General features: G+C 37.3%; 5 protein-coding genes across 7 annotated transcripts; 2 read left to right on the top strand and 3 right to left on the bottom strand.

Annotated features, from left to right (window-relative positions):
* The first annotated feature begins 13,025 nt into the window (after positions 1-13,025).
* Positions 13,026-22,014, top strand: LOC147759354 (uncharacterized). The gene is made up of 4 exons (XM_086997396.1): positions 13,026-13,240; positions 16,167-16,289; positions 16,426-16,558; positions 21,870-22,014. Exons 1-4 carry the CDS (start codon positions 13,150-13,152, stop codon positions 22,012-22,014), a joined length of 492 nt encoding a protein of 163 aa, XP_086853522.1. The 5' UTR covers positions 13,026-13,149.
* A 2,635-nt stretch (positions 22,015-24,649) lies between these two features.
* Positions 24,650-26,164, top strand: LOC147759353 (uncharacterized). Its single transcript, XM_086996725.1, has 4 exons — positions 24,650-24,794; positions 25,238-25,365; positions 25,550-25,705; positions 26,020-26,164. The coding sequence occupies exons 1-4, from the start codon at positions 24,708-24,710 to the stop codon at positions 26,066-26,068; spliced, it is 420 nt and encodes a 139-aa protein (XP_086852851.1). The 5' UTR covers positions 24,650-24,707; the 3' UTR covers positions 26,069-26,164.
* Positions 26,165-28,304: 2,140 nt separating this feature from the next.
* Positions 28,305-32,195, bottom strand: LOC147759352 (uncharacterized). Of its 2 annotated transcripts, XM_086996589.1 has the most exons (6): positions 32,042-32,195; positions 31,809-31,949; positions 31,086-31,199; positions 30,603-30,737; positions 30,341-30,479; positions 28,305-28,455 (listed from the first exon to the last, which is right to left on the bottom strand). In XM_086996589.1, exons 3-6 carry the CDS (start codon positions 31,138-31,140, stop codon positions 28,428-28,430), a joined length of 357 nt encoding a protein of 118 aa, XP_086852715.1. In that variant the 5' UTR covers positions 31,141-31,199; positions 31,809-31,949; positions 32,042-32,195; the 3' UTR covers positions 28,305-28,427. The 2 variants fall into 2 exon arrangements, with proteins under 2 accessions (XP_086852715.1, XP_086852714.1); XM_086996588.1 differs by lacking the exon at positions 32,042-32,195 and having other exon boundaries at positions 31,809-32,031.
* A 5,027-nt stretch (positions 32,196-37,222) lies between these two features.
* Positions 37,223-41,735, bottom strand: LOC147759351 (uncharacterized). 2 transcript variants are annotated; one of them, XM_086996500.1, is made up of 5 exons: positions 41,482-41,735; positions 41,036-41,152; positions 40,441-40,554; positions 39,741-39,881; positions 37,223-37,387 (listed from the first exon to the last, which is right to left on the bottom strand). In XM_086996500.1, the coding sequence occupies exons 1-5, from the start codon at positions 41,666-41,668 to the stop codon at positions 37,374-37,376; spliced, it is 573 nt and encodes a 190-aa protein (XP_086852626.1). In that variant the 5' UTR covers positions 41,669-41,735; the 3' UTR covers positions 37,223-37,373. The 2 variants fall into 2 exon arrangements, with proteins under 2 accessions (XP_086852626.1, XP_086852625.1); XM_086996499.1 differs by lacking the exon at positions 37,223-37,387 and having other exon boundaries at positions 39,521-39,881.
* An 8,163-nt stretch (positions 41,736-49,898) lies between these two features.
* LOC106152981 (uncharacterized) lies at positions 49,899-55,092 on the bottom strand. The gene is made up of 6 exons (XM_086996483.1): positions 54,960-55,092; positions 53,175-53,291; positions 51,738-51,875; positions 51,209-51,325; positions 50,607-50,720; positions 49,899-50,196 (listed from the first exon to the last, which is right to left on the bottom strand). Exons 1-6 carry the CDS (start codon positions 55,042-55,044, stop codon positions 50,045-50,047), a joined length of 723 nt encoding a protein of 240 aa, XP_086852609.1. The 5' UTR covers positions 55,045-55,092; the 3' UTR covers positions 49,899-50,044.
* Positions 55,093-72,089: the final 16,997 nt, after the last annotated feature.

Raw genomic sequence — 72,089 nt, 5'->3', positions numbered from 1 at the left:
TATTATAGCCTACAGAAAGATTGTGCACTTCTGACCTTGACTTGTCAGTGTAAGCAAAGTGTACTGAACGCACCGCAAGCAAGCGCGTGAATGCCGCATTTGATACTTTGTATCAGACGCTTCATTTTACTTGACAACGCAGTGTTTACGATGTCACGTTCATGTTATATTCATTAATATAAAACAACGACCATAAACTATTTTCATATACATGAGTATTTCCCTTATTACTCTACAATAATTTTTTGTAAAGTAAATGGCTTAGGCCTACACCTCATCAGTATGAAAAATCTGAAAAAAGCTGAGTATACTCACTTCAGCTGTTAAACATAATGAAAGTTTTAAATGTACTTAGATGTCTCTCTACACACACACACACACACACACAAAAAAAAAAAAAAAAAATCATAAAAAATAACGATTTCGTGAAAAACACCCATTTTCCCATTGATTTGAATGGGGACTAGTGCGTCACGCAGGGTGTAATGCACTTCAACATGGTGTAGTTCTCTTATTTGGTCGGTTACCCCAAATTTTTTTGGTAAAATTTAAATGTACTTGGAGGCCTCTTTACGCAAATTTTTTTTTTTTAAATTCGAACGTCAGAAAGTCATAAAAAATAATGCTTTAGTGAAAAAACACCCATTTTCCCATTGATTTGAATGGGGACTAGTGCGATATGCAGGGTGTATCATATTTGGGGCTAGTTCTCTTATTTGGTCGGTGCCCCCCTTTTTTTTTTGCAAATTTTTAATGTACTTGGGTGTCTCTTCAAACAACAAAAAAATTAAAAAAAAAATTCGAACGTTGGAACATGAAACGACTGATCTACCTTAAAATGTTTCAATTTCCACTTTTTGTGTATTTTTGCTCATCCTTTTTTTCTTAGTCTTCAGAATAAAAAGCATTTAAACTAGATGTTGTCAATAGTGTCTATATACACAGGACATCTCAAACGATAATGGCATACTGTTAAATTTGCAGTAATAAATAAATGAATAAATAAATAAATAAATAAATAAATCTAAATTATTTAGGAAGACACAATATTATTGGACAAATTGTGTTAAACGAAGCATATCTGTTGGTATCAATTGTTGCAACAGTAAAAATGCTTTCTAACATTTAGTTGCACGTAACTATTTTCTGTTATCCACAAAGGGCGATATTTATTGACACAAGGAGATTGCTTACGCAATGCGCATCTCTCTCCGAAAAAGCCAGGGGAACAAATGCAGCGGAAGCCAGACGGACCGTCAATATTTTCTAGACAAGTCCCAGCATTATTACAACTGCCAGACTCGCATCCGACTGAAAAAATAGATGTTGGAAGGCAATTTAATATATGTCAGGCATGTTTTATCCTTTCACACATATAGTTTAGTTACATTTTTTTGAAATCCAAACAATTTCAATAGATAGATCATGCATATCTTATCGTTTTCACACTGTCATGGCCTGTACGCCTGTACCATATCTAAATGATTTATTAAGTGTCCTTACAGAGTGATCCATTCTGCTGCAGGAAATCATGAGTTTGATTCCCATGCCCTGGTCATACCAAATATCATTATGATAGTAGCTGCTGCATGCTCGCTTAGCATTCAGCGTATTAAAATTAAAGTAAGGAAAAGACCTGGGCATATGGCAGTGATGGTTTTTGTGCATCCATAACTACAAGAGGCGGATATACCGCAGCTTGGACTGCATTCTCCACAGGAAGGTTCGGAATGACTTAGAAGTGAAAATATCCATAAAAACAGGCATATAATTGTCGCAAACAAGCAAAATGCTGAAACGAAAATTGATACCTGATCTCAGAATTGCAAACATGCTATTGTACATGAACTTGGATGTCGAGTTGGTCTCTATACACTTACACGTTTGACTCAGCTGAGTTTGGCTGAGAAAGACGCACGTCATCAAGGCCAGAACAAGGCTCGGGCAGAACAACAATCCCATTATTGATTGGTTGATGTTAGATGCAGTACTGTTTTATAGCACTTCTATACTGGAATAAAATAAGATATTCAGAAGAGCAACGTGGTAAAATCACGTATGACAACCTTTAAACTAAATATGGCTTGCTTTCTTGAAAACATCGCGAATTTCAACGCACGCAAGCAATGCGATACGGTGATGTATTATCTTTCTGATAGGCATCACGGTTTGCGATCCCACGCTCATGGTAATATCATCGCTTGTTTCGAGGCTATTATTTGTGGTGAGTCAACCCCGTCGCAGTTTCATGTGCGTGCTCCTGATACATCGTTTTTACAGTGACTCCAAAGCCATGTAGCTGGTTTGGGTGCTGGTTATGAGAACATCTACTCAACATGGTCGCTAATAAAAGATGGAGGTATTCGGTAACAGTGACAGAAAAGCTGAAAGTGAAACTATGCCATGGAATCGCAAAGCTTTTCTGATACCTTTTTTTCTGGAAATTTTGCACGCGAAGAATACTTTGCATATATAATATAATTTAATCAAAGACAAAAAAGTCAAATCTGGCCACTTAAAAGAATAACTAAATATTCTTGACAAAACGAAAAAGGATTCATTTTTTCTTGCTATGAATAACCAAATAAAGCACCATTCTGGAACTAAACTCTCTAAGAAGTGGTCTGAATCGGATGATATACATGGTTTTAAGCGTCAGAAATTAGACTTCATAATCTACCAGTTGCAAGGATTTTAACTCTCCCGATTAAACAAAGTCAAAAGGATTTTAACTCTCCCGATTAAACAAAGTCAAAAGTCAGGCTTTGTCCGTTACCATAGCATCAAGCATTGTTGGGTGTAAATAAAGTTGGTCTTAGTGCTTTTGGAGCACGGTCTGCTACATTCCAAAAGTAAGGAAATTTATTCCTTGGCCTTGGTCACTTACATTTGTATCATACAGACAACTGTCCTTTTAAGACCATTAGAATGCATCGCCAATGTCAAAGTGTACCATGTGATAATAGTGACACATACAGGTATGGGGACCCATCAAGTACAGATCGTGTTAATCTTAATACCTAAATATTGTTAAAACCAACTTTGTAAGTCATTAGCAGGTTCTGTAAGTACCCGCTGTTTTCGTTTAGCAGAAATGCATATAATCCATTTGTCTTAAAGAACATACCTGCAAGATCGGCGAGCGTCCATTAGCACGCCCGCAGCCTTAAAGTAACTTTCAAATCAATTTGCTTGTTAGTCTGTAGAGATAAATGTATGATGAAATCACTTGAAATAAAATTTGCGAAACGGTTTCAACAAATGGATAATAACTTCTCTCACACCATTATTCCTCTCTTAAAATTCAAAAGACGGTTGTTCAAAGTTTGAACCAAGGCAGTCATCTACTGTTTTATATAATCAGTCTTTGGTAGTATTACGGTAAGGTTCATTGGATTCCCTGAAAATTTTAACATAAATTTGAGAGGAAGCACCACCCTTTACCCAAACCACCAAATATATATTTCACTGTTTAGTTATGGACAATTGATATGTGCAGGGGATCACCATCAAGTTGCAGAATTGCACCGATCGCAATATGTCTCAGTTAACATTAAACTTACCTTGTTTCTTCTCGTTGAAGTCAGGCCAGGAAATGCAAAGTCTCCTCACCTACTGGTTATAATATACTGCCAGCTACGGAACATCAGTGTATCTCGTGAAAAACGTACGTGACACAAAAGAAGCCATCCAATCACGAAAGTGCTTATATATAGTGCTAATATACGATGCCCCTTTTACTGTCACACGCCGTTTATAGGTCTTTTATCGACTTCTTTCGTTCAAGATGAACCCGTATGACACATTGGATGATTTGAAATTGCTTCCAGTATATGCCTAATTAAAAGCAATGCTTGTAAAGTCGTATTCTTTATTCTGCATGCGAATTTGGACTTTCTCATCAGACATGATTTAGTCCGTATAAATAAAAATTAAACTAGTCGTATTCGTGCCATCGGTCTACCTTTCCTCTCTCTCTCTCTCTCTCTCTCGTGTGTGTGTGTGTGTGTGTGTGCTGTGCATGCCTAAACACTTAGTTGAAAGCGAGAAAGTGTTGGAATAACAGCCAAAAATTCCATTTAAACAAGGCTTCTCACACCAGTTAGATATTCTATTTGCATCACCCAGTTAATTTCAGTGCTACTTTGATACAGGTCGTCGAAGTTAAACATAGTGAAAACCCGTATGACGTTTTGGGTAATATGACACTTCTTCCAGTGTATGACTAATGAAAAGTGTTTGTTTACGACTTTGATTTACCATACTGTTTGGTGACCATGTATTTCTACGAACCAAATCAAAACAATATGTATACTTTAACATTTGCTCAATGACAAAATTACAGTTTTGACAGATGCAGCAGAAGAACACAAGTCATCAGAATGGAGACGTGGTTTTATATCTTGACAATTGATAAAAAAAATTCCAAAATAATTTTGGTTTCTGTGCTTTCTGGAAAAGTGTATTAAGCCTGTAACATTTAAGTTTTATGTTAATTCATTTTGGTAACGTGGAACAACGCACCGTTTTCAGTTTGACTTTTCTAGTGCAGATGTAAATGTTAAAAACTACGATAAAGTAGATAGCACCCTGTTATTTTTCCAGGTGTTTATGTCGTCGATTCTGAAAGAAACGAAATATATTTTATGAACACCTTGATACCGTTTTTCATTAGTGCAAATTTTGGTGAATCCAGTAATATAACCACAAATTTATTCAGTCATAAATGAAAAGTATCACACACAAGCCGAGAAAACTTTCATACCGGAAGCTTTCGGCCAAACTGGACGTAGGCCTTCATCAGACTGACGTGAGTACGTTGATGTTGATACTCGCTGTCCAACAGGTGGTATAGCGGCCACGACACAGGTAGATCGACCTCCCCGACCCTATCCACGGGTGACTGGTGACGGCTGATGTTGATAGCCTCTTGTATCTTACGTAGGATATCAGACGAGTCGGATTCAAGGATCTTGGTTGAATTCCAGTCAGTACTGTGGTCGTTGTCTATTACATGCTTAGAAATGGTAGAACTTGTATTGTCTATATACAGTCATTGGTTACCTGTGTTCACCAACCCTGGTCTTAAACTGTCTGCCTGTCTCACCAATGTAAAAGAATTGCAGTTACGGCAGTTGAACCCACTGATAGTCCCACAACGGTCAGCTAACGGTAAGACATTTTTCTCGGCTTGTGTTTGATAATGCTTATTTATGATCAAGCTGCTATCAAGCTGATACGCACTTTTGCAAATTTGTTAAGTGTTTATAATGTATTTTAATAAAATTATTTTAATAAAAATGAGAAAATGAAATATATATATGAATGAAATCTAATGAAAAATTTGAGTAAAGGGGTGTTAATAGCACATTGAGACATTACTTAACACACACACACACACACACACACACACACACATATATGTATATGTGTGTGTGTGTGTGTGTTAAGTAAATGTCTCAATGTACTATCAACACCCCTTTACTCAAATTTTTCATTAGATTTCATTGGTGTAGACATTTCCTGACGTCAAATTGCTTAATAAACACAACTGGAAATTTAAAAACCTCATACTCATAAAGATTATATATTACAGCTGGCTAGAGTGCCGTTATATCTTGCTTAAACTCTTTAACTCGCCCATGTCTGTCTTCTTCTCGCTCTGAATACAGTTTGGGGTTGGACCGTCTTATCCAATAATAGACACTGAATAGATTAGGGGGAATTATTCAAGTGAGTCAGCCTTATTTGACCCGAGGACTTGTTAGCCCACTGTTCCGAGAGCGACCTAGGACCTACTGGTGCAGTTGAATCCATCCCAGCTGTAACCCTCGTTGCAAATACAATGTTGGTAATATAATGAATTGCAGTTGTCATTGTTCTCAGGCAATGGACAACTACGTGACTTGTCAGCGCAGTGGGCGTTTTCTCCACATTGTGCTGAATACAAATAAAAAAAATGTACGTTGGCACTCGCCCGCGACTGAATACCTGAAGATTTTAAACCACCTAAATGGGTGTTATTTTATGACGTGTTTTCATAAGTTCCATCTGAATATGTTAGATGTATTATTGTAAACAGAGATCTACAGCCATAGGACGTGTTTTCATACCAAAATCGTTTGAATATGCTATTATACACTGTAGTTTATAAAGAGAGTTCCAGAGCCATATAATTTGATATCAGTCTGTAGAATGTACTATCACTGTACTTGCTACATATAATCTGGCTTCAATTTTTGCGCTGCTAAATTTGCTTTGTACCTGTAAATCTTTACAACTTAGATCTATGTGTTAATGCTGCGTGTTATTACCGAGAGACACAATGTATATCGCCAGCATTATCTTGGCAAAGCCCATCATTAATGCAACTGTCAGTCTCTCATTCGTCTGAAAATAGATGTCAAGCGAATTTAAACATAAGACATGTTTTATCATTTCACACATATAGTTAAAATTTTAAAATCGGCTAAAACTCTGGGGTCTATAAATTTAGCCCCGAAACTGCCTGTGGAAAGGACTCCTGTACTTTCATCGTGTCAAATTTCACATTTCGGAATTGTTCAATAATCCAATAAACTATAAAACTTACTGGAGCAGCTCAATCCGTCCCCAAGGTAACCCTCGTCGCAAACACAATATTGGTAAGATGCTGAATCGCAGCTGTCATTGTTCTCTGGCAATGGCTTGTTTAGCGGTATGTAAACGCACTGGGCGTTTTCCCCACACGTTGCTGTCAATAAACAAAAAGATATAAGCTGGCACTCGCCCGTGACAGAATACTTGACCTTTATAAACCGCCTTAACGGGTGCTACCATAGGACATGTTTTCATAAGTTCACCTAATCACATGAATTAGTTACTTGTATTATAGTTAATAAACAGAAATCTACAGCCATATAGGGCGTGTTTTATAAATTCCACCTAATCACCTGAATATGTTAGTTGTATTATAGTCAACAAACAGAGATCTAGTGTCATATGGCTTGATCTCAGGCTATAGAAGTTACTATTGCATATGTTCTGGTGTCAATATTTGCGATGGTTAATTCTCTTTGTATTTTTTTGCTGCTACAACTTACACATTGAATGCAATATAAGAAGGGTACTGCCTACCTTTATCGCAAAATTGTCCGTGATACCCCTCCGGACAAATGCACCACGAAAGCAAATTTGTAGTATTAACTGCACGCTTTGCACCATTCCAGCAGTAATTATGGCGGCACGGACCTGCAATGAGAAATTTCAAGGGTTACAAAATGCTGCGCGTGCAGTTGAGATATTTCAATTCTTCTGATTTTAGCAGTTACTAAGCCAGGGTAACTGATATCTTTGGAATTCACTTCGCACAGAATTCCACCTGGCATTTTTGCGTACTTCTGCTCAGCCTTTTTTTCTTATATCTCATATTAAAAAGCATTTCAAATAGAGGTCGTCAATATACATGGGACCACACCGAGCCATCAAGCTTTGATGACATATATACTGTTCGTTTAGAAAAAACTAAAAATGAGGTGTACAAATGAAAATGAAACGCCAAAGTAATCTTCCAGTGTATTTGCTTTTGTTGCATTAGAAAACAATGCGGGTAAGTATTACTGCAGCTAAAATGATGCATAGATGGCTTCTCACTGATATAGCTCGATATAAATAGCTACCAAACACACTGATCATAACAAATACTTGTGTATGCCTAGATGCACAGCAGCTTAGACATTTCAGCGCCCCGGACAACTGTTATCGCCGTGTCTTGGTCAGCTACCTCATGGTCGAAATGTGCAGATCCATGCCCCAAATATATATGTATATAAAACTGTTACTACTACTAGAAAAAATCATTCCCTACATAAATATAATTAATTATCTTATTTAATCTTTTTAGAATCATTTTATAATGTATATTCTAACGATTTTATTACGTGATTTTATTATGTGAATTATTTGTGCGATTGTATGTATGTACTATATACACACACTGGACAAAAGAAGTGTCACCCCCTTACTCAGAGTAATAAAAGTAGGCAGATCTTGGGTACTTATAATGCCTGGTCTACTTATAATGTGACTAATGAGTATAAAACCGCTATACCATGGAATTGTATTGATGGTCTTGTACATGTACAGCAAATTTTATTCCTGTCTTACTCCAATATGGCAAGATACAGGCAATTATCTAACGGTTATAGGTGCAAGTTATTAACCTGAAGAGGCGGAATATAAGCAATGTCAGAATATCGATACAATTGAATTGTTCAGTCAGAACCGTGCAGGGGGTCTGGTCTCGGCATAGAAACACTGGATCAAGTGACAAATTGCCTCTGATGGGTCGTCCAAGAAAAAATACTGGCCGTAAGGACCGACGACTGATTTTGATGTCCAGGTTGTCAAAGTTCGACACTGCTTGTCAGTTGACAACACAGTGGAACAATTTCACACATAAGAATGTGCCTGTGAAAATTGCTAGGCGTCGGTTACATGCTCAGAGAGTGTACAGCAGGGTAGCAAGACTGAAACCTCTTATATCGTTACAAAACAGGCAACGTAGAGTAAACTAGGGTCAACAGGATCTGGAACTGGACAGTCCATGACAATTGGTCCTATATAGTTTTTCTGATGAGTGTCGCTTTGGTCTGACCTCCGATGACAGAGGTACTATGCTGGCAAACTGCTGGTAAAGCATTTGCACCACATGCACTGAATTTTCGAACCCGGAGCAGCATATTCATCATGGTGTGGGGCTGCATCAGCATCCATGGCTTGGGCGAATTGATAGTGGTTAATGGAAACATGAATCGCTAGAAATATATCGATGTTTTAGAGTCAGGCTTGCTACCATATATTGCTAACATGTTTGGTGACAAGAATTATCCATCTGTTCACCAGGATGACAATGCTCCTTGTCACAGGCCCAGAGCAGTTGATGATTGGTTTGACCAACAGGACATTCGCAGGGTGATGTGGCCTGCCCAGAGTCCGGATGCAAACATAATAGAAAATGTGTGGATTTATATGTCAAAACTTTTTACAAATGCCCGTCTAACCAGCAGAGAAACTCTGTTATATTCAGTGTTTCATGCTTGGGCCAGCATAAGCCCTGAACGCATCAGACAATTATATGAATCCTTGCTTCGTAGACTGGCACCTATTATTAGGTCATGTGGCTATGCCACTAAGTACTAATTTTGGACTTGAAACTGCATATTTTGGTAGAATGTATATTTTGTTCTCATTTTGTGATTTTTTTGTGAAATTTGATGTTAATAAAATGATACTAGGAGCATATCATTCCACAGTCATTTATCTCCCCCATAGTATTGGCTCAGTAGGGGTGACACTTCTTTTGTCCAGTGTGTGTATGTCTTTCACCCTGGTAATAATGAAGAGATGGTAATAAATGTTAATAAATATGGTAATATATCATTAAATTTAAAAATAAAATGGAAATAAATAAATAAATAAATAAATAAATAAATAAATAAATAATTGCCTAATGACATTTATCTGAAGCCATCATGACTACCCAGCACACAGCTTTGGGTATACAACATCGGGAGCAAATAAAATAATCTAGAAGTATCTTTGACAGTGTCACGTGATCAATAAGCAGGTCGTCAATCACCGTTTTATATATGCATATATTTTATTACTGCTCACTAATTCACAAGTTGCCGTGTGGCTCTTAGCCATCCAAGCAGACAGATAGCGTAAAGACAATCTATAGAAGAATACACAGTTAATCAAATTATCCAGGTAGAGCAAGATTCATCTTGGTAAGTTTGGATTTTTATTTTGCTACATACAATAGCAGGTAGATACCTAACTCTGCTCAGTTTTCTGTATTGTTGTAGAAAATAGAAAGAGAATGATTTCGGGGTTCTTTCATCCGTGAGCGGACCCATAGATATAAACACTTGTATTACTGGGCTTACTTTGTTTTTCTGGGTCTGACTTTAGAAATATTAACTTTTCCATCCTAATGGAAACACACAGCTCTTAAATCCATTATGGTTAAATGGTATATTATGCGGGTGCTTTAAATTCGAAAAACAGCAGGTAACTCAAATATCATGACTGACTCTTAGTTACCTTGAACTGCAGGACTAAGCGTTCTACCAGACTCCCTGTAACATCATGTAATTGTTTTACTCGAAAATTCTGCCGTGTCCCACGCACCAAATATAGTACTTTACAAAATTTAATTTAAAAGGCAACACGTTTCTTCTTCATTACTATACTGTTAAATAAAATCCGTCCATATTGCATTGGTTTTCTTTACCTGAGCGCCATTATGTGAATAAGCAACTAAATTATAAGCTGTCAATTTTTTTTACTTGACTATTTTTGCCTGGTTGTCTTGGTATGTTCACTTACTAGCAGAACATTAGCAGGACACACAATAAAACCTTTCTATTGGAGCATTGTTTCAGCTCATTTGGTAAATGATGTCAATGGCATTTAAGATATGATTGCAAGCTGCAGTAAGCCCCCCACCCCTGTAAGCGACGTCTGTCATTTGCTTTATGTGTACATGTGAACATTTAAAAACCTTTTTCCTGCTGCTGCTGCTGCTAAAACGCATGTGTTAACTCCAAGGGAAATGAACAATTCCCGACTGGGATACATTTCAACAATCTTCTGTTTCTGGAAAACATTATGAGGTCAATGAAATGCCACAACCTATGTATATACGCTGCTGTCACAGTGTGTGCATTCATACTGTAACAAACCGGGGTCCACTAATTAGCCGCTGATATTGTCCTGAAGTTTCCTGATTCTAATCCTGGTTCTCGTCCTGCCGCAATCCAGGGCGTGCGGCAAATCCCACGGTCGCTCGAAGACGAATAGATACCATAATTTCATTAAAAATAATAATAATAATAATAAATAAATACATTTGTACGGGAGAAAGTTAACAATGTCTTTTAGCCGTGTCCACGTGCATCTGAAGGTCGTGACCTCGCGCCCTGCACAAGATCGTGAGGCGGCGTCTTTCAAGTACTGAGGAAATCGTGGTGAAAAATTAGAGCGAGAAACAGTCAAAAAGTGAGTGAGACAGACCGCGGGTAGCCGTGTTTGGGGAAAATTGTGAAGAATTTTTGTTAAGTTTAGACTTTTATTTTAGTTGATTTTCGGTGGACTTTCATGTCTGCTCGGCCTACAGGTACTGTTAGTTTCTAACATGTTTCTTAGCGCAATCCCGTAACTGCATTCAAAGTTACGCGTTCAGGAGGACAAGTGGTGGCTGACAGATTGTGGGATCCCTTGGTTGCAGATGCTTAGTGTTCCTGGCATAGGAAGCCGCTGCGGCATGGACGATTGGGTGAAAGGCCGGCCGGGTCCAAGACGTCATGTAGAAGGCGCCGTCGACAGCTCGGAGCTGAAGGGAAATGGCAGCCCGAGTGCGCAGAGTTCCCCCGTAAATGTCGGGGCAGTGTTTCGTTCCTATTTTGTTTCAGTTCGGTCCGCCGGGCGTGTGGCCTTCGTATGCAGCTACCGGAAAGCGAAGAGAGACAGTAATGGTGAAGGACGTCCAACCCTCGATTACGGTGCTCCCTTTGGAAACCTCCGCTCCCGCCAAGGTGAGACTAGGAACTTCCCATGGGACAGACGGGTCTCTGGGAGTAGATAATGCGGGGAACGAGCAACGGAAGATTAACCTTGCTCTTTCAGAGCTAACGGTCACAGGTGCCAGGTCCGCGGAGTTTACAGCCGTCATGATGTCCACAAATTGGATTGAAGGCCTCAGCGTTCCCCTACGATCCTGCTGCCCGTGAGCGGTAAATGTGCTAGGACTGAGTTGGTGTGTTCATGAACCGTACCCGTGAGCTATTGCTGGTGGAGAGTGTCGCCGTGTCCACTTCAGGGTTCACAGGCCTAGGGTACAGCCTGTGTATCTCATTCAGGTTCCGTTCCCGTGACTGAGGCCGTGGTTGCGTTCCGAGCTCCTCCGCCATTTCGTATAACAGGCGGAAGAATAAGAAACTGAACAGGCGCTCACCATGAAGAGGCCACGCTACCGTTGAGTAAAAGAAGTTGTCGCGCCGCCCCCAGGCGCAAGAAGTCGTCGCTCCACACTGTAGAAGACGCGTTACGTTCCAAAGATTTCGTCGCGCCGTCCCCAGGTGCAAGATGTCATCGCTATGCGCCAAAGAAGACGCGTTGCGTTCCGTAAAAGTCGTCGCGCCGTCCCCAGGCGTAAGATGTCGTCGCTATCTACCATAGGCGTCCAAAGGACCGGGATTTACTTTCCCTGATTAAACATCTTATTCCCACGTCGCGTCCAGGGTCGTGCGCCGACGCGGCAACCCCGCGCGTTACAATATACACGCGTGAATAAAACACGTGTTGGTTGAAAAAGGAGCTGGTATTAAACAAACTCAGACACTTTCTTTTAGATATTTTAGATGTTTTGAAGACGGATGTTTATAGGGTATATGCCCAGGAAAAAATAGCATTGCATATAGAGAGCTTCACCTATCATAGTTTTTTTTAACAATACCCGTCCAAATTTGAAAACAAGTCCCCATTAGTCGATTTTTTAAAGAGTGAATCTAACTGTAAATCCAGATTTATGAATAACTACCACTCTATTCTTTTTTATGTGTTGCAGAATCGATTTAATCTACGATGTGGTCACTGCAATTCTACATCATCGCATTGGTTCTGTTCGACAGTCCCGTGACCGGTATGTATACCCATGATTCATAGCAAACGAAGGAAATAATACTTAGATATAATAAAGGTTATCTATGTCTCCTCCGTGATAAATTACCGAAAGTATGTACTTCACCAACCACAAAAATTAATTTAAAATATGTTGAGGAATTATTGTTTGAGAACTGGCAAATCAATCCCGCTCTTCACACTACCCCCAAAACAATGAATGACATAGGGAAATTATTTGCTCTGCAGGCCTAGGTCTACTTAAAAATATGACATTCAGTATTCAACAACCCAAAAGAAATATGCTGTACCTCTGTCGATACCATTTATCTAAGATTAGCGACACGACATACATGTATACATATTGGGTCCTCGATCTGGTGAGGAATTAATTTTACTATCCACATTTGTACATTAAATTAGATTTTATAGCACGCTGTCAATCAGTCTAACGTTTGCACTTTACTTAAACTTTCGCTTGGGTTAATGATGGGACAAACTATCTATACCATTTCAGGGTATCGCTTCAAATTTGCTACGATCAGCTGTAGGCCCGATCCGGCTAATGCTTCAGTTGGTAAGTTGGACGTTTTTGTTTTCAGAGGTAAATTAGTTGTTAATAACACACACTTTGGCCTGAACATACGATAGGCAGGCCTCTGTGTGTGGAGTCAGAAAACAATGCTAGACCTACGTTTGCGCAGTGATGGTATTCCACATACGATGCAAAGATAGCTTAAGAGACCATTTTTGTACGCAGGGTCATCCCTCAGTTACCCATTTCCGAGGTTATCCTACACATTCCTAATGGGGTTCTCATGTAGGTGTGGTAGGAATGCACGTCTTAGTAACGCAAGTCCGCCCGCGCACTGGAGGTCCTGGGATTGCAAGTCCTAGGGCATGCATTGCTAGGAATGGAAGTCCTGGGACAAACGTTACTAGGATTTAATGTCCGTAGGACAAAGGCTCCCAAGTAATGCTACTGGGTGGAAAGGGGGGGGGGTAAGATTATATCAAAGGTAGGTCTCGAACCCAATTGGTAACCGTGCTATTCATAAATACATGTACTTACCTTATGGTCTTGCACGCTAACCACTAAACAGACGAGCTAAGTTGCAAATGTTTCGTGACTCAGAAATGAAGAATATGATGAAGACATACCGTTAGCTAGATCAGCATGTCGGAGAGATGACTCTGATGCAGAGCCTGAAATAGACGCCGCTGTCGATGATGATGATGATGACGATGATGAGGTACATGTAGACACACCTGTAGAGGCTGAGGAACAAGAAGCGTGAAGTGAGGATATCACTAACAGAAAGGATGCTAATATCAGGTTTAGAGGAAAACCTGGTCTGTCCCCAGATGCTATTGACCAAGAAAAGGTGCAGCCAGTTACGCCTGGTACACGTTTTAGTTTATTTTTACCAACACCCTTCTGCTGCTTATATGCACTCAGAACCACCTGGGCCCGATTTCATCAAGGTTGGATAGCGCTATCCTATGAAACCGGGCCCAGGAGAGTTAAATTGTCATGCTGTTAGACCCGTCGACTGTAAACATACTTTTTTTTTTTTTTAAACAGATTTATTTCTACAATCAAGATATACAAAAAAAATACATTTAGAGCAGGCGGCACGTCGCCACAGCATTATGGGCTCGCTTGCGTTAATGTAATTCTAGTAACAAAATGACTTAAATATGATTATATATAGGTAATGATTATAGTTATGATAACACTAAATAGTACTTATTGTTGTAAAGGAGAGCAACAGGGAAGGGCACTACAGGGAAAGGCACGGGCGATATATGCGGGAAGTGATATATTAGTTGATCAAGAGAAGGAGGGTCGGGAGGGTGAACTTATAAAAGCCATTAAGCATTATCAATTAAAAACGTCGAGACAATATCGAATATTTTATCATTCTGTCCAGTTGTTAAAGTTTTGTGGCCGTGTAGAAACAAAGAAATCTTATCAAGCTGCGTTCTAAAATTTGTATTGTTAGCGCCCAGGACATTCTGAATAGACAAATGAAAATCACGATACTTCAACTGCCTCCGTGGGCACTGGAAGAAAAAATGGCGTATAGTCTCAGGTTTCCCACAAGAGCAGTTCGGAGAATTTACCGAGTCCCAGTTGTGGTTATATAATTGGGATTTGAACAATAGATCTACACGCGCACGGTTTAGATATTTTTCATTCTTTCTTTCTAACTTTAGGGTGGTAGTAGATAACGAACCAGAAAATAGTTCGGATTTCAGAGAATGCTTGAATACTGTAACCCATAAAATATTTAAGATATATTGCTGGAATTTTCAGAGGATAAGAACAAATAATGTGAAATGGTTTTTCGTTATTTCTAGCATAAACAATCATTATGAAATTAAATGAGCAAATGCATTTTATTTCAGAATATGAAATTTAATTAATATATATTTATATACCTGTATATATCACCCCGCATCATTCATAAGGAAACAATTAAGACCTTTCTTTGACAGTATTGGAAAGGTGCGTTAAAGTACCGGCTTTCCATGAATATATAGATTAGTTAATTAAGTTATTCGAGCAATTTAGGTGTCAGCTTGTAATTAAAACACCCTATCTCTCTGCGCAGTGCAACGACCAGGTGGGCTAAATTGCCAGATAGACCTATCGACAGTCAACAGGCTGTAACTCAAAGTAAATAGAATATTTCCCTGAAATTTTCGGACGATAAAGGGAAATAATATGACATTACTGAGGTAGATATACAAAAATGTACTTAAATGAAAAGAAAAAAAATATCCCCAATAAAATATAAAAAACTGATTAATTTTATTTAGAGACCGTTGAAAAGTTTCCACGGTTAAGCTTTATATATATATATATATATATATATATATATATATATATATATATATATATATATATATATATATATTATTCATTTTTATGTTAGCTGACCTTGCGAGGGAGTTTATTGGAATGTCTTCAATGTATTTCTGAATAACAAGTAACGAAAATTCACTATTTCACTAAAGACACAAAACAACTATCACTTTTACTTTAAAACACCGTTTTTCATATATTGATAAAGTTCTTTACAGTATTGATATCTGTTTAATCTTTTCAGGAATTAATGAACAATAGGTGGATTATGGAGTACTGTTATTGATGTTGATAGGCAAGAACTAATTATTACCCATGGGAACATACGCGGTATACCTTGCAGCTGCCGTAAAATCATTTAAATACATTGTGTCATAGAACAACCTTTATATAAACAAATCATCACGTTTTTAATAATTAATATTTTAAATCACGATCCATGTCGACGACCAAACAACTACGTTGAGTCAACGTCACATCATGACGGCGTTTGGTTGGATCAACGTTGATATGACGTTGAATTTAGGTAGATCAACGGCCCAACCTGTTTTCAACATTGATCCAATGTCACTATGCCTACTGGAATACTAATATCTTTATAAGTTTTCTGGTTTGCTTCCCTTTATTCAAGTGACCTGTGCTTGGAAATATGCCTGGAGATTGCATAATGACGCTGATGACTGTGAGAATACCTGCCTGATGGCTAATGTAGAACAACCTTCTGAAATGTATGGGACTTGGAGGTGTTTCTCTGGTAGGTATAGTTCTCTGATGCTCACAGATAATCCGCATTATTTCAGCATTGTTGAGTCTAGTTTGTTCAGGGGACAGCTCCAAGTTGTGACATCACAATAGCACATTTAGCTATCCCCCCTTATCTTTAACTTTAGGCTGCGGAACCCAAGTGGACATTGCTCCTTATAGATACTATGGCATAGGCGTAGTAGACCCAATTGACAACTGGCAATTCGGGAAAAATGAGTTTCATTACACTCTGCCACACTCTGGTGTGTTTTCGTTTGGGTAAGTCTATGTCTGTTTGTCCTCCACCATTACCCAACCATTTCGTGGTCAATAAGCCTTCATACATGTACATCATTCATTGGTATAGGTTACTAGTATCTGGCACAAACAGACAGAAGCGCACAGTTGGTGAGCTGAAATATTAGTGTGTAATCAGTGCGCAGACTTTTTTTAGTGAATATTTAATTTTGTATTTTACAACAGGTAATGTTGGTGAGTAAAAAATAAAAAAAAATGTGCCAACCTTTTTCCATTTTTGTAAATATTTCATTTTGTATGCTAAGACATGTGCTAGAAGCCCAATTATATTCAATTACATTTTCTTTTCGTCCACAACATGATATTCAAATTGATGGTGATTATGCTGTTAGACATCATGCATTATTGCTTCAATATGGACAAACGAAATGTAATATAACACTGTGCCTTATACTAAGACATATTGTATATAGGTGTATCTACACGTGGATTGATTGACAGGGGATTTGTGGGCTCTCTCATCAAAATTTCTTTTCCCAGTTGTTTTAAAACCACCTGGTCCTGGTAGGTAACAAGTGAAATAAATGGCTTTACAAAAAATTTTTACCTTGGGGGCCCTTTAACCCACAGTTTTCATAAGAACTGATCAAAGTGTTTCATTTATTATAACGGTTTATATATGACAATTCTAGCGAATTGATCAAATATAACGTATTGCGTACATACGAGAATTACGGTTATTGTAAAAAATAACTTCTTGATCAGAAAGCAGCCAAGGTTAGCGGTTGACGCAAAGTAAGTAATCAATAGGTTTATGAAAAAGCGAGAGTCCGTCTGTTGTTCATTATCAATAGTTCCACTTGCAGAGCGTATGTCACAGGCAAATCCTCAAATATATGTTGTTACGGACAAGCGCAGCCAAAAAAAAAAAAAAAAAAAAAACAACGAATTCCACTATGAATACAATATATTACAAACAAATAACATAACTTTAAAACAAACTTTAACATTTGTTAAATACCCTGTGCAGACCCGCACTTCGTTTACATTATACACGTATGCAAGCACATACGGTAATTGATCATATAAATTAAACAACATAAATTAGCTTCATTAAAAATATTAACACAACAACGTCACAATGTATCATGCACATTAACAAATTAGCCCATGACCCACACCTCTGATTTTCGGCAATGTTCGCGTCACTCGACATTTCTGCGTAGCGTCTCTGGGAAAACTGGGATTGACCTCGATGTAGTCTCGAATTTCACGACTACATCTTCGTTAACCCTCTCCCACCTTTCAGAGGCCTCGCAGGCCCGGACCCATGTTTCTTTTGCTCTCTTTTCGTTCACATGAGGTTTTGAGCCTGTTCCTTTCATGTAATCCTTAAGCAACTTATACCCCATCAATGGATATATAATTAGTTTTGAAATAATTTACACCCTATGTAGAAATTAACTTTTCCAAAAGTTAGTCCTATTTCCTGGAAACCGGGCCTTTGACGCCCGTCCCTTGATAATTTTACTTCCACATGGGAGCATGTGTATATAAGGTTGTACATTTGTGTGGAGCTTTGTTCAAACAATGTCAAGTATATAGAATAGAATAGAAATCTGCCTGTGAAAGATTCAAGACCTGGAGAAATTATTATATGTGAGTAATCGGTCACCTTGGTCACCTGATATGCAGATATCAATTTAAATCTATCATTATTACATACCTGATAGACTGCGCTAGCTCTACAAAACTTTCCATTTTGAGAAAAAAAGAGATTTTTCCGCATGTTCCATACACAGTGTATACTCACCCAGGTGGAGGTAAAGCGCGCAATCGACCGGTGTAACATGAAAATCTGACTCCCCCAGTCAGATTTTTATAATGAACATCTGACTCTCCCAATGAACATTTGACTCCCCCTCCACAAAACTTCAAAAATCTTATTTTATTTGAGTATATGACTGTAATCTTGTAGTATGTAAAATTGCGGATACATTGGCACTTTTTTTTAGTTTGCAGGTGAAAATGTTCAAGAAAAAAATAAGAAAATTAAAAATGTGCAGTCAACCGCCCATTGTCTCTCTTAGGAAAAAGCTATTTATTTTATATTGGATTATCATTTCTACATTTTTCCTTTAAATTTACTTTAATTAGATTAAATTGGAATTTTTTGAAATTTTGATGGTAAACTATTGGGTGAAAAAACTAAAAAGAAAACATGAAAAATATAAAAATTAAATATGTGCATTTTATCATCCAGTGACTCCCCTGTGAAAAAGCCATCTATTTAATATTTGATGATCATTTCAACATATTTCCTTTACTTTTACTTTATAAGAACAATTGGAAATATTTGAAAGTTTGATGGTAAATTATTGGGTAAAAAACTAAAAAGAAAACATGAAAAAAAAAAAATTAAAATATGCATTTTATCACCCAATAACTCCCCTATGAAAAAGCTATCTGTTCAATATTTGATGATAATTTCAACACCTTTCCGTAACTTTTACTTTATGAAGATTATATTGGAAATATTTGAAAGACTAGGGGAGTCAAAATCCTATGGGTACATAAATGCAAATTCATTATCCATTTAAAATCATCAATCCCCATTTTTCATTCAGCTTTGGGAAAAATTGGGAAAAACAACAGCAAATATAAAATCATGCCTTTCACTAATGGGAGTCCATAGGAGTCCAAATTCCATGCATATGAAAATGAAGATTTTCATAAATGTTTTTCATATATTTTCACCCAGTATTTTTTCCATTCAAACTTTCAAATATTTCCAATATATTCTTCATAAAGTATCCTAAAAGAAAAGATGTCAGAATGATCATCAAATAACAAATAAATAGTTTTTTCAAAGGGGAATCATTGGGTGATAGAATATAAATCTTAATTTTTATCATTTTTCATGTGTTTTTTGTTCACCAAATTTTTTTACCATCAAACTTTCAAGTACTTCCAATATAAACTTCATAAAGTATCCAAAAAAGAAAGATGTTGAAATGGTCATCGAATGTCAAATAAAAAGCTTTTTCATAGGTGAGTCCTTGGGTGGTTAAATAAAAATCTTTAATTCTTTTTATTTTTTCATGAAAATTTTCACCTGCACACTAACAAAATGTGCCAATGTGTCCTCCATTTAGCATACTACAAGGTACAAGATCATAGTCATTTACTCAAATTAAATGAGAATTATCAATGTTTTTTTTTTTTTTTTTTTGGGGGGGGGGGGTAGTCAAAATTTCATAGGGGGAGTCACATTTTCATTATGAAAATCTGACTGGGGAGTCACATTTTAGGGGAGTCAGATTTTCATGGTACACCGGGCCTCCAAGGCCCAGTTTCAGGGTTTACGTGGGGTTCCATTTCCTTGTGGATGAGGGTTAAATCAGTCGAGGTTTCTAAAATGCTGAAAGACGAAAACAGAGCTTTACATGTAACCTTTTGGCATCAAGAAAATGGGCTTAGCGACTTTGCTTGCGTTATATACCTAGATACAATGTATATCTAAAATATCTCACACTCTTAAAAAGCAGTATAAATTGTTCTCGTTCAACAATTATTATTTGCCAATTTATTTCACTAGATCATATCTCATGGGTATGGTTTCAGGCCTACCCAACTACCAGACTCAGCACCTAAGGATCCTGAATTAACCGGTATATCCGACCACACCACCCGTTTTCAAGGTGTGTGTCAGATCGCATTTCGGAGTATCAGCCAGAACACCGACAGGATGAGCCCTGGCATGCTCAGCTGTCACCTTGTTTGGATAGTAAACGATTGTCGTAAAATCGCTATATGATTTTAAAACCGGGTGCATAAATTTGAAAGCCACCTAGATGAACCTTAGACTGTCACATTAATCTAATACAATGCAAAAAGCCCTATCAAAAGTGGTTAAAACATTCAAACCGAATGTCGTAAAGTCCCCATATATCCCCATAGAGACAATAAAATAGAATACTCTAAAGTAAGAGTACAGTTTAAGGTTGTTCAGCCGAGCGTGGATGAGCCCGCAGTCGTGCTACAAAATTTGTTCTGGGGTATTATACTCCGAAATGCGATCTGACACACACCTTGAAAACGGGTAGTGTGGTCCGATATACCGGTTTATTCAGGATCCTTAGGTGCCGAGTCTGGTAGTTGGGTAGGCCTGGGTTTGAAAATGGGAAGTATTCTACATTTTATCCAAACGTGCATACAAAATATTTTAACGATGGTTGTGTTATTTATAGTTTGCTTTTATGTTGTTCATTCTTCCTTTCCTACATTATTTTCTACAAAAGACGCTCGAGGCTCCAAATTTTGTTCAAAAGCATAACACTTTACACCCAAAACCAATATAGAGGTGTATTTCACTGTTGACCAAAAATAAAATTGAATTAATTCATCCTTGAGTAAGCAGACCTTGCGAGGAAATCTATTAGAATATATTTCTAAAAAACAAGTTGGGGAAATTCGCTAGTTAACTAAAGACAGAAAAACAACTATCATTTTTACTTTAACACACATTTTCTTCATATTTTGATAAAGTTCGTTACATTATTATTATTATTATTATTGATGTCTATTTAATCTTTTCCGTAAGTAATGAACAATCGAACATCAAGATGATGGTGCGATATTAACTTTAATAGTTTCTTTATGCTTTCATTACATCCTGTCGGTAACGATAGTCCGAAAATTCTACAATTCGCTGTAAAAACAGTGTTCAGCATTTAAATACATACAACAAACGTCAGGCACCTATACGCATTTAGAAATAATAATAATAATAGGTTAACACTTGTCGCTGGCGGGTTGGGGTAATATAAGTTGTGCAATAGAATGCTATCACACATGTTTGGACAAAATAGACATATGCCTTACTAAAAGAAATCACTATGATAGTTCGTCCCTTTTTGGTACCAACAAAGTGTACAGGATTTTATTGTCTAATTTTATCACAAGATCTAATGTGTCTCTGGATGACTCATATTACTGTTTTAAGAAGAATTTAAAAACTTTTTTATTTAAAGAATACTTTAATTCATAGCATCTTTTTAGTTTTTTAAAATTTTTAAGTATCCTGTTTTTTAGTCTATACTGGCTTTAATTTATCTGTGGAGTTTATATTATTATGTAAACAGCGCTGAGACGCATGTGTAGCGCGGTTTTAAAGAAGTGTTTTATTATTATTATTATTATTATTATTACAGCTCATGGCCTAAATGATGCAGAATATTACTCCGCCGTTTTAAGGCAAATTATTTATTGAATCCAACAGATGCATGCATGCATTTACGTGTCTCGTTATTACACATTTTAAACACCTCAGCTATTCCGACTGTTGCTGGGTACAGCTGGCAATAGGGTCTAGAAAAGGTTGGAGAATTGCAACCGAATATAATGCTGGTATCCGAAACGACACGGGAAAACCAAATGCAAGCCCTGCAACCGCAAGCAAATCCCTTGCTGAGTAAGTACAGCGTTCACGTTCTGCAGATAATCTGAAATTGATTATTTAATATTGCTTTCCTTAACTACATGTATAATCACAGGCTTTTATACCATTGACTCAATTTCAGCATTTCGCCCACGTTAACACTGAGTAAAACTGTATACTGGGAAAATCCACGATTTGTGGATATTACATATGGCTACATGATTTTACTAGATTTCTGCAAAATTAAGTTACGTTTGAAACTTTTAAAAGGTGTTAGCGTTGAAGAATATGTGTTTGAGTTCTACAGTAAGATTTGCATCTCTGAACGTCTAAAAGAAAATCCGAGCTTTTGTCCTGTACATTTCATAAATAAGCCGAATGAAAACACACAGAATGCAGTTCTGAAAAGAATAATCTGCTTGTCATATTGAAAAAACGGGCTCTAAAATTATTTGAAATTATTAAAAATTAAACAGAAAGATACGTTGTATTTTCTCCTAGATTTGTGTACAGTGACCGTGAGATCTCATTTGCATAACACGTAAGTTTTATTCCCGGTATCTACCTTTGGAGGGGTTCACACTACAGTCTAATTAGAGAGCATTCAGAACAGATAATCCGCGAACCTACTGATCAGCAGACTAAATGTGTCCGACCCGATATTAAAGAGGAGCCGACTAATCTGCCGATGGTCCCCCGCCTCCGCACGTGCAATCAAACTGATTAAATCATGCCTCGGTGTGTTTATTGCAAGACTACTGCAGGGACGGTGCATGTGGAGGCTGGGAGACCATCAGCGGATTAGTCGGCTCTGCTTTAATGTTGGTCAGCCATATTTGATCCCAGCATCTGTTAGTCCGCAGACCAGCTTGTTCTGCACGGTCTTTCATTTTACATCCGACGGATCAAATATGTCAAAGCAAACTGTTTCCGGATGCAGTGGCGGATATAGGGGGTGGTCAGGAAGATCCCCCTTGAAATTAGAATTTTGAGTAGCTGAATCATAGTTCTAAACGATATACCAAATCCGCGGACCCCCCTTCAAATAAGCCTAGATTCGCCCCTGCAGGTATATTTTAACTCTCCAAAGGGCACTCCCTTTGGGTTCCCCCTGGGTCTCAGTTTATGTTAATTTCTTATCGGCAAAGTTTTATCATGCTTTTTGTCATTTTATCTTGAGGAGTAAGTAAGTGTTTTACGAAACTAGCTTCGACGTCAGTTGTACACAACTGGCCATAAACTAGTCCCTTGCTTTCATAGTAACGCAAAACATTTTGGGAGGAAGTAAAAGACTTCAAGTAATGTTGGTGAAGGCTTTCAGTGTAGATACGCTAACCATTTATTGGAAGGTAATTGGTTAATTTGAATCCAAGAGTAAGTCACTTTATAGTGCATATAGTGCAAATAAATTCTCACGGATCACCGCTTGATTTTTGACACCTAAGTATAATATAAATCCAAAGGAAGCGTCAATACAATCCGCTGAAGAACTCGTTAAAAGCATGTTGATCAACTTTAATTGAAATGATCGTTATCGTTATTTTTATTTTCAATAGCATGGATGTTACATGTGGCTATCAATTTGACATCCCGAATGTTGATGTAGATGGGGATATTGTAAGATGTCGCTGGGCAAAAGGTTATCCTGAGTGCGGCCAAATCTGTGGGAGACTGCCGGGGTCAACTTTGTATCCAGTACGTAAACTTTCTCTCTGTCTTTCTCTTTTTCTACTAATCGACATAAACATACTATGTATGTGTGTGTGTGTGTGTGTGTGTGTGTGTGTGCGTGCGTCTGTGCGTGCGCGCAGTCGCGTGTGTGTGTGTGTGTAAAATACCGTTTTAATAGACAAACATCTGGTTTAAGCTTTCAATTTCTTTACAAAGTAAAGGAATTGCCTTACCTTTTTTGACTCAGTCTTTTCTCCGGGTTAGTCAATCCAGTGCCAAATACCTTAAACTTATGAACTTGTTTTACATTCTCGCCACCGCTTTCAATGGGTTTTTAATACAGCCTTGACATTCAATATGGAATATTATTTCAGATCATTTTATTTCATTTCCCCCCTTTTTTGCGACTTCGAAATGAAAATAGGTTCACCAGCCTGTCTATACCGATGTTTCTCTGTTTTGCACTATATGTTTGCGCCAAACTATTGATGCTGTAGCACATGCTGTAGCTCAGTTTACGAGGCGTAATATCCGCCTCTTGTATACATAATTTCAAAATCCTCTATGAAGGCAAAGCCAAAATATTGATTTTTTTTACAAAACCGTATTCTGCTATACTTATATTTGGACAATCTCAAACAGTATTACCCAATGAAATCGCCATACCTGACGTAATTTAACACTACTACAGTAGAAGTGACCAACTTAGGCTTACTCGATTTTTGGATTTCTGAGTAACTTATAGCTTACAATAGAGTGTGTCAACAATGAAAACAGTATTTCTTTTTAATTTTTGGGCAACTCCGACTTACAATAGAGTGTGTCAACAATGAAGACAGCGTTTCTTTTGTATTTTTGGGCAACTTCGACTTACAGTAGAGTGTGTCAACAGTGAAACTTACTCGTATTTTGGATTTCTGACTACCTTATAACTTACAATAGTGTCAACAGTGAAATAGCTGTCAATAGTAAAATATCAATTAATTTCAGAACTGCACCCTTATTATCCCGTCTTCTAAGCGAAATCTTTACCGTAGTGGGTTATATCCAGTAGCAATAATGTTGGAAGATTTCCCAGCAACAAACATAACACAGGGTGGAGTACAGAAAGACGAAACAACTCCATTGTCGAAGGTCCCGCTGCAGGTTAGGAATGTTAACATGAATGTTTTAATTTAAAAAAATGAAAACATTGGCGAGCATAAAAATTTGAAAAGGACTGTGTGGTTAACCCTATAAGCATTGACGACCCCATGGCGTAGCTGTTCCCTGTAGTATTGTCTACCTAATTATCAAACAGAATGAACCTCCTTTTGTTTCCACAAGAGACATTATGCCCCACTTACGCATGTCCGTTTGTAGGACAGATCGTTACATATTTAATGCCCTTTTATGAACCATGTTGCTTGCTTAATGTCGCTACATATTCAGAGACTGACTTTGCTTCTTTTACTGCCACAGACATACATGAAATATTTATTTATTTATTTATTTATTTATTTATTTTAAGGCGACGTATGTGTTTCTGAAATTCTCATTTGTCACAAATTAATGTTTTATAATGAGTGAAAATAACTGGGTTATTTCAGTATCTTGCTCGCATAAAGGATGGCTGTAATTGCAGCAACCCGCCAACCTTTACAACTCCGCCACAGACAAAAAACCTACGTGCTGGGCAAACCTTCACCAAAAACCTAATAGCAACTTATCCCAGTGGGTATGTATGCACCTGCAAGCACTTTGCTTCCTTGTTCTATCAGCCTACGGTGGACATTTATTTAAAATATCATGTAGTTAAGACGTCAGTTGTCAACGAAATCTGTGTATCGACATGACATGTACATAATCCACACCCATGGATATATTATATCCATAACGTCCACTTCTTTCCACACATGTAGAATAAATGACATCATCGTCGTTCCACCAACCGGTGCTAATGTGGGTGCAATGGTTACCGAAAGTCGTACCATGGCCTCGGTTAACATAACCTGGACCCCGACCACTGCACAGCGCGGACACCACCTGGTTTGTTATCAAGCCTTTGGCAGTGATAGGTACGTTCTAACTCATTGAAGACCCTGTTCCTTTACCTAGATCAAACTGAACAGATCGAATCAACGCCAAGTTACGCTCGGCTTAAGCGGCTCTGATGCCTGGCACGTCTAGCATGCTCAATACTTAGGCTAATCGATTAATTTTATTATCATGTCTACTGATCTTACTTATTGTATATTCATGTAGAAGAGAAAGAAAAAATAAATACGAATCTGCAAAAAATATATAACATTACATTACAATACATTACATTACATTTCATTATATTATATTATATTATATTATATTATATTATATTATATTATATTTACAGATGCCCTGGACCATACTTATGTGACAAACTTATAGTAGGTAATATGTGATGAACTGAAAAAAAATATACGTTGGCACTCGCCTGCAAAAGAACATTTAAACCGCCTTAATGAACGTAATTTCATGACGTGTTTTCATAACGTCCATCTAATCACCTGAATTTTTTAGTTGAACTATAATTAATAAACAGAGGTGCAGAGCCATAGGACGTGTTTTCATGAGTTCCACATGTTTGAATATGATTTTATAGCTAAAAAAAAGATATCTACATGCACAACCATATGGCTTGATATCAGTCTACAGAGGTTACTATTACTGGTTCTGGTTACTATCTTCCAGCATCAAATTTTGCGTTGGTAAATTTACTGTGCAATTTCTTTCGCTGCATGCTTCACAACTAAGAGCTATTAGTTGTTATTTTTACCACCGCCAAGGAGGTTATATGTTTACATCCCTGTTTGACTGTTATCAACATAACTCAAAAATTAAAGTTATGGATCGATTTTGATGAAATTTTCAGCAACTGTCAGAAGTGGGCCAAGGAAGAGATGATTAATATGGTGGTGATCCGGATTATTAATCAATCAATAATCAATAATAATAAAACAATCACTGCCTTGGCGGATGTCTGCGCTCTCGGAGTGCTTTTCTAGTTCAATACTACAATATATGCAGTATTAGAAAGACACGGATTACCTTTTTCTCACAATGTTCCGTAGTAACCCTTGGGACAAATAAACAATGGTCAAAAATTTAAAACAAAAGCTAAACACGTTCCGCCATTCCAGCAGCCATACTTGTCGCACGAAACTGAAATGAGGATTATAAAATGATACCCATGCTCATTCAGTTGATATATTTCAATTCGTATATTTTGAGCATTTTAATAAGGCAGGGTAACTACTATTTATGGAATTAATTTTGTAAAAAAAATGTCCACCTGACACTTTTTGTGCACTTTTGGTCAGCATTTTTTCCCTCACTCTTCAGAATAAAAATCACTTAAACTAAATGTTGTCAATAGTTTGTTAATACTGCATCACCCAGTTTACTTCAGCGCTACTTTGACCCAGGGCGTCGAAATAAAAAAGTAATGAAAACTCGTACGGCGTTTTGGTAGATATGAAATAACCTCCAATACATGACTATGTGAAAAGCGATGCTTGTTAAGCCGTATTGATTATCCTGGAGGCGAATTTGTCAGCAGACACCATTTATGTCTCCTTGATCGAAAAGTTCAATACGATGCCGAGAAAGAAGCAATAAAATGACAAACTCAAGTATGATGTTCGAAATTTGGCCGATGGCGGCCGCTTTTATTGTGAATCCTTGTACTAAAATGAATTAAATTTTGATGTTAAAATGAAATAATTGTGACAGTGCCAAAATACGTAGATTTTACGTCTGAAAAGACTATTTTATATATAATTCCCAAACAACATAGTGCAGACGTTTTAATTTGTGGGGTTGCAAAGAGGCCACGATTTAATTCTAGTAAATAACACTTAAACAAATAAATACATCTGTAACATCGGTCAAGCTTTCCTCACCCCCCCTCTCACTCACGCTCTCTCTCCCTATTTCTCTCTCTCGTGTGTGTGTGCGTGTGTGCGAGTGTTGTGCATGCCTAAAAACCTAGACGAGGTCTAGACAGCCAAATATTCAACCAAAGAAGGCTTCTTATAGCTATTCTATTTGCATCACCCATTTAAAATCAGTGCTACTCTGATACAGGACGTCAGAATTAAAAATGATGGAAACCCGCATGACGCTGTGGATGATATAAATCACTTATTTGGCTATATGAAAAGCGATGTTTGTTTACGACCTCTGTTTTAGCATACTGTTTGGCGACCATGTATTTCTACGAACCAAATCAAAACTATGTTTACTTTTAAATTTGGTCAACGACAAAATTACAGTATCGACAGATGCAGTAACAAAAGACACAATCTTCAGAATGAAGACGTGGGTTTATATCTTGACAATTGCTAAAATATTTCCATAATAATTTTTGGTTCATGTGCTGTTGTCCAGATGCCTTCATTTCCACGTGGGACTGGTATTTATAGCGTAACATGTAGGTTTTATGTTAATTCATTTTGGAAAGGTGCCTTACTATCTTCACTGATTAATTAAATTTCTGTTCGTACTTTAACTAAATACGACTTAGGATTTTATGCTGAGAGTCATAAATAGCAAATCAAATGAGATATGAAAATTGAGGAGCACGAAAAAGAACCAAATGCAATACCCAAAATATTTTATTTTCATTTGATATTTTTAAGTCAGATATAATTTTAATAAATGTCCAAATGAATATATATTATTCATTTATATATCTATTATATATTTGGTTCTGAAATTAATCAAATAACTTTGTATCCTCCCTAGCATATTTTTGTTATTTCATTTTCTGGCGTTTATTTCGTAGATTCTGAAAGAAACGAAAAATACATTTGAGAAACACCTTGACCCCGTTTTTCATTACAGCACATTTTGGTGCATTCAGTAATATACCAGTCATAAATGAACATTATCAAACACAAGCCGAGAAATCTTTCATATAGTAAGCTTTCGGCCAACCTGACCTTCATCAGAATTACGTGAGTAGATGTTAATATTCAGGTGGTATAGCGACCAGGACACCCTTATGAAGGTCAGATAGATCCTCATGGATGGCTGGTGAGCAAATAAGAATGACAGAAAAGGGCGGCGACGATATTTATAAACGACGAAAGGCGCGAAGGTCTGACGGACTTACATTCCTAGGAATGTATGTCTGTGTGAAAGCTAATATGGCCTGTGTAAACGAAAATCGTGTGTATTTTGAACATTATGAAAAGTAACTGTAAATGAAAACTTATTTATAATTCGACTTGCTAGTTCTTCGAATAACTCTTTTCTGGGTCGGTGTTGTGCCTATCGGCTATGTACCCTCTTGAAGAAACTGAAATATAACTTCTATGTTGGGTCTAGCAAGGGTGCTGCTCGTCCCTTCCATACCCAATGTCAAGTGAGAGTGTGGTATCAGAATGTGAACGTATTCATAGTAGTGCAAGAAAGCGCGTGTCATCTGTAACCAATCAAAATAATCCGACGTGGCAAAATAAAATGACCAGCAAACATGACAAAGACAAAAATCACACAAAAGTTAAAAACGGAACTTTATGTTTATAGGGATTAGAACTCCCATCAGATTACTTAAAGATACTGTTCTGGATTCACATTGTTGCACAGCCTAACCACTACGCCAGAGAGACGAACCTGCAAATCGGCGTTTTTGCGGAGTAATTATATATGCTCACCTGCATTCCGTTCACAACGGTTCACACAGAGCAATTTTAATATCAGATAACTTACAGAAACGAATAAATGAGCAGATGCCTTGGTCATCAAAATCGCTATATTTGAACCACATAGACAATATGTGGCTAGGCCATTACTCGCCGAATCAACGGCCCAAATGTCCTACAACAAAACTGTACCAAATTGGACAAGTTTTGACCTACGCCTCGATTTTTTTTCCAGATTGAACTCTAAATATCTATCCCAAGGGCTACCTTGCCGCTTGAGAGTGCTGGTAGCAGCCAGAAGAGACCAGGCGTAACAACAACCGTTGCTGTGACTAGACACTGACATGAGGGTCCTTTGTGGCGAGTGTTATCTTTTACGGACGATAATTCGGAAAATATGGCGATCAAAAATATCTCTTTTATTGGATGTCGTATGACATCGAGTAGGCAATGTATTTCTGTTTGCTTCGATCAATGAACTGATATCACGACATTAAGGAGATAATCTTAAGTTATTAAAACACGGCTTTAATCATTATTTTCATTTGTCAGTCAGCATAATACGAAAAAATTGAGAAATGATTTGGCAAAATAAAAAAAAAAAATAAAAAAAAATCCCATATTAAATGTCAAGTCTGTATTCTGCGCATATCTTAATGCAATATAAATAGATCTTTACTCACATTTTTGATCAGATTCCAGTGGTATAGACATTGCCTGACGTCAAATTGCACAAGTTATTATTTATATTACATATATTTAAAAATTGGAAATTAAAAAATCTAATTATAAATATTATATATTACGGCTGGCTAGAGTGCCGTGTGTTACCTTTTGTCTTAACTCTTCAACTCGTCCATGTCTGTTTTTTCCCCTCTCTTTAAATACGGCGCAGTTTGCGGTAGGACCGTCTAATCCACTAACAGACACTGAATATATGAGGTAAGAGTACCTATTCTAGTGGGTTGGCCATATTTGACCGGCGGACTAGTTTGTAGACTGTTCTGAATGTAGTCCAAGACTTACCGGTGCATGCAGTTAAATCCATCCCCGCTGTAACCCTCGTTGCAAACACAATGTTGGCCATTTAATGAACCGCAGTTGTTCTCAGGCAATGGGCGATTACTTGGAGTGTAAGCGCAGTGTGCGTTTTCCCCACATTGTGCTGAAACCAAATCTAAAAAATGTAAGTATGCACTCGCCCGCGACTGAATACTACAAAGTTTTAAGTGGGTTCGCCATATTTGACTCGCGGACTAGTTTGGACTGAATGCGGCCTAAGACTTACCGGTGCAGTTAAATCCATCCCCGCTGTAACCATCGTTGCAAAAACAATGAAGACCAAATAGTGAATAGCACTTGTCATTGTTCTTATGAAATGGTTTACTCCTGGAAGCGCAGTGGGCGTTTTCCCCACATATTGCTGAAAACAAAGAAAACAGTGTACGTTGGTACTCGCCCGCGACAAAATATTAAAAAAATTTAAACCACTTTAATGGGCGTTATTTATGACGTGGTTTTATAAGTTCCACCTAATCGTTTTAATATGGTATTATAGTTTTATAAAGAGAGATCAAGAGCCATATGACTTGAGATCAATCTATAGTTACTATTACTGGTATTTGCTACATATCTTCTGGCATCAGTCATTGCGCTGCTAAATTTGCTTTGTAAATCTTTTTGCTGCATGCTTTACATCTTGGATGTATCAGCTGCTATCTGCCAATACTGAGATACACAATGTATGCAGTATTAGAAAGGAGCGGCTTACCTATTTCGCACTCTCTTCCGTAATAACCCTCGGGACAAATGCACCACCGTAGCATATTTGTCTTATTATATACACATGTTCCGCCATTCAAGCAGCCATACTTGTCGCACGAAGCTGAAATGAGGATATTGCAAGGCGTATAAAATGCTAAGTATGTATGCTCTTTCAGCTGAGATATTTTAATTCAAATAAATTGAGCATTTACTAAGGCAGGTCAACTAATGTCTATGGATTCATTTTGTACAGAATTTCCACCTGACACTGTTTTGTGTACTTTTGCTCAGCCTTTTTTTTGTCCTGTTCAGAACAAGATGTTGATGATGAGATTAGGGTGTGAACATTGGACCACCCACGCCATCAAACGAAAATTACATACTGTTCATTTCGCAGAAAAAATTAAAATAAATGAATAAAAACTCTGACATATAGAAGGAGACCCATTGCTAATGGGTAAATTGTATTACCTGTAAATGAAACATATCTGCTGGTATTGTTGCAATAGTAAACATGCTGTCTAACATTTGGCTGTGTATAACTATTTCCTGTTATCCACAAAGGACGTCCTCTGTTCTGAATGCGACCCAAGACTACACTTTGGGGTTGGACAGTCAAATCCACTTATATATAGACTGATGGATTAGGGGGAAGTATTCAAGTGAGTAGGCCATGTATTTGACCCGAGGACTAGTTAGTCCACTGTTCTGAATGCGACCCAAGACTTACCGAAGCATTTGAATCCATCCCCGCTGTAACCCTCGTTGCAAAGACAATGTTGGTCATATAAAGAATTGCAGTTGTCATTGTTCTCAGGCACTGGACGATTACGTGACGTGTCAGCACAGTGAGCATTTTCCCCACATTGTGCTGAAAACCAATTTAAAAAAAAAATGTACATTGGCACTCGCCCTCGACTGAATACTTGAAGATTTTAAGTGGGTTGGCCACATTTGACTTACCGGTGCAGTTAAATCCATCCCCGCTGTAACCATCGTTGCAAACACAATGTTGATCAAATAGTGAATAGCACTTGTCATTGTTCTCATATAATGGACTACTCCTGAATGCGCAGTAAGCATTTACCCCACATTTTGCTGAAAACAAAGAAAACTACAGGGTTACCACTTAATATGGAATATTATTTTTTGGCGAATAAATTTTCTACAAAATATTTAATTTCTCTCTAACTACTTTAAATCCAAAGCTGAGGTGTCACTCCATGTGTAGCCAGATGTGTTACCTAATTACCACACAACTCTCGAAACAATTGATGCATGCAGTTGCATGTTCTGTGGTCAGAAATGTGAGGGGTGGTCTTTTCGGCAATTTCTGCCCTTGTATAAAAACGCATGGGTTTGGTCAATCTTTGGAGCGTGTTTAGAGAAGCAACAAAGGGATCGCTCTGAAACTTGTCAGGTACCTTAGTGAAGATATGGTACGACAGCAAAGCAACGCAGCTTACTATGGGATTCTTGCTCTCAGAGAAAATGGCCAGAAACGGACAGCCATTGCCAGGTAATTCAACATTTATCAGGAACCGTTTGTGAAGTCCGCCAAAGAAATGCTGCTACAGGGGCACCTACTCCAATACCTCGACCAGGGTGTCCGCGTATCACACCAAGAAGACAGGATCGCCTTCTCCTTAGTGGACGCCGTGCTGGTCGTACAAAGACAACCAGTGTCCTCAGAAAAGAGAGGCAGAATATCATTCAAACGCCCGTTTCAAGATCCCACGTGAACAAGAGATTTCTGCAAGCCGGTTATTATGCACGAAGGCCAGTAGGGAAACCACTGTTAACAGCAGGTCATATACAGCGACGTCTGCAAAGGGCTGGGGACCACGTGCAGTTGCAGCCAAAACACTGGAATCACGTTGTTTTCAGTGATAAGGCCAGATATGGATTTTTTAGGGTTGATCGTCGAATCCGTGTCCACCGACGTGTACGAGGGGCATAAAACAATGATTGTGTACTGCCTAGGGTGCAAGCAGGGGATGGTAACGTCTCTGTTTTGGGGAGTATTTCATGTCGGTGCCCAGAACCAGCTGGTTTTTCTGAAGGCAACCTCATCCAGGATCCCTACAGAGACATTCTACAGCAAACAATGCTTCGATTGGTAAGATTCATCTTCAGGAACAACTTTGTGTACCAGGACGACTGGGCAACCCCACATCGAGGCCGCAGAATCACTGTTTTTCTTCAAAACCAATGGGTTCAGCAACTGCCCTGGCCTGCAAACTATCCAGATATGAACCCAATTGAAAATCTGTGGGCGGAAGTAACTCACAGAATTAATAGCTAGGGTCCTCGGCCGGTAAATAGTGATGAACTGCGACAGGCAAATATCACTGCGTGGGATGATATCCCCACCCAAACTCTAAAAAACGTGTCACAGGATATGTCATGTAGGATGAGGGCGCTGCAAGCGGCTGCTGGAGGTCATACCCGCAATTACTGACTTTTCATGATTTACTGTAGTGAGTTCTTTGACTGTGTAACATATCACTGTCCGTAGGCTATCATTTTCTTTAATATCTTATCTTAAAGTTTATACTGACATCAAAATGTTGTTATGGTTTTCTGGGGGTGTTCCTTTCTTTTGAATGACATCTTATGTCAGATTTAATATTATTGACCAAAATATCTCACAACAGAAGACTGGATGTTATTATCACTCAGTGACATACTTTTTTAATGACTCAAGCCAAAAAAATTTAATCAGCACTCAAAAATAACAATGATAAAAAATATTCCATATTAAGTGGTAACCCTGTAGATGGTGTCGATGGGTAACCATCGCATATCCCCGCACTTCACCATATTATCAAGAGCAGCTCACCCCTAGGGACCACTTACCACACATACACACACATCACTGCTTCATCCAAAGGTATTTAAAATGAACATGTAAAAAAAAATTCTTTATAAATATAAAAATACATGTATGTACACTGGTACATACATATAAAGGTATATATATGCTAAGAAACAGAAAAGAGAAAAATTATCTATCCACATATCTGGATAAATAAAACATGAATAATGTTTTAGATAAATGATAAATGAAAAATGATTAGATAATGACATATGTATAAGATGTAATGACACTGCTAATGTTAGTGATGTTTTTTTTTCTGCCCCATAAAGCTATTGCTTATATATCAATTTGGAGGTTTCAGGATTTTTTTTTTTTTTTTTTTTTTTTTTTTTTTTTTGTGGATTGAAATATAAGCAAGTTTTAAATGTCCTTCACTTATATGAAACAACAGAAACATCCACCCCCGGATACAGGTCAACACACAGATATTTTAAATTATTGATGTTGTTCCATAAAGGGACAATAACTCTTCGTTTTGGCCACTAACACATAGACGCCCGGACGCACTGACGCACAGACGGGCGGGATAACATGATCCCCGACTTTTGTCCCAAAAGTGCGGGGATAAAATGTACGTTATCCACAAAGGACGATAGTAAGTGTCACAAAGGCATTGCTTACTCAATTCGCATCTCTCGCCGAAAAAGTCATCGCGTCAAAAGCACTTGAAGCCAAGCGGTTCGTCGGCATTATCTTCACATTGCCCATTATGATAGCAACTGTCACGGTCGCATCCGTCGGAAACTAGATGTTGCAAAGCAATTTAAATGCTAGGCATGCTTTATCATTTCACATATATACTTTAAACTGTAGAAATTTAAACATTCTGAATAGAAAGGTCATGCATAGTTTATCCTGTTTACACTTTTACACCATGAGAGTGGTCTTGCTCACTCTTCTCGCCTGGCAAGTGATTTGTTGTAGAAACACAATGTTCTCAGGATGAAACCACCATCTTTGATCCTTGATATTATAACCTTACTAATCAACTGTGACATGGATTGGAGTGTGCAATGCAAAGGAGAACCAACCCCATAAAAACGTGGACCAACTCCCTCAAGCTGTTTAGGAAGAATGGGATAATATCCCACGAAGCAGAATTTTTACCCTTGTTGAAGGCTTGTCGCGCCATCTACAAGAGATAATTACAGTACGCGGTAGACGCACACGCTATTAGGCACGTGACCTTTAACGAGCACATCCTAATGCCAATTGTGTGTAAATTTGGTGATATTTGATGACGCATTTTCAATCAAATAGACATTTCTTTACATCTGTAGAAATCACAATGAAACATTGGATTTGAGGGGGTGCTTGTTATAAATTTGACTAAATGGTATACAATGTGTACTATAATACTATTATGTATTTTTGGACCATTAATCATGTTAGACATGGTATCTGGAATAAAAAGCACTAGTTATAACAATTTACACCTGTGAACTGATCATTTGTAAATAAAAGTACATGGAAATGTGGGTGGGACAACCTTTTTGACTAATATATATATATATACAGGTATATATAACATTGCATATATCTTTTTTTAATATATACATTTTTTTTCAATTTACATCTTAAATAAGTAAATAAAACTAAATAAAGCAAAATTAAATCTGCTTTATGTTTCATTTTGGACTAATGACATTTAACTATAGATTCAATGCGAAGCAGTTCTTTTTGGTTGACGGATGACGAACATTGTGGCTGTTCCTCAGGGCCATTAAAGTGATATGACTAGTTAACAAGCTACATGTAGATTTACTGTGCCCTGGCACTCAGGGTTGGCTGGACATACCAAAGACCATTATAAAAGTACCTGCTGTCTCCTCGCTTAGCACTAAGCAAATTGAGACTGAAGTAAGGAAAGACCTGGTCATGCGGTAGTGTTGGTTATTGTGAATGCTAACTACGAGAGGCGCATTTACCGCAGCTTGGATTGCTTTCTCCGCTGGGAGATGCGAATTAATGACTTTGAATTGAAAAGATCTATAAAAACCAGGCATATAATTATTGCAAACAAGCAATGTTGAGACCAAAATGCTGAAACGGAAAGTGATATAGTATCTCAGAACTGTAAACATGCTATTGTACAGAAACACGGATGTCGAGTTGGTCTCGATCTATACACTTACAAATTTGACTCAGCTGAGATTGACTGAGAAAGACGCACGCTATCAACGCCAAAACAAGGCTCGAGCAAAATAACAATCCCACCATTGATTTCTCGTTGAATTAGGTCAGGGAATGCAAAGTCTCCTCATATACTGCCAGTACCGGCATTTCAGTGTATCTCGTGAAAAACGTGACACACGGGAAATTATCCAATCACGAAATTCCTTATTTGAATATCGATGACCCGTTAACTGTCACACGCCATTTGTGGGTCTTCCATTGGTTTCTTTCACTCAGCACGAAACGTGCTTTTATATTGACCTAGAAACTTGATGAAATTCAGTCTCTCTCTCTCTCTCTCTCTCTCTCTCTCTCTCTCGCACGCGCGCGCGCGTGTGTGCGTGTGTGTCCTGTACATGCCTAAACAGATAGATGGCGGATATAAACTGTTGGAACAATAGCCAAATTATTCAACAAAAGTAAATCCTCTCACATCAGAGAACTATTTTATTTGCATCACCCAGTTAATTTCGGTGCCACTCTGATACAGTTCGTCGGAGTTAAAAATAATGAAAACCCGCATGACACTTTAGATAATATGAAATTACTGCCAGTATATGACTATATGAAAAGCGATGTTTGTTTACAACCTCTGTTTTAGCATACTGTTTGGCGACCATGTCTTTCTACGAACCAAATCAAAATAATATGTTAACTTTTACATTTGATCAATGACAAAATTGCAGAATATAGACGGATGCAGTAACAAAAGACACAATCATCCGAATGAAGACGTGGTTTTACATCTTGCCGATTGTTATTTTTTCCAAAATAATTTTTGATTGATATGCTGTTCTTCAGATTACTTTGGAACTTGTATTCAGCCCGTAACATGTAGGTTTTATGTTAATTGATTTCGGTAACGTGTCTCACTATCTAAAATGGAAATTATCTTAAATCCTGTCAAAACAGTTTAACAAAAGTGGAATAATACGATTTTGGTAAGGTGTCTTACTATCTTAACCGATTAAGTAAATTTCTGTTCTTACTTTAACTAAATACGACTTAGGCTTTTATGTTGAGGGCCCTAAATAGCAAAACAAAAGAGATAAAAACTGTGGAGCACGAAAAAGAACCAAATGCAATGCCCAACATATTTTATTTTCAATTGATATTAATTCAGATATAACTTTCAATGAATGTCCAAATGAATATATGTATTGTATATTTGATTCTGAAATTTATCGATTAACTGTGTATCCTCTCTTGCCTATTTTATTTATTTAATTTTCTGGTTGTTTACTTCGTCGATTCTGAAAGAAAATAAATGTATCTTATGAACACCTTGACCCTTTTTTATTATTATAGCACATGTTGGTGCATTCAGTAATAAGTCATTGATTCAGCCATAAAGAAAAAAAATATCAAACACAAGCCGAGAAAACTTTAATGCCGTTAGCTTTTGGCCAACCTGGACGTAGGCTCTTACGGAATGACGTCGTGTGTAAATGTTGATACTCAGTGACCAATAGGTGGTATAGCGGCCCTGGCACTCTTATAAATGTCAGGTAGATCGACCTATTTATGGGTGGCTGGTGATTGCTGTTGTTGATAGTCCTTAGTATCTTACATATGGTATTAGACGACTCGGATTCAAGGAAATTGGTGGCTGGTGATTGCTGTTGTTGATAGTCCTTAGTATCTTACATATGGTATTAGACGACTCGGATTCAAGGAAATTGGTTGAATTCCAGTCAGTACTGTGGCCGGTGTATATTACATGTTTATAGAAATGGCAGAGCTGGTAGGCCTATTGCCTATATACAGCCTCTGGTTTTCTGTGTTCACTTATCCTTACCTTATATTGTCTACCTGTCTCAAGAAAAAATAAAAGAATTGGAGTTACGGCCGTTAATCTCACATATAGTCAGAATTTTTGGGCTTGTGTTTGACAATTTTTATTATTATTATTTTTATGATCCAACTGCCAAGCCGATAAACAATGTTATTTTAGAGCTCCTAGTAACTTTTGACGTTTCTAGTACTTTTACCTATTTCCATATCAAATAAACAGACTTACATAAAGCTTGTATGCTATGTAAATATTTCAATGTAATGCATACATGTATAGCCCTTTACTCAAGTGTTTGATTACACTCCGTTGTATAGGCATCTCACGTCAAATTTCTTAATGTATTTTTTATAAACAAAACTAGAAATTGGAAAAAAAAACTCTATCAATAAGATGCTATATTACAACTGGCTAGAGTGTTATTATCGTTTGTTAAGACTCTTGGACTCGCCCTTTTTTTCTCACTCTCAAAAAATACCTTCGTGAATTGGCTATCATTCTCTCCAAAGAAAAAGCAAATTATCTGGGACGTGCTTCATACACAACTAGATGGCGTCAATGGGTAGCCATCACACATCCCCGCACTTCCCATATTGTAAAGAGTCGACCTAGTTTAAGTGGTTTTCATTAACATTGTGTGAGATTTCTGGCGCAAAAAAATCTTACCTATTAGCACTCTAAGGTAACTCAAAGGTTTTTGATCATCATAACACAGTGCATGTTTTTTTTTCAATCTACCATTTTGCCAATTAAAAACAATAAAAATCCTCTCAAAAACATAAAAAATATGATGGTCTGGAAAATATATTTTTGACTTTTGTCACCAATGAGCGGGGAAAATAAATAAATAAACAAATAAATAAATATCTCAATGGGCTAAGTTTAGTCTGCTAAAATCTGATTGCTGACTATGATAAGTCGATTTAATTAGCCACAATGGCCTTAAAGTGTTACGGTCAAGGTTAGACTGACATTTGTTAGATTTCGCGATTTTTATCAGGCTTATCATGATGTTGAACAGTAATCGGTGACAAAACAACGTTGCACGTGACAAAATTGATTATTTGTTATTATAGACAAAAGACGTCGCTTCTGATTCTCAATTCCTTTTACATTGTAAATTATACCATTGGAATTTTAGTATTAATTGGGATTAGACTGACCCAGGGGGTTGATTGATACTATTTTTTTCTTTTACTACGTCGTAATTTCTGCTTTCTCTTCCTGGATCATTAGAGTAAGAAAGTTCAAACTTTAGGGATTTGGTAGACCTATGACCTATCACTAGGGGTGTGCATGAGCCCTTAGGGTTTTTGTAAAATTGTAGATTGGGCTGTCCATGTGTGTGTGTGGGGGGGGGGGGGGGGAGAGTCGATTCTCAATTCTTTTCACGTTATGGTTTCAGCTAACTTATGGTATACCAATAAAACTGTTCAATGAGAAGGGCGGATTAACTAGTCTAGGGGTCATATAACGCGACCTTCTAATCAAACTAATAGATACTGAATAGATTAGAGAGAAGTATTCAAGTGTGTCGACCACATTTGACCGGCAGACTAGTGAGTCCACTGTTCTGAATGCAACCTAGGACCTTAGGCTCTATTCCCATAGATTTTAGATCGATCTATCCCCGCGGGGAGTCTCACTAGATTACTTTCAGATAATCCGACTTAAATGTCCGTCCCGCCTACTACAAGCTAGGTAATTAACTTTCGTGTCCGCCCGGTTGACAGCTATTTAGCGTGAATCCCCAGGGAGTTAGGTCGATCTAAAGTAGGTCGATCTAATCTATGGAAATGGGGTGTAAGACTTACCAGTGCAGTTAAATCCATCCCCGCTGTAACCGTCATTACAAACACAATATTGGTGATGTACTGAATTGCAGTTGTTTTTATTCTCGGGCAATGGAAGATAAAGCAGATTGAAATAGCAGTGTGCGTTTTCCCCACATTGGGCTGAAAAAAAAAAAATAATGTACGTTGGCACTCGTCTCAAAAGAAAAATTTAAACCGTATTAATGGACGTTTTTTCATGACGTGTTTTCATAACGTCCACCTAAGAAGAGATCTACATGTAGAGCCATATGGCTTGATATCAGTCTATAGAGAATACTATTACTGGTTCTGGTTACTATCTTCAGGCATCAATTTTTGCGCTAGTAAATATATTGTGTAATTTCTTTTGCTGAATGCTTCACAACTTAGAGCTAATCGTTGTTATCTTTACCTCCGCTAAGGGGGTTATGTTTTCACCCCTGTTTGTCTGTTTGTTTTGTTTGTCTGTCATCAACATAAGTCAGAAAGTTATGGATCACTTTTGATGAAATTTTCAGGAACTGTCAGAAGTGGGCCAATGAAGAGATGATTAATTTGGTGGTGATCCGGATCAATAATCAATCAATAATCAATAATAATAAAAAATCGCTGCCTTGGCGGATGTCTGCGGAGTGTTTTTCTAGTTCAATACTGAGATACACAATACATGTATGTGCAGTATCAGAAAGACACGGCTTACCTGTTTGGCACAATGTTCCAAAATAACCCTTGGGACAAATACACCACGGCTGGAAATTTACAATAAAAGCTGTACAGGTTCCGCCATTCCAGCAGCCATTCTTGTCGCAATCATCTGAAATGAGGATATTGTAATTAAGGTTTAAAAATGATACGCATGCTCTTTCAGTTGAGATATTTCAATTCGTATATTTTGAGCATTTTACTAAGGCAGGGTAACTAATATCTATGGAATTAATTTTGTACAAAATGTCCACCTGACACTTTTTGTGCACTTTTGATCAGCGTTTATTTCCCTCACTCTTCAGAATAAAAAAACACTTAAACTAAATGTTGTCAATAGTTTGTTAACACTGGACCACCCACACTATGACACGGTTTTGCAGTAAAAAAATTAAAATAAATAAATAAATAAAATTCTTACATATTTAAAAGACACACTGATAATGGATAAACTGTGTTAAATAAAACATATGTGCTGCCAATATGCTGTCAACTGTGGCAATAGTTAACATGTTGTCTAATATTTTACTGTACAGAACTATACCCTGTTGTTCACAAAGGACGACAGTAACTGTAACAAAGATATTGCTTACTGAATTCGCATCTCTCTCCGACAAAGTAAGGGATGCACTTGCACTGGAAGCCAGACGGCTCGTCAGGATTTTCTACGCAAAGCCCACCATTATAGCAACTGTCATTCTTGCATTCGTCTTAAAATAGATGTCGCAAGGCAATATAAAAGGCAGGCATGTTTTATAATTTCACACATATAGTTAGATTTTTTGAAATTCATACAATTTGATTAGATATTCCATGCACAGTTTTTCGTATTCACACTGTCATGGCTATTGTGCCTGGCCCATGCCTAAATGGTTTATAAAGTGTCAACACAGAGTGCTCCATTCTGGTGCAGGAACTCATGAGTTTGATCCCCAAAGCCTTGTCATAACAAAGACCATTATAATAGTAGCTGCTGAATGCTTGCTTAGCATGATATTGTACATGAACTTGGATGTCGAGTTGGTCTCTATACACTTACCGGTTTGACTCGGCTTAGTTTGACTGAGAAAGACGCACGCCATCAGGGCCAGAACAAGGCTCGGGCAGAACAACAATCCCGACATTGATTGGTTGATGTTCGATAAAGTACTCTTTTCTAGCATTTCTATGCTGGAATAAAATACGTTATTCAGAAAAAGAAAGTGGCAAAATTTTAACGTAATCATGATTATGCATACATGTATGACAATCTTTAAACTCAATTGGGCTTACTTTCTTGAAAACACCGCAACTTACTATGTACAGGGTACATGTACACAAGCAATGCGATATGACGATATATTATCTTTCTCGAAGGAATTGCGATTTGCAACCGCACGATCACGCCAATATCATCGCTTGTTCCAAGGCTTTTATTTGTGGTGAGTCAACCCGGTCGCAGCTGTCTGTGCGTGCGCCTGATTCATCGTTTTTACTAACATGATAGCAGGTTTGGGTGCTGGTTATGATAACATCTTATTGAGGACGGAAACTTATGAAAGATGGAATCATTCAGTAACCGTGACTGAAAAAATGAAATTGAAACTCTGTCATGAGGTCGTAGGGCTTCTCGATCATACACTTCTTGTTTGCTAAATATGTTCACACAAAAATCCTTTGTTTGGTTTCAGGTTTCGAAAATAATGCTTAAAAACCTTTTTTTTTTTTTTATTGACACAATACATCAAAAAACATGACAATACAAACACAAACAAACAGACACTCGCTCACACACTTACACATAAGAGATGTTATACTATATAACACTTTTTAGTTAATTACATCGTCGTACGCTTAATCTTCAAATTGAAAATAACTTAATTATATTTGAATTGTACTGACAGATTAACTTATCTGTTTTCACCAGATATCTAAGCGATGAAATCAAACCTCCTAATGTTGGTTTACCCTGTGAACATCTTCTTAAATAAATATAAAATTTAAATTGCAACATTATGAGATTAATACTTGGAGAGAGGCTCGTAGAGCCGACTAAGCAATTCCTTTTTGAGACAGGTAGAGTAACTTGAGTATTAGATAATATATATTCTACCAAGTCGGTCAATAATTTTTGGGTAACCGCACAATTCCAGAATAAATGCTCAGTTGTTTCTTCAGCTCCTTTGCAAAGGGAACATATACTGCTGTCGACCATTTTATATTTGAAAAGCAGTGAATTTGTGGTAAGGATATTATGATTAATTCGAAATTGGAACCAGTGAAGCTTTGAATCTTTTGTTATTTTGAAAGGAAGTTCGAAAATCTTCGGGCATTCATTTTCCTCCAAATTTAACAACTCCTTCCATTTATTCATACCTTTCGACATCTCAAGAACACCTACTTTACTTAAAGTTTTATAATAAATCTTTGAGCCTTTTGAACAACCTGACAGCAACAATATACAGACTTGACATTTAATATGGAATATTTTTTTCGAAATGATTTTTTATCAGTTTTTTCCTATTTTGCTGACTGATAAATGAAAATAAGGATTATAATCGTGTTTTAATAACTTTAAATTATCTCTTTGATGTCATTGTGACATCAGTTTATTAGTGGAATTTGCCAGAGAAGCAAACAAAAACACATTGCCTATTCTATGTCATACGACTCCCATTAAAAGAGATATTTTGGATCTCCATATTTTCCAAATTATCGCCTGTAAAAGGGTAATACGCTCCACAAAAGACCCTCGTGTCAGTTGCTAGTCACAGTAATGGTCGTTGTTACGCCTGGCCTCTTCGTGGCTGTTGCCAGCGCTCTCAAGCGGCAAGGCATTTCTTGGGGGTAGGTTTTTAGAGTTCAATCTGGAATAGCATTCCAGGCATCGGTCTAAAATTGTCCAATCTGGTCCAGTTTTGTTGTAGGACATGTAGGCAGTTGATTGGCAAATAATGGTCTAACGAAATATTGTCTATGTGGTTCAAATGTGGCGATTTTGATGACCAGGGTAGCTGCTCATTCCCTTGGTTCTGTAAGTTATCTGCTATTAAAAGTGCTCTGTGTGAACCTGCAACCGCATCGTGCAACCTAGAATTGTTTCTAAGGTGCTCCCTATCAAATGATAGTCAAGTGGTTCCGAGATTATTCCTGTATTTGATCTGGTTCAGGTTTTCGTCGATGACTACCATTGGTGTTTTGGCACCAATGTGGAATCTACTCCAAATACTGACGCTGTCAATCACCCTTGTCACTTTAGACCTAGCATATGCTTCGTCGTAGGCCTCTTCTGGATATCTGTAAACTCTGTTTTGACTAATTGGGCGGTACAGGTGAAATCTGACCTCAATAAAGAAAGCCACGCAGTTTCAGTGTTCTACCCAGAATCGTTCATGGCCCCCAATTCATTAGAGAAACAGACGACGATGTTTTGCTGTATACAGTGGGTACCTCGCAGGTCATTTGGAGTTTTGACTTGCGAAAACCAGTTTGGTGTTCGCTAAGGGCTTTGAAAAACGCATTTTAGTGCCAATTTACCCCTCGTTCTGAACGGACTAAGTGTTTTTTGTTTAGTTGCAGCAGCGTATCCCGAAAGACAGTGGGTCCTGTACCCTGTAGGTAAAATTTTGATACATTGGGGGTGACCTCTGTGTAGGTACATCAGTCTGGGCATTACTCTATAAAACTGTGGGGACCGTTCCGTTTGGCGCTATGATCTGTCTGGTTATGTCTGTCTTTTTCGCGCCATTCTTCCTTAGATTGACAAATTTGTAATGCACTACTTGACTCATCTTACACACTGCAAAACTGACCGCCTGCATGCAAAATTTCAAATTCTTCTATGCAGTAGTTGCCGAAATATGGAAACTTTTTTGACAGAACCAAGCTTTGCCTAAGCCAAGCTTTGATCAGCCCAAAGGAACACTACCCAATTAAATCACTGCAAATTACATAATGTAGCAGCGCAACAGGCATGAAAGTCAGTTAATTGGTAGTGACACACCTGACTGCACACTTTTACATTCACAAATCTTATATGAGATCGGAGTTTTTTGAAAAAAGAACGTATTTTTACCTAGGTATACCTTCGAAACTGAAATATTCCATATTAAATGTCAAGTCTGTATGATCAGGAATTAAAGGAGTGGCAATTTTACTTAATTATTCAGGAATACCACCAAGCCATTCTTTTATGGCTGAGATAATTCCATGGTATTCGACAAAATTTGTGTCAATACCGTGGATATCCCTGAACGCAGTGAAGTCATAGAACTCGCCAGAGTCCAGGAGTAGATCATTAACAAATCTAATGTTTTTGTCATACCACGATGTATAGAAGACAGGTTTATTTCCAATAAGTATATTTTCATTTAGAAAGAGTGGAATGTTACCAAAATCCTTGATTTTATTGGCCATTATTGTACCACAGTTCTTTCCAGGCTGCTAAGGCATCAATCCAGAATCTATTTTTTATGTTTTTCAAGATTTTTGAGATATATTCTGTACCACATGTAATTAGTTTTTCAGTGTCTACATATTTAGTTATAATATTTTTCCATTCTTTATTTTCGAACATAAGTCTTCTTACCCACGGAATTTTTTACGATTTTATAAAATGCCTCACGCTTACCATCCTCAAGCCCCCAGCTTTATAATCTCTTATAATGATATTTCTTTTAGGTTTATTATTCCAAAGAAAAGAAAAAAAGACACTTTTCTAATTCTTTAATCTGTTTTTCCTCTGGGTTTGGGAGCGATATAAATATATGATTCAATACCGGCAAGGCTAATGTTTTTATTACTGTTATTTTACCAATTGGTGTTATATTTCTTACTCTCCACTGATTAAATATTTTTTTCATGGAAGTTAATTTGGTCTCCATATTTTGCTTAGTTATCTTACCTAAATCTACGTCAAATTCTATCCCTAGCATTTTGAAACTAGTTTTTCCCCAATCTAATCTATATTTTGGGCAGACGATATCTTAAAAACCTACTTAAAAACCTGCTTAAAAACCTACCATTTACAAGGTCTTCAACTCTCCCGAAAAAAAAAAAAAAAAAAAAAAAAAAAAAAAAAAAACAGGTTTTGCATATGGCCAGAGCAACAAGCATTGTTGGCAGTAAATAAAGCTGGTTTTGGTGCTTTTGGACCACGTCTGCTATAGGATACAAAGCAGTGGTATCTAGATCTATTTATTGACCTTATAGTACCTCCTGATAAGCGTGCCACATATGGAGACCCATCAAGTCAACCTCGTGTTCTACTAAAATATTTTACAGTTTAGTTACCCACATTTTGTTAAAACCATAGTTGCAACCCATTTGCAGATTATGTAAATACTCGACGTTTTTCGTTTAGCAAAAATGCATATAATCCATATATCTCAGAGAACCTACCTGCACAACCGACGACATGCCCGTATAATACAAATGACTTCCACATCAATCTGTTTGATAGTCTGTTGTGATAAATGTATAATGAAATCATTCAAATACAATTTGCTCTAAATTTGATTGAGTCTACGAAATAGTTTCAACAAATGGAAAATGCCATTTCCTAGTGACACTAGTTCATTAATAGAATTCGCCATTGAAGCAAACAAAAACACATAGTTTCAACAAATGGAAAATGCCATTTCCTCTCTTCAAATTCATAAGGCGATTGTTCAAACTGTGTGAACCAAGGCAATCATCTCCTATATTAGTCACTCTTTGGTCGTATTTGGGTTTACTGGATTCCTGTCCAAACATGAAGAGCATATATATATATGGGAGGAAGCAACATAATTCACAGGAACAGCTGAGAGATATTCCACTGTTTATTGTGACATGATCGTGTGAACAGGAGATCAGAATCTACAGACTTGACATTTAATATGGAATATTTTTTCCAAATCATTTTTCATCAGATTTTTTCCTATTTTGCTGACTGATAAATGAAAATAAGGATTAAAATCGTGTTTTGATAACTTTTAATTATCTCTATGATGTCATTGTGACACTAGTTAATTAACAGAATTTCGCCAAAACTCTGTTTTGACTAGTTGAGCGACACAGGTGAAATCCGACCTCACTAAAGAAAGCCACGAGGTTTTAGTGTTCAACCCAGAAACGGACAAGGTCCCCAATTCATTAGAGAAACATACAACGATATTTTCCTTTTTACAGTGGGTTCCTTGGAGGTCGTCTGGTATTCTAACCTGCTAAAACCAGTTTGGTATTCGCTAAGGGCCTTGAAAACGCGTTTTTGTGGCAATGTACTCCTTATTCTGAACGGCCTGGGTGGTTTTTGTTTAGTGGCAACAGCATATCCCGAAAGACAATGGGTCCTGTATCCTGGTGGTAAGATTTCAATATATTGGGTGTGGCCTCTGTGTGGGTACATCAGTCTGTGCATTACTCTATAAAACTGTGCGAACCGTTTCGTTTGGCGCAATTATCTGTCTGGCAATTTCTGTCTTTTTCGCGCCATTCTGCCGCAGATTAACACAATTTTAAAGCACTGCATAGCTCATTTTACACACTGCAAAACCGACCACTTGCTTGCAAAATTAAAAATTCTTCTATGCATTAGTTGCCGATATATGGATACTTTTTTTGACAGAACCATGCTTTGCGAAAGCCAAGTTTTGACCTGCCCAAAAGAGCACTCCCCAATTGAATCACTGCGTATTACATAATGCAGCAGCACAACAAACCTGGTTTTCAGTTAATTGGAAGCGACACACCTGTCTTCACACTTCTCTACGAGATCCGAGTTTGTTTTAAAAAAAGAAAAACATTTTTACCTAGGCATACCCTCGAAACTGAAATATTCCATATTAAATGTTAAGACTGTAGTTCTACAATTGCACCAATCATAATATTTCTCATAAAACTTACCTCCTTTTTTTTCGTTGAAGTCAGGTCACGAAATGAAATGTCTCCTCGCCTACTTGTTATAATATACTGTCAGAACCGGTACATCAGTGTATCTCCTGAAAAACATGGCACACGAGAAGCCATCCAATCAAGAATTTGCTTATGGAAACTACGATGCCCCATTTACCGTCACACGCCGTTTATAGGTCTTTCATCGGCTTCTTTCGTACAGCATGAAACGTGTATTTTATATTTGACCTAGAAACAATTATACAGGCCGCGACTTCCAGTAACACTCCCGTAGCTTGGCAAGTATTAAGGTAAAGTCTTTGAGGGGATTCTGGCCAACTTTTTGTTTGTCTTGTTTATTATGATGTTACCCGGCTAATTAACCCATTTTAAACATAAATATATGTGATAAAATTCAGTCTCTCTCTCTCTCTCTCTCTCTCTCGTTTGTGTTGTGTGTGCGCCACGTAAACTGCCGGGTGGCGGGAAAATAATGACAGATAAACAAAAACAGCATTGCAATATTGCATTTGAATTGCTCAGTTAAATCAAATATATGGTATCCTTCTTTCCGTGGCAGCGATCTAGCTGTCAGTTCACCCCCGTTCTCTCTCTCTCTCTCTCTCTCTCTCTCTCTCTCTCTCTCTCTCCTGTGTGTGTGTGTGTGTATGTGCGTGTGCGTATGTGACACAGTGATTGAATAACAGTCAAAACATTACAACAAAGATGACTCTCACACCATGCAGCGAGCGATTTTATTTGCATTACCCAGTTAATTTCAGTGCTACTTTGACACAGGACGTAGGAATTAAGAATAATGGAAACCCGTATGACGCTTTGGATGATATTGAATTATCCAGAATAAGCAATGCGACTTAACATGCATTGCTTTTCATGTACGACTATATGCAAATCGTTGCTTGTCAAGTCGAAAACTCGAAAAAAATTCTATCCTTGGCATTGGTCTCTCTCTCTCTCTCTCTCGTTTGTGTGTGTGCTGTGAATGCCTAGCAGCTAAAATATGCGACAAAAAGTGTTGGAATATCAGCCATATTATTCAACCAAAACAGGCCAAGAAAAAGAGAAATGTAAGTTATATGAAAACTTCCCCCTTATAATAAATAAATATTTATCTAGAATTTAAACGTTAAGTGTTAATATTTGGCATTGGCATCACTGTTTTTCGGGTGGAACAGATCGGATTTTACCAATGTGATAAAATTGTAATTGAATATGATACTGTAACTCGGCTAGATACACTGTTTGCTATACACGACAGACCCCGTTAAACGTTACTTTTTTCTGACACAGAAACTGGTTGGACCAACAATAAAGTAGAAACTGACGAATACCTCTTATTACAGCTGGTTATGAGTCTGTTGTAGCCAATGCGGGAGTTAGGCAATGTGGTACGTATTTGGTATTGAGATACTAAAAACAAGTAAAATAATCCATTAACCGTATAGCACGTTGTGAACGTCCATTTCTGTTCGTACTTTAACCAATTACGACAGGTTTTATGTTTAGAATCATAAAATGCAAAACAAATGTGATGTGAAAAAAAGAACCAAATGCAATGCCCAAAATATTTTCTTTCCAGTTGATTCAATTAAAACTTAATTCATACATAATTTGCAATGAATGTCCAAATGAGTATTTATAATACATTCAGTTCGTAATTAAATCAAATAACTGCGGATCCTCTCCTGCAATTTTTTTTTTGTTATTTCGTATTCTGGTTTTTTATTCCACCGATTCTGAAATAAAAAAAAAAACATGTTTTCTGAACACCTTTACCCCGTTTTTATATTAGAGGGCATTTGGTGCATTCAGTAATGCACAAACAATTTTTTTCAGTCAAACACAAGCCGAGAAACTTTCATACCGGAAGCTTTCGGCAAACCTGGACGTATGCCTTTATCAGAATGACGTGAGTAGACGTTGATACTCAGTGTCCAATAGGTGGTATAGGGGCCAGGACACTCTTATAAATGTCAGGTAGATCGACCCACCGTCCCTATCCATGGATGGCTTGTGACAGCTGATGATGATAACCTCTCGTTTCTTACGTAGGATCTCAGATGACTTGGATTCAGGGAACCTAGTTGGATTCCAGTGATGGACCGGTGTTTATAACATGTTTAGAAGTGGCAGAGCTGGTATTTTCTATGTACGTCCGATGCAGTCACTGGTTTTCTTTGTTCACTAGCCCTGGTCTTAAACTGTCTATCTGTCTCACCAATGTAAAAAAAAAAAAAAAATGCAGTCACGACAGTTAATCTCACATATAGTCCCACAAAAGTAACCTAACGGTAAGACATTTTTCTCGGCTTGTGTTTGCTAATTTTTATTTATTATCAAACTACCTAGCTGATGAGCATTTTTGCAAAATTATAAAGTGTTTATTTTTTTATAAAATTATTTTTAATAAAAATGATAAAATGAAATTGATAATAATTATGATAGACATAATGACCTTTCAGAGTACACATATTTCCATCAAATATTGAAAAACGCAGAATAATGAAATTTTATGAACAGACCTGTATAAACCTTAAACTTGTTAAACTCGCCCATGTTTTTTTTTTTTTTTTTTTTTTTTTTTTTTTGCTCTATACACTTTGCTGAATACACTTTGGGGTTGGACCGTCGAATCCACTTATATAGACTGAATATATTAGGGAGAAGTATACAAGTGAGTAGGCCATATTTGACCCGAGGACTAGTTAGTCCACTGTTCCGAATGCGACCTAAGACCTACCGGTGCAGTTGAATCCATCCCCGCTGTAACCCTCGTTGCAAACACAATGTTGGTCATATAATGAATTGCAGTTGTCATTTTTATCGGGCAATGGCCGATTGCGCAGCTTGTCAGCGCAGTGTGCGTTTTCCCCACATTGTGCTGAAAACAAATTAAAAAAATGTACGTTGCCACTCGCCCGCGACTGAATACCTGAATATTTTAAACCACCTAAATGGGCGTTATATTATGACGTGTTTTCATAAGTTCCACCTAATCATCTGAATATGTTAGTTGTATTATCATAAACAGAGATCTACAGCCATAGGACACGTTTTCGTAACAAAATCGTTTGAATATAGTATTATAGTTTATAAACAGAGATCTAGAGCCATATGACTTGAAATCAGTCTATAGAAGGTACTACTACTGTACTTGCTACATATTTTCTGGCAGCAATTTTTGCGCTGGTAAATTTGCTTTGTAATTCCCTTTGCTGCATGCTTCACAACATAGATATATGTTAATACTGAGATACACAATGTGTGCAGTATTAGAAGGGCACGGCTTACCTTTTTCGCACAATGTTCCGAAATAACCCTCGTCACAAATGCACCACGATCGCGCACTTATAGTATTAACTACACACGTTGCATCATTCAAGCATTTATTCCAAAGGCACAGACCTGAAATGAGGACACTGCAAGTGCTATAAAATGCTAAGCATTAAAAGTTATTTCAATTCTTATAATTTAAGCATTTACTAAGGCAGCGTAACTAATATCTACAGAATTCATTTCGTACAGAATTTACACCTGCCATTTTTTGTGTACATTTCTCAGCCCTTTTTCTTACTCTTCAGATCAAAAAAGCACTTAAACTTAATGTTATCAATACTGTGTTGTATGAATTAACACTGGACCCCCCCCCCCCCCCCCCCCCGCCATCAAGCGATAATGGAGTACTGTTCGTTTCAAAGTAAAAACCTAAAAACAAATAAATAAATAACTCTTACATAAATAACTCTTTGGGTAGACACACTACTATTTAATTAAGCATATCTGCTGGTATCAATTGTTGCAAAAGTAAATATGCTTTCTAACATTTGGCTGTGTATAACTATTTCCTGTTGTCCAGAAAAGTCGATAGTAAATGTCACGAGGACATTGCTTACTCAATGCGCATCTCTCTCCGAAAAAACCAGGGTCACAAACGCACTTGAAACCAAGCGGTTCTTCATGATTAACTTCGCAAAACCCATTTTGAAAGCAACTATCAGTGTGACATATCTCTGAAAACAGATGTTGCAAACCAATTTAACTATTAGGCATGCTTTATCGTATCACACATATAGTTTAAAATTTTAAAATCTGCTAAAACTCTGGGGTCTAAAATGTTAGTCCAAAAAAATGCCTATGGAAAAGACTCCTGTACTTTCGTCATGTCCAATTTCAAATTCCGGAATTGTTCAATCATCCAAATATACTATAAGGCTTATTGGTGCAGTTCAATCCGTCCCTAAGGTAACCCTCGTCGCAAACACAATATTGGTAAGATCCTGAATCGCAGTGGTCATTGTTCTCAACTCATCCATGTCTGTCTTTTTTTTTTCATTCTGAACACCAGCGCAATTTCGAGTAGGACCGCCTTATACACTGAATACATTAGGGGACTGTGCTGAATTCGGCCTATTTAAAACTTACCTTGGCAAAAACCTCCATCATATCTGTAACCCTCGTCGCAAACACAACGATAGCCATAATGTAAATCGCAGTTGTAATCAAATAGTTTAAACACTGAATAAATCCCGTACATGCAGTGGGAGTTTTCCCCACACATTTCTGAAAACAAAGAAAAATGTAAGTTGGCACTCTCCCGCGAAAAAATGCTTGATTTTTTTAACCACTTTAATGGGCGTTATTTTAAGACGTGCTTTCATAAGTTCCACCTAATCGTTTGAGCATGGTATTATAGTTTATAAAGAGAGATCCTGACATATGATGTGATATCAGTCTATATTTATTATTAGTGGTACTTGCTACATATCTTCTGTCATCAATTTTTGAGCTGCTAAATTTGCTTTGTAAATCTTTACAACTTAGATCTTTCTTATATCTTTTATCTTTCAATACTGAGACACACAATGTATGTAGTATAAGATCGCATTCACAACGAGTTGAGCCAGGCTTTACATATCCTGGGGACTAAATATGGCGGTCGTACATGAAAGAAAAACCGCCTAATCTTTTAATAGTCTCTCCGCCTCTCACACGCCTCCCCACACGTCGTCCCTGCGGGGGACAGTCATTAAACCTCGGCTCCATTGGGACGACACGTGGGGAGGCGTGTGAGAGGCGGAGAGACTATTAAAAGATTAGGCGGTTTTTCTTTCATGTACGTCCGCCATATTTAGTCTCCAGGATTTGTAAAGCCTGGCTCAACTCGTTGTGAATGCGATCTAAGAAAGGCACGGCTTACCATAGCAATCAGTTGCGAAAGGACCCCTGGTGCAAATGCACAAATATTGCGAGTTTGTAGTATTAAATACACACACTGAGCCATTCAGGCATTTATGAAACAGATGGCATGAAGCTGAAATGGGGATATTGCAAGGCTTATAAAATGCTTAGCATGTATGCTCTTTCAGTTGAGATATTTCAATTCAAATACAGTAATAAGGCAGGGCAACTAATATCTGTGGAACTCATTTTGCACAGAATTTCCACCTGGCAGTGTTTTGCGTACTTTTGCTAAGGCTTTTTTTCTTTCTCTTCAGAAAAAGATGTTGATGATGTTGTGAACACTGGACGAACTCACGTCATCAAACGAATATGACATACTGTTCATTTTGCAGAAAAAAAAAACTAAAAATAAAAAAACGAATAAATACATAAATAAATAAATGAAGCTAAAAATAAAGAAAGAAAGAAAGAAAGAAAGAAAGAAAGAAAGAAACAAAAACTCTAACATATAGAAGAAGACTCATTGCTAATGAATACATTGTATTAAATGAAGCATCCATCTGCCGGTATCAATTGTTGTAATAGTAAACATGCTTTCTAACATCTTACTGTGTATAACTATTTTCTGTTATCCACAAAGGACGATAGTAGCCTATGTGTCACAAAGACGTTGCTTACTCAATTCGCATCTCTCTCCGAAATAGTCATGTTGACAAAAGCACTGGAAGCCCGACGGATAGTCGGTAGTAACTTCGCAAGTGCCATTATGATAACAACTGTCAGGTTTACATCCGTCTGAAAATAGATGTTGCAAGGCAATTGATATGTTAAGCATTTTTTTTTTTCATTTCACACATACAACATTGGTAAAAAAGGTTGTCCCACCCTCATTTCCATGTACTTTTATTTACAGATGATCACCTTACAGCCGTAATTTGTTAGAAATAGTGCTTTTTATTACAGATACCGTGCCTAACATGATTAATGATTAAAAATACAAAAAAGTGGTGAGAATATACACATTTTATACTATTTTGTAAAATTTATAAGACGTACCCCCTCAAATCCACTGTTAAGCCTATATGTGACTTCTACAGATGTAAAGAAATGTCTATTAAATTGAAAATACGCCATCAAATGTCACCATATTCACACACAATTAGCATTAGGGTGTGCTCGTTTAAGGGGGGTAAGTCTTACAAATTTTACAAAATGGTATAAAATGTGTATATTCTCACCACTATTTTGTATTTTTAACCATTAATCATGTTAGGCACGGTATTTGTAATAAAAAGCACTATTTCTATTTCTATTGCTGTGAGGTGATAATTTGTAAAGAAGAGTAAATGGAAATGGAGGTGGGACAACCTTTTTGACCAATGTTGTATCCATCAAACAATCTGAATAGATAGGCCATGCATATTTTATCATTTTCACACTGTTACAGCTTGTACGTCATGTCTAAGACTGGGTTCCCGCAGAATTAGATCGATCCATCTGGGGCCTAGCTGTATTTCACGAAGCAGTAGTTAGTTAGCGGTAGGTATTTAGCCCCTCGCTAGTTACGAGTGCCGTTTCACGAAGCTATCGCTAGATCTCTCACTCAAGATCTCTCGCTCATTATTGTCTCGTATTTACCTTGCATAATGAGTGAAATAAAAAAGGTTGCTTAGTTCACATTGTCTGCCGTTTGCCTTTGTATACAATATGGCAGCTGCCTATTTTGCTATCTGTACCGCCAGATGGCAACATAGACTGCGACATTTTCATGATAGGCAGAATCTATCAGAATATACACATGATGATGTAATTTAAGAGAGGTTGCCCCTAGCTGTAACAAAAAGAGCGGCAAAAAGGTGGTAGAGATCCTTTACGATGACCTCAAAGCAGACGTTCTTATGCATTTCCAGCCAAAAAATGGAAAGTTAGTGCTTTCGTGACACTTTTACGCAAGTTTCGAGACTACGGTGAGTAACGAGAGTACTAACGACCGAACTTTACGACTGAACTTAGCGATGAGTTAACGACTGCTTCGTGAAACACCCCTCGAAAATCGCTAAGTTTCCTCGTTAGCGAGATAGTTCAGTGTTTAGTTATTTTAACTAATGACTGCTTCGTGAAACGGGCCCCTGGATCGACCTAACTTCCTGGGTGTTCACGCTTAATTGCTATTAGCTCAAGAGGCTTCAATGACTGTCACGCCTACCGAATCAGCTAGATAATTACTCCTAACAGTTTTACTAGGCGTGACAGGCGTTTAAGCCGGTTAGTTTGATAGCAATTTAGTGAGACTCCCCAGGGAGATAGATTGATCCAAATATCTCTGGAAATGGTCCGTTACATTTTTCACTCAGTTGAGTCTGGCAATGTTGAGACCAAAATGCTGAGGCGAAAATTGATAATGAACTGCAAACATGCTACTGTACATGTACATGGATGTCAAGCAGGTATCTATACACTTACAAGTTTGACTCAGCTGAGGCTGACTGAGAAAGACGCACGCCATCAAGGCCAGGGCAAGGCTCGGACAGAACAACAATCCCATCATTGGTTGGTTGATGTTAGATACAGTACTCTTTTATAGCACTCCTATTCTGGAATAAAATAAGATATTCAGAAGAACAAAATGGTGAAATTCCAACATCGTCATACATGTTTGACAATCTTTAAACAAAATTGGGCTTACTTTCTGTGGTGAGTCAACCCTTTCGCAGTTGCCTGTGCGTGTGCGTGATTCATCATTTTTACAGTCTCTCCAAAGTACCATGGTAGCAGGTTTGTGTGCTGGCTAGGGGAACAACTCATTCAACATGGCAGCTAATAAAAGATGGATTCAGTCGATAACAGTGACAGAAAAGATAGAAGTCTATGTCTGCCAGGGGATTGCAGGGCTTTTCAGAAACCTATTTTTCTGGAAATGTTCAAGCGAATAATATTTTGTATATAGAATACCATCTTATCAAAAAAAGAAAAATTAAACTTGGCCACTTAAAACGATAAAGGATTTGTTGTTATTGTTATTAAGAACCAAATATTATTATGGATTATAGTATGAGGAATCTGAAGTTTTGCAAAACACCACTTCTGGGATTAAATTCTCTAAGAATTGGTCTGTAATTATGTACATGGTTTCAAATTTCAGAAATAAGGCTTCAAAATCTACCAGTTTTCGGAATCACCTCTCCCGCTTTAAAAAAAATGGCCAAAAGTCAGGTTTTGCTTGTGCCCATAGCAACAAGCATCAGTGACAGGAAATAAAGGCGGTTTTGGTGCTGTGGACCTGCGTCTGCTACAGGAAAAAAATAATAAATCCACTACTAATATGAGAACCCATCAAATCCCGATCGTGCTCATCTTTTAAGGTTTTTTAAAAATCCGAATAATGTTAAAAACCAACTTTGCAAGTCAATCGCAGGTTCTGTAAATGTCCGCCATTTTTCGTTTAGCAGAAATGCGTATAATCCATTTGTCTCAGAGAAGATACCTGCAGGATCGACGAGCGTTCATTAGCACGCCATTAGAAAGTCAAATCTATTTGCTTGATAGTCTGTAGCGATAAATGTATAATGACATCATTGAAGTACGATTTAGGACCGTTGGATTCCGTGTGTGTGCATGGGAATTGCACCGATCAAAATATTTCTCAGTTAACATAAAACTTACCTCGTTTTTCCTCGTTGAAATCAGTTAAGGAAATGAAATGTCTCCCCACCTACTGGTTATAATATACTGTCAGAACCGGTACATCAGTGTATCTCGTGAAAAACATGGCACACAAGAAGCCATCCAATCACGAAAGTGCTTATTATAATATCGATGCTCCAACGACCTGTTTCATTGCATGAGCAGGGGGTATTCCCCTGAAGATGCAACGAAGTCTGGGCAAAATAACTGCTGTTCTTTATTACTTTTTTATCATATATATATTGAAAGTAAAAGTTTTTCCTGTGCAAGTATATATATATATATATATATATATATATATATATTGCTGTGTTATTCTTTCAGTGGCAGCTATCCAGTTGCCAGTTTTCTCCCCCCATCTCTCTCTTTCTACCTCAACTCTATTGGCCTCGTGTGTGTGTGTGTGTGTGTGTGTGTGTGCGTGCGTGCGTGCGTGCGTGTGCGTGTGCGTGTGCGTGTGTGTGTGTGTGCGTGTGCGTGTGATGGGATAACAGCCAAAACATACTGTACAAAAATTCAACCGAAAAAGGTCTCTCACACCCTTGAACTATTTAATTTGCATCACCTACTTTATTTCAGTGCCTCTTTGATACAGGACGACGGTATTTAAAATAATGGAAAACCGTATGACGCTTTGGATGATATGAAATTGCTTACAGTATATGATTATATGATAAGCGATGCTTGTTAAGTCGCATTATTTATTCTGAATGCGAATTTGGCCTTTGTCACCAAACACGATTTAGTCCAAGTAAATGAAACTTAAATAAATCCTTCTATCCGTGGCATCGGTCTAGCTTTCCTCTCTCTCTCTCGCTTCTCCATCTCTCTCTCTTTTCTCTGTGTGTGTGTGTGTGTGTGTGTGTTAGTGTGTGTGCCTAAACAGGTAGGTGAGGGCGAGAAAGTGTTGGAATTATAGCCCAAAAATTAGTAGGCTTCTCACACCAGCGAGATTTTTTTGCATCACCCAGTTTATTTCAGTGATGCTGTGATACGTACGGGACGTCCTAGTAAACATAACGGAAACCCGTATGACGCATTGGATGATATGACATTACTACCAGTATATGACTATATGGAAAGCGATGCTTGTCGATGGTATTGTTTATTATGCTAATTTGGACTTTGTCATCTGGCATGATTAAGTCTGAGTAAATGAAACTTTTAAAAATTAAATCGTTCCTCTCTCTCTCTCTCTCTCTCTCTCTCTCTCTCTCTCTCTCTCTCTCTCTCTCGCTCGTGTGTGTGTGTGCAATGTGCATGCCTAAAGAGCTAGGTGAGGGTGAGAAATTGTTGGAATAATAGCCCAAAATGTAAACAAAAAGATGCTTCTCAGGCCAGTGAGCTATTTTATTTGCATCATCCGGTTACTTTCAGCCAGTATATGACTATATGGAACATTTGATACAGGACGTCGGAGGTAAACATAATGGAAACCCTATGACGCGTTGTGTAATATGTAATTTCTCCCGGTGTTTTTTTTAAACAACGTTTATTCAAAAGAATGAAGTGGAGGCAAGGCGCTGGAAGCATTATATGCTCTCCACAAAATTAAATTAAATAAGTAAATAAATAAATAAAACAAATGGATAGGTATATACATATATACAACAGAGTAAATATAAAACTTCATATATATATCAGGAGCACAAGTTAAGTACAGAAAGAAAGAAGAGGAAAAGAGATAATACCTATTAAGTGATAACAAAGTTTACGAGAAGAAAATTTGCAACAGTGTCGAAGATAATTTCATTTTGGGTGGGTGATAAGGATTTATGACCGTAGAGAAATAACGACAGCTTTTCTTTTTGTGTTTTGAAAGAGGTCTTGCTTGCATGTAGAGTTTCATTTATTTTTTGGTAAAGGGGAGGGTACTTTGAATTGAGTAAAGGGCATCTGAAGAAAAAGTGAAGAGGGGTTTCAAGGGCACCACAGGTGCAGTGTGGTGTATCAATAGTAGTCCAGTTATGCCTAAACAATTCTGCTCTAAATAAACAACCGACCCTCGCTCTGTTAAGAATTTTTTCATGATTTCTGTTCAAGTTTAGTGTTGTTGTTGAAAGCGACCCAGCAGTGAGGTGTTTTTTTATCGAGTTCTTGAAAGATGAGATTGAAGGTAAAGATTTAGTGGAGGAGGAGAGTTGATCCCATGAAGACATCAGAAAATAGTTAACTGAGGTACGGGGGTATTTAGGAGGAAGTTTAAAGTCTCTTTTGTTATTTTCTCGGGTTATGATTGGAAAAGGGTTTCTGAATGGGCGGAATATATCAGAAACATAGGAGGGGACCAAATTCGCCATGACTGAAAACATAATTTTTTGAGCATGCATTTTTCTTCTATCAAATAGAGAAATCCAATTTAGTTGTTCAAATATTTTGGAGGTACAAGAGCTAGGTAAGGCTCCCAGTACTATTTTGCCGGCTTGGTATTGAAGAGACGATAGTTTCGATAATTTCTTCTGGAGTGAGTTATGATAGAAGATGTCACAGTAATCAAATTGTGATTGGATAAAGGCATTATATATAACATTTAAATGTTTGGACCTAACTTTGCAGTATAGAGGTTTTAGTGCATTTACGGCCCGTTGAACCTTTTCGCAAACATAATCAGTATGATCATTAAAATTTAGTTTTGAATCAAGTACTAGTCCCAGGTGTTTGTGGCTCTTTGTCCTAGGTATCATGGTATTGTTTATATACAATTCAGGGTATGTACTATTATCATTTTCTTTGCCGAATATAATTTCGCGGCACTTTGCCGGTTTAAAATTGAGTTTCCATTTATTGGACCAATTTTCAATGGTACGTAGGTCACCTTGTAATATAGCATGTGAATCAACATCTCCCCGACGCGAGGGCATAAAGAGGGAAGTATCATCCGCATAGATGAAACAATCAGTAGAGAGTCCGTCAGGGAGGTCATTTATATATATGAGAAAAAGTAATGGGCCAAGTATGCTACCTTGGGGTACACTTGTATTTATGTAACCTCCCTTAGATAAATTAGACGATTTCCCACCAACACGTACTTTAACTCTTCTATTAGTCAAGTACGATGACAATAGTGCATGAAGTTTGCCGGTTAGACCGTAAGACTTGAGTTTAAGGAGAAGGAGTGAATGGGGAACTCTGTCGAAAGCAGCCTCTATATCGAGAAAGACTCCTCTGGTGTCATAACCATTAATAGAATTACTCGTAATTAAATTATGAATCGCCAAGAGCTGGTGCTCTGTGCTATGACCCTTCAAAAAGCCGGATTGTTTAGGGTATAGGAGTTTGTTGTTCAGAATAAAGTTAATCACTCTATTATATATTATTCGCTCTAAAATCTTAGATATAATACTAAGTAAAGAAATTGGTCTATAGTTTAAAATATATTTTTTATCATCTTTTTTAAAGATTGGGCAAATTTCGGCAATTTTCCAGATGTTGGGGAAGGTGTTAGACTGTATAATTGCGTTGAACAGAATATTTAGGGGCTTCACCACGGAGTTTTTGGTAAGTTTTATCATCTTGACGGTAATCAGGTCAGGGCCGTTAGCTTTAGATGGGTCTAAATCATCAATTATCGATTTAATTTCACTAATAGTGGATTGTATCTGAGATAGGGAAGCATCAGTTCTTACAGGAAAGAGAATTTCGCCAACATTTGCTACAGAGTCCGAGTGGTACATTGATGAGAAATAGGACAGAAATTCATCAGCCTTTTCTTGATCAGTAGAAGCGACAGATCCATTTCTCGGGTTATTGAGAATAGGAATAGAAGACGATCGCTGTTTCCCAAGAATATTTTTCATTACGGTCCAGTATGATTTACTATCATCACCTTTATTGTCGAGGCTCTCTATTTTAGAATTAAGGAATGATTCTTTTGTTTTAATTATTAATTCTTTAACTTTTATCGCCTGATTTTTGTAATTATTTTCATTCCTTTCTGAAGGTTTAATCCTCATTTTTTTATATAGTTTCTTTTTCTTATTTAACTCATGCTTGATTTGGTCATTAAACCATGGCTTGTCATTTGACCTGATCAGCCTCCTTTTATGGGGTATATGGCGTTTGTAAAAAGAGAGTAAAGAATCAGTAAAAACTTCAGTTTTTTCGTTCATATCATAATTATTTTTTAAAAATAGAGTTTCCCAGTCATATTCGCTTATGTCTTTGTCTAAAGCCACCAAATTAGCCTGATCGTACTTCCATATTGTTCTATATACAGGATCGTGTTTGGGTTGAGTAATACAAAGTTCAGTAACGAGGGTACTATGATCCGTTTGGCCAATGGGCGGGTCAACGAAGGCACTGTTAATTAAGTCGGGTCTGTTTGTCAGAGTCAAATCGATACAAGAAGCGGATTTTCCTTGTATCCTGGTAGGCTCGTGGATCAGTTGATCGAAGCCTTTTTCTAGAAACAAACTGCTCAAAAGCTTACCCGTGAGGTCTTCCTTACCTTTTCTGAACCAACTAAGAGAGTGAGCATTAAAGTCTCCATTAATAAAAATACCGTTTGAATTTAGTTGGCATGCTTTTTCGAGACTCATTTTACATAAGTTCACAAACTTGTCTCTTTCGGTTGATGTTTGACTAGGCGACCTATAGAAGATGCCATATAAAAACCGCTTAAACTGTAACTGAAATTCAATCCAAATGCAGTTGAGATCGTTACTCTTTAACTGAGGACATTCTTTGTAAACTATTTTCGAGCTGACATAGATTAATAAGCCTTGGCCAATGTTGTAGTAGATGGGAGAATGGTAACCCTCGATGTTGTAGACAGTGTTTAACTGATAAGAAGATAACTTTCCCACCTCACATAAGCCGATGATTGACGCTTTTAGGAGTTTGGCTCGGATCATTAAGGCCTCAAATCTTGCACCATTTTCCGCACTGATGCTTCTGATGTTTGAAAACAAAAAATTGACTTCCTCAACCCGATTTTGCAGACGTTTATGTGGGCCTGGATTTGGGTGGATATCACCTGAAATTAAGAGCAATAGACATAAATTAATTTTATAGGGCAGACCAGGAGTTATTGGTAAGATAAACAGAGAGGATGGAAAAAAGGTACCGGTAAGAAAAGACATACTTTTGGCCAATCTATTGTTTAGCACATTATTTCGGTTGTATATATTGAGATAATTTGTACTGTTATTAAAAGTAGCAGACACTAAAATTGTTTCCACTTTCCAAGACTGAGAGTCACCGGGGCTTGGGTAGACTTCCCCTGAAATTAAGAGCAGTAGAAGTATAATAGTCACCAGAGGTAACCAGCAGCAAGTTACGGGTGTTGGAGATAAAGAAGATAATGAAAATAAGGATATAACGTAATTTGGCTCCATTTTGCATTTTGCTATACTAGTAGAAATTTGACTATAAGAATAAATCGAGTTAACAAGTCTACTAGGCAAATTGCCGACTATGTCAGTTGTGATCAGTTGAAAATGATTCAAAACACTTCCTCCTAACTCACAATAAAGATCGCAATTATAATGCCTACGAGAATTTGAACCTTCATGTGTTACATATATGTACACTATGAACATCAATATACCATCTCTCAAACCAGTGATACTCGGTTTGATCTTAAGCAACCACAGATAAGCAACAAAGATTTCAACCACAGGGTTGTGCCTGTCAAGAGTATAGATGGTTACAGACAATTTTAAAGTTGAAGCATTTTCTTTCCTAGTTACTTTCCCCTCCACTAGATCCTATCTTGGAGTACTTGAAAGCTGCGGTGAAGGAACTCTGGGCCTAAAAATTGGAACGCTATTTACAGTATATACAGGTTGGCCCATTTGAGCGGTAACTAACCCTGGGTTTGGGTGTGGTTGGCCGTTAAAAATCCCTGGATGATTGCTAACATGCTTTCCAGTCCACACATTCATTGTGTTTGTGTTATCCCCCGTGTTCTGCTGACCTCTTCTGTACATTTCGGTGTATGACTAATGGAAGGCAATGTTTTTTTGCGACCTCTGATTTACCATACTGTTTGGCGACCATGTCTTTCCACGAACCAAATCAAAACGATATGTTTACCCATTACATTTGATCAATGACAAAATTACAGTATCGACAGATGCCGTAACAAAAGACACTAATCGTCAGAACGAAGACATGGTTTTCTATCTTGAGAATTGAGAAAAATGTCCAAAAATAATTTTTGGTTGATGTGCTTTCCAGTTGCAAATGGGACTTTTATTCAGCCCGTAACGTCTAAGTTTTATTTAAATTCATTTTGGTAAGGTGACTCACTATGTTAATCGACTAGGTAAAATGGTAAGTATCTCAAAGCATACCGAAACAGTTTAACAAATACGTAAGTTGAATGATGCATCATTTAAGGTAAAGCTTTCGTAGCGCAGTTTTGACTGTTAAGAAAAAGCAAATACATGTATGTCATATAAAAACGTCCTGCTTACAATAAAAAAATATTCATCTAGAAATTTTAGCGGTGAATGCTGCTATTTCACACAGATATCGCTGTTTCCCTGATGGAACGGAGCGACATTACCAATGTTATAAATTTGTAGAATGATTTGACATAATAACTCGGCTAGATGCACTGTCTGCTATATGTCTGCTATGTAGACCTCGTTAGACATGTCCCCAACATGCAAAAATGTTTTTCCTGACACAGAAACTGGCTAGAACTACAATAAAGTAGTCAATTCCCTGCAATTGCTCTTTGACGAAGCATGTTCTGATACCCATAAAATAGACCTCTTATTGCAGCTGGTTATGAGTCTGTGGTGACCAATGCAAGAGTGAGGCAATGTGGCATTTGTTATTGAAATATTACAAACATGAAAAATAATCCAACAACTGTAGTGCGTTGTCAATGTCCATTTCTGTTCGTATGTTTACAATCACAAATAGCAAAACAAATGAAATGTGACAATTGTACAGTACTAAAGGAAACCAAATGCATTGCCCAAAATATTTTATTTTCAATTGATATGCTTCATTCAGATATGATTCTCAATGAATCTTTAAATGAATATTTATTACACATTTGGTTTTGAAATTGATCTAATAACTGTGTATCCTCTCTTGCATAATTTTCTTATTTCATTTTCTGGTTGTTTATTTCGTCGATTCTGAAATAAAAGAAATTTATATTATGAACACCTTGACCCTGTTTTTCATTAGAGCACATGTTGGTGCGTTCAGTAATATACAAACAAAATTCTTCAGTGTTTTCATTTTTACTAAAATTTTAAAGCCCCTCGGAACTTTCAATGTTTTAAATACTTTAAGATATTGTCATGCATATCAAATGCTTAACAACGCAAAATAATAAATACGTATGAACATGCAGATTTCCAATAACGTCGTATATATTAGTACATATCTTAATGTAACACATACTGCCCCTTGCCCAAATGTGTGATTAGATCCCCTTATTAGAGACATTATCTGACGTTTAATTACAAAAGATATCATTTATATAAATATTATTTTTTATTTCAACCACCAATTTATATGGTCCTTGCAACGGTCTTTAGTGTTAATTTTCGGTGCCGCCTAGCTATCAATGAGTGAAGTAATGATGACAGGCAAATTGCGTCAAAAACAGAAATTAACATTATCATGTAACAAAACACGTGTTTCATTATTTTCTATAAAGAAAATGCCGTTGTTCTGTCTCCGTAAGTATCCCAAACTTTGTCCTGTCTTACAATAGAAAGCTTAGAAAAAAAAAAAACAGAACTATTCAGTAACCCAAATATTCTATAATACTTACTAGTGCAGTTAAATCCGTCCCCACTGTAACCCTCGTTGCAAACACAATGTTGGCTATCTACTGGATCGCACTTGCCATTGTTCTCAGACAATGGACCATTATGCAGCTTGTTAGCACAGTGGGCGTTTTTCCCGCATTGTACTGAAAACAAATTAAAAAAAAAATATGTTCGTTGGCACTCGCCTGCGACTGAATTCCCGAAGATTTTTAAACCACCTTGATTGGCATTGTTTTATGGCGAGTTTTCTCAAGTTCCACCTAATCACCTGAACATGCTTGTTGCATTATAGTACAGCCAAAGGACATGTTCTATATTACATCTGGCTAGAGTGCCGTATGTTATCTTTTGCTTAAACTCTTTAATTCGGCCATGTCTGTTTTTTTTTACCTCATTCTGAATACAGTTTGGGGTAGGACCGTCTAATCCACTAAAAGACACTAAATAGATTAGGTCGAAGTATTCAAGTGAATTGGCCATATTTGACCCAAGGACTGTCCACTGTTCTGAAAGAGGCGTAAGACCTACCAATGCAGTTGAACCCGTCCCCACTGTAACCCTCGTTGCAAACACAATGTTGGTTATATGTTGGATTGCACTTGCCATTGTTCTCAGGCAATGGACGGTTATGCAGCTTGTTAGCGCAGTGGGCGTTTTCCCCACATTTTGCTGAAAACAAAACAAAATAAATAAATAAATGTACGTTGGCACTTGCCTGCTACTGAATACTTGAAAAAATTAGACCACCTTAATGGCCGTTATTTTATGTTTTCATAAGTTCCACTTAATCACCTGGGCCCGGTTTCATCAACACTGGATTGCACTATCCTATGGATAACAATACCCATGGAAAAAATCTCTTTTGCATTATAGTAATCCTGTGGAAATTTACCCAATACCAAATTTGGAAAAGTATTCCCATAATGCAACTGGTTGCTATAAACATGGTAAAAGTCATTATTGTTGCTAAAAAGTGATACCATATCTGGAAAATAAATTACCCACAAAAAATATATATTTCAAGATGGTACATTCATTAAAATAATGGGAGTAATATCTACACGATATTCTAAAACTGACACTTTCAAAACAGACCCCATTGGATTAGATGTGCCTCGTATTTATAATTTGCAGTGGAAGAACAAAGTCGCTAAAACAAAATGGCTGCCTTGGCACGTTTGGCACATTCTATCAGTAGCAATGCAGATGTTTTTCGTCGTTTTAGAAGGAACGTTTTTAGTAAAATAAAAGATAATTTGTCTCTCGTGGAGATTGCACGGATCATTTTCATAACAATGTGTCCATTTGATAAATAATGTTAGAATATCAATAGACTAATGGCAAACACCTGTTCTGATAACGCTATCCAATGTTGATAAAACTCGTTATCCTATTCATAGCGCTATCCAGAGCATACATGTACCAGACATCTTATCCATAGGATAACGCTATCCATCCTTGATAAAATCGGGTCCAGAATATGTTAGTTGAATTATAATTAACAAACAGATATCCATAGCCAAAGGACTTGTTTTAATGTGTTCCACCTAATCGTTTGAATATGGTAGTGTAGTTTATATAGAGAGATATATTGCCATTTGACTTAATATCAGTCTAAAGGTGTTACTTTTACTGGCACCTGTTATCATTTCCTGACATCAATTTTTTGCGCTAGCAAATCTGCTTTGTAAGTTCTTTTGCTGCATGCTTCACAACTCGATAGTTATTAGCTGTTTTATTTCAATACTGAGATACATAATGTACAGTATGCAGTATTGGATAGGTAGTGCTTACCTAATCCGCACGTTGCTCCGTAATAACCCTCGGGACAAATGCACAGCGAATCTAAAGTTGTACTATGAACTGCACACGTTGCGCCATTCCTGCAGTAATTGAAGAAGCACGGGGCTGAAATGAGGATATAGAAGGGTTATAAAATGCTTCTCATGCTCTTTCAGCTGAGATATTTCAATTCTTATAATTTGAGCATTTACTAAGGCAGGTTTACAACTGATATCTATAGAATTCATTTTGTACACAATTTCCACCAGACACTTTTTTGGTATTTTTTTCAGCCTTTTTCTTTTATCTTTGGAATAAGATGTTGATGATGATGTGTATGTTGTGAATAGTGTGTTAACAATGGGCCACCCCACATCATCAAACGAAAATGACATACTGTTCATTCTGCAGCAAGAACTAAAAATAAATAAATAAATAACTGATGAATAATAAAATGTATTAAATAAAGCATATCAGCTGGTATCAATAGTTGCGATATTAAACATGTTTTCTTACATTTTACCGTACATAACTATGTCCTGTTATCCACAAAGGACGACAGTAAGTGTAACAAAGATACTGCTTACAAAATTCGCATCTCTTTCCTAAATACCGAAAGCAATTGCACCGGAAGCCAGACGGATCGCCAGGACTCTCTTTGCAATACCCACCATTATAGCAACTGTCCTCCTCGCATACGTCTGAAAATAGGTGTTGCAAGGCAATTTAAAAATGTCAGTCACGTTTTATCAGTTTACAATATAAAGTTTAATTGAATTTTTGAAATTCATACAATTTCAATAGGAAGATCATGCGTATCATATCGTTTTCACTACGCCCTGGCTTGTACCCCTGGACCATGCCTAAATTATATATAAAGAATCCACAGTGAGTGATCAAGTCTGGTGCAGGAAGTCATGAGTTTGATCCTTATGGCCTGGCCATACCAAAGACCATTAATATAGTAGCTGCTGCATGCTTACTTAGCACTCAGCATATTGAGGTTGAAGTAAGGAAAGGACCTGGTCATATGATAGTGCTGGTTATTGTGAATGCTAACTACGAGAGTTGCATATGCCGCAGCTAGACAAGTGGGAATGACTTAGAATTAAAAAGATCCATAAAAAACAGGCATATAATTGAAAAGAATGAAAAAAAAGAATTGAAAATAATGTTGAGACCAAAATGCTGAAACAAAATTTGATATCGGATCTCAGAATTGCAAACATGCTAATGTACATTAACTTGGATGTCGAGTTGGCCTCTACACACTTACCAGTTTGACTCAGCTGAGTTTGACTGAGGAAGACGCACGCCATCAAGGCCAGAACAAGGCTCGGGCGGAACAACAATCCCATCATTGATTGGTTGATGTTAGATACAGTACTCTTTTATAGCACTTCTACGCTGGAATAACATAAGATTTTCAGATTTCAGCATCATCATACAGGTATGACAATCTTTAAACTAAATCAGGCTTGCTTTCTTGAAAACATTGCAGATTACGAGGCACGCAAACAATGCCACACGGCAATATATTATCTTTTTCGGGAGCATTGCAATGTGCGATAGAACGCTCATGGCAAAATCGTTGCAGTTACCTGTGCGTGTCAGTGATTTATCATTTAACAGTGTCTCCAATGTAATTTAACATGGTTGCTGGGTGGGGTGCTGGTTACAATAACATCGTATTCAGCTTTGAAGTTTATATAAGCTGGAATCATTTGGTAAAGGTGACAGGAAAGATAAAACTAAAACTCTGCCATGAGATGCCAGTGCTTTTTGATGGCTTTTTCTGAATGGGCTTTTTAAAAAATAATTACTTGTTTAATGTCTTTAATAAGGTTTCGAAATCTAATAATAGTAAGGTTTTGAAAACACTGGCCAAAAATCGAGCTTTCCTGTAACCATAGCAACAAGCATTGTTGTTTGTAAATAAAACTGGTTTTGGTGCCTTATATATATATATATATATATATATATATATATATATATATATATATATATATATATATATATATATATATAAGAAGATAACTACAACCATCTATATAACAAAGTCACAGTCATCTCAACCTGTCTATCTATAACAGGTTACCAAGAACTGTTAACTCAACCTCATCAGATTTACAGCAAGTTATTCATCCTAGTGTTAGCTGACCTTGCAAGGAATTCAGTTTATTGTCATGTATTTCTGAATAACAAGTTAAGAAAATTCACTAGTTAACTAAAGACACAAAACAACTGTCCCTTTTACTTTAAAACCCTTTTGTTATTATTTTGATACATTTACTTACAGTATTGATAAACAAAGTATCACCTTTTCAATAATTAATATTTTCAATTACAATCCATAACTGCAAGGTTGTGTCATTGACCAAAATACAACGTTGAGTCAACGTCACATTACAGACGGTATGACGGTGTTTCGACGTGGCTGAATCAACGTTGATTTAACTTTGAATTTAGGTAGATCAACGGCAATTCAACGTATCAACCTGTTTTCAACGTTGATCCAACGCAACTATGCCTGCTGGGAACAGCCCTTTTAAAACTATTAGAATGCATTGCCAGTGTCACAGTGTACTTTGTGATAATCGGGACACATATGGGGACCCATCAAGTCAAAACTGTGTTCATCTTAGTAACCAAATATTGTTAAAACCAACTTTGCAACTCATTCTCAGATTCTGCAAATACCAGTCGTTTTTTCGTTCAGCAGAAATGCATATAATCCATTTGTCTCGGACAACATACCTGCAGGACCGACGAGCGTCCATTAGCACGCCCGTAGAATGCCAATAGCTTTCAAATCAATTTGCTTAATGGTCTGTACCGAAAATATATGATGAAATCACTTGAAATTAAATTTGCTCTAAATTTGAATGAGTCTAGGAAATAGTTTCAACAAATGGAAAATTACAATTATTCCTCTTTTGAAATTCATAAGGCGGTTGTTTGGACCAAGGTAATCATCTCCTGTATTAATCACTCTTTGTTCGTATTTAGGTCCATTGGATTCCTGGCCAAACATGAACAACACGTATTTGACAGGAAGCGTTACCCTCCACCATGCAGCACCACCGAGAGCTATTTCACTGTTTAATTACCAACAATCGGTGTGTGCAGGGGATCACCATCAAGTAGCAGAATCGCATCGATCAAAATATTTTACAGTTAACAAAAAAACTCACCTCCTTTTTTCTCGTCGAAGTCAGGTCAGGAAATGCAACTTCTCATCACCTACTGGTTATAATATACAGCCAGCACCGGGACATCAGTGTATCTGGTAAAAAACGAGGCACGCGAGAAACCATCCAATCACAAAAGTGCTTATTTAGATATAGGATGCGCAGTTTATAATCACACCCCATTTGTGGCTTATTTCGTTCAGCATACGTGTATTTTATATTTGACCTAGAAAAATTTCATACAGGACGTGACTTCCATTAACACTCCCGTAGCTTGGAAAATATTAGTATTGAGGTAAAGCGGTAAAGGAAACTCTAGCCAACAATTTGTTTGTCTTTTTTATTATGATGTTGCCCGTCGAATTAACCCAGTTCTAACGATAAAGTTTTCTAATGAAATTCTCTCTCTCGTGTGTTTGTGTTTGTGCGCCACATAAACTACTGGATTGGGGCAAGATAGTGAGAGATTGGCAAAAATATTCAACCTGAGTTCATTAAGGTCTATAACAGCATTGCAATATTATATCTGTATTGCTCAGTTAAATCAAATATTTGATATCCTTCTCTCCGTGGCAGCCATCGCTTAGTTTTTTATTCCCCACTTTGCTCCCTCAACTCTCTTTGTTGTGTGTGTGTGTGTGTGTGTGTGTGTGTGCGTGTGTGTGTCCGTTTGCGTGTGTATGTGTGCGTGTGACACAGCGATTGAATAACAGCCAAAATAATCAAAATATTACACTACAGACGGCATCTCACACCAGTTAGCTATTTTTTCTATTTGCGTCACCCAGTTGATTTCAGTGCTACCTTGATACAGGCCCTCGGAATAAAAAAATAATGGAAACCCCTATGACGCTTTGGATGATATGAAAAAATTACTTCCAGAACATGGCTATATGAAAAGCGATGCTTGATAAGTCGTATTGCTTATTCTGGATGCGAATTTAGACTTTGACATCAAACACGATTTAGTCCGAGTAAATAAACAAAGAAGTAAATGTACAAATCCTTCTATCCGTGGCATTGGTCCTTCTCTCTCCCTCTCTCTCTCGCTTGTGAGCGTGAGCTATTTTATTTGCATCACCCAGTTATTTTAAGTGCTACTTTGATAAAGGACGTCATAGTTAAACATATTGGAAACCCTGTGACGCGTTGGATAATATGTAATTTCTTCCAGTATATGGGTGCTTTCCCAGAGATTTAGATCGATATAAAGATTAAGTTTTCGATCAACCTAACTCCCTGGGGGTTCACGCTAAATTGCAGTCAGCCGAGCTCAAGTTAATTACCCCCTTACAGCTTTTAGTAGGCGGGACAGACGCTTAAGCCGGCCAAGCTGACAGTAATCTAGTGAGACTCCCCACAGGGATAGATCGATCTAAAAATCTATGGAAATGGGGTGTATGACTAAAGAAAGGGGATTTTTTTAACGACCTCTGATATACCATACTGTTTGGCGACCATGTCTTTATACGAACCAAATCAAAACCAAAAAAAAAAAAAAATATATATTCACTTTTACTTTTGAAAAAAATTACAAAATGACAGTATCGACAGATGCAGTAACAAAAGACACAATCATCAGAGCGACAATTGCTAATATTTTTTTCCAAATAGTTTTTGGTTTATGTGCTGTTGTCCAGATGACTTTGTCCCGTTGCAAATGGTCTTGTATTGAGATCGTAACATGTAGGTTTTATGTAAATTGATTTTGGTAACGTGTCTCACTATCTTAACCTATTAAGTAACATGGTAATTATCTTAAACCATGTCAAAACAATTTAACAAATATGTAAGTGGAATAGTACATCATTTTTAGTTTAACTTTTGTAGTGCAGTTGTAAATGGCAAAAAAAAAGCAAATTAGTCATAAAAAATCTTCGTCCTTACATATAATAAATATTAAAGTAAAAGTTTTTAAAGTTATTTGTCGATATTGAAGGACGTTTAGTCGAAAAGAGAAAAATTACCAATGTGATATATTTATAACGTTTTGTGAAATTATAATTCGGCAAAATGGTTTGGTTTGTTTGACACCGTTTTGCGTCCTTTTGCTCAGTCTTTTTATTTCTCTTGAGAATAAGATGTTGATGATGTTGTGAACACTGGATCAGCCCACGTCATCAAACGAAAATGACATACTCTTCATTTTGCAGAAAAAAACTATAAATAAATGAATAAATAAATAAATGAATAAATAAAAAACTTACATGTAGAAACAATGTAGATACATTGTTCATGGATAAATTGTATTAACATGAAGCATATCTGCTGGTATCAGTTGTTGCAAACGTTAAGATGCTTTCTATCATTTGATTGTGTATAACTATTTCCTGTTATCTACAGAGGACAACAGGGTCACAAAGACGTTGCTTACATAATTCGCATCTCTTTCCGAAATAGCCACGTTGACAAAAGCACTTGAAGCCAAGCGGTTCGTCGGCATTATCTACGCAGTGCCCATTATTATAGCAACTGTCACGGTCGCATCCGTCTGAAACTAGATGTTGCAAGCCAATTTAAATGTTAGGCATGCTTTATCATTTCACACATATACTTTAAACTTTAGAAATTCAAACAATTTTAATAGATATGTCATGCACATTTTATCCTGTTAACAATGTTACGGCACGGCTTGTACACCATGTCTACATGATTTAAAAGACCACCTACAGAGAGTGCTCTGGTTGCAAATGGTCATGAGTTTGATCCCCGTGCATAGCCTTGTCATACCAAAGACCATTATAATAGTACCTGGAGTCCCCTCGCTTAGCACTAAGCAAATTGAGAACGAAGTAAGGAAAAGACCTGGTCATACGGTAGTGCTGGTTATTGTGAATGCTAACTACGAAAGGTGCATAAGCCGCAGCTTGGATTGCATTCTCCGCAGAAAGGTGGGAATGATTTAGAATTGAAAAGATCCACAAAAACCAGGCATATAATTATTGCAACCAAGAAATGCTGAGAACAAAAAGCTGAAACGAAAACTGATACCGTATCTTAGAAATTAAAACATGCTATTGTACATGTACATGGATGTCGAGCTGGTCTCTTCACACTTACCAGCTTGACTCAGCTGAGTTTGACTGACACACGCAAACAAGACCAGGACAAGACTCGGGCAGAACAACAATCCCATCATTGATTGGTTGGTGTTAGACACATCACTCTTGTATAGCACTTCTATGCTGGAATGA

Source organism: Lingula anatina, chromosome 10, assembly GCF_051362555.1.
Source record: "Lingula anatina isolate TDL-2025a chromosome 10, LinAna3.0, whole genome shotgun sequence".
NCBI classification, from domain to species: Eukaryota; Metazoa; Brachiopoda; class Lingulata; order Lingulida; family Lingulidae; genus Lingula; species Lingula anatina.
Note: the sequence above shows the minus strand (reverse complement) of the source record. Positions and strands in the feature narration are given on the sequence as shown.

Coding starts and splice junctions, on each gene's coding strand:
- LOC147759352 (XM_086996588.1), bottom strand. CDS start 31,980: ATGTACATTTTTTTTTTAAATTGGTTTTCAGCACAATGTGGGGAAAAT. Junction 31,200..31,808: donor GGATGGATTCAAATGCTTCG/GTAAGTCTTGGG, acceptor TCCTCATTTCAG/CTTCGTGCGACAAGTATGGC. Junction 30,738..31,085: donor CGGAAGAGAGTGCGAAATAG/GTAAGCCGCTCC, acceptor CTTTGTTTTCAG/CAATATGTGGGGAAAACGCC.
- LOC147759354 (XM_086997396.1), top strand. CDS start 13,150: ATGATGGGACAAACTATCTATACCATTTCAGGGTATCGCTTCAAATTT. Junction 16,290..16,425: donor GACTTGGAGGTGTTTCTCTG/GTAGGTATAGTT, acceptor CTTTAACTTTAG/GCTGCGGAACCCAAGTGGAC. Junction 16,559..21,869: donor TCTGGTGTGTTTTCGTTTGG/GTAAGTCTATGT, acceptor TAAACACCTCAG/CTATTCCGACTGTTGCTGGG.
- LOC147759351 (XM_086996499.1), bottom strand. CDS start 41,668: ATGATTACGTTAAAATTTTGCCACTTTCTTTTTCTGAATAACGTATTT. Junction 41,153..41,481: donor AACTAAGCCGAGTCAAACCG/GTAAGTGTATAG, acceptor ATCTATTTTAAG/ACGAATGCAAGAATGACAGT. Junction 39,882..40,440: donor TGGAACATTGTGCCAAACAG/GTAAGCCGTGTC, acceptor TTTTTTTTTCAG/CCCAATGTGGGGAAAACGCA.
- LOC147759353 (XM_086996725.1), top strand. CDS start 24,708: ATGTTGGAAGATTTCCCAGCAACAAACATAACACAGGGTGGAGTACAG. Junction 24,795..25,237: donor TGTCGAAGGTCCCGCTGCAG/GTTAGGAATGTT, acceptor GGGTTATTTCAG/TATCTTGCTCGCATAAAGGA. Junction 25,706..26,019: donor CAAGCCTTTGGCAGTGATAG/GTACGTTCTAAC, acceptor TTATATTTACAG/ATGCCCTGGACCATACTTAT.
- LOC106152981 (XM_086996483.1), bottom strand. CDS start 55,044: ATGATGGGATTGTTGTTCTGTCCGAGCCTTGCCCTGGCCTTGATGGCG. Junction 51,876..53,174: donor CGGAGAGAGATGCGAATTGA/GTAAGCAACGTC, acceptor CTTTGTTTTCAG/AAATGTGTGGGGAAAACTCC. Junction 50,721..51,208: donor CGGAGAGAGATGCGCATTGA/GTAAGCAATGTC, acceptor TCCTCATTTCAG/GTCTGTGCCTTTGGAATAAA.